The following is a 72,089-nucleotide window of genomic DNA, read 5'->3' on the forward strand; positions in this document are numbered from 1 at the left end:
ACTTGGCCAAACAAAGTTTGAAATTTGAGCCAATAAGCTCGTGGAGTAGTCAAACCATTCAGGTGAAATAGTAGATTGTCTGAAATGTTCAATGCAATAAATCCCATGGCCTCATCCATTTTGTTCCTATGCTGAAGAACCTCAAAAGTTCATGTAAGAATTGGTTGATTCTCATCCAAACATGACCATAAACCCCTTGACATGAGAAGCCGTGTCATTTGTGCCTTCTAGGTGTGATAGTTGTGTGGTGTGAGACAGGTCATGGATGGATCTGCCATTGAGAGAAATAAGAAGATAGAAGTAGAAGGGTCTTATTCTGAATTAAATTACAGAAAAATGCTCCCCCCCACAATGTATAAATTGGGCACTCTTTACTTAGTGCAATTATAATAGCCAATTTAGGGCCTATTTAAGAAAGTAATATTTCTATCCACAGAATCTATAATCTAATTGCAAATCTGAAAAGTAGACAAAAAAAATATACTTTCAAAAAAAATAGAACCTGATTATGTGTCCAGATGAGCCCATACTAAGCATTTGAAGTGGCAAAAAATGAGAATTGTGAGTTGCAAAAAAAAATAGGAACAGAGATCTCAAACCACCTGAACCAATGTGTAGATCACGAAATCCTACCCCAAAACAAAAAAAATTGCTCAAAAAAATGAGTCCGTATGAGGGAGATATCGTTGTTTGAAAATCACCACTATAGATATTTTTCTTGAATCACCGCCGTCGCACCTCCAAAAAATAAAGAAAAAAGCCCAAAAAATATTAGATTTTTTATGCCAAACCCTCTTTCTCCTTTTTTTTCAAATACTAAAAAAAATGCTCTTCCTCTCGATTGAAGAAAAAATCACAAACAAACTAGGGTTTGTGTCTCTGAATCGTGGCTTCAAAAAAATCCTTCAAACAAGAAGTAGTAGGGAGGCTCTAATACCATGTAGGAGTTGATGAAATCCAACTCCACAGTTGCCAAGATCACCTACATGCAAATAGCTTGCTGAAGAGAAACTGAAGGAGCAAGAGCTTAAAGCAAGAGAAAATATTTCACAATAGGAAAAATGAAATTGCTATGTGAATTGATGAATTTACAATGAGAGAGAGACCACTTATAAAGGCCTCAAGGAAGCTTGTAGAACAAGTTGGAAGGAGGTAGAAGATAAGGTTGACAACTAAGCATTCTTCCACAAAAAAGTGGAACATGCTAGAAGGGAACAAACTCCTGTGTTGTCAACAACTAACTACTACAACTATTAAATACTAAATATTAAATAAATGCATTAACCTAAGTAAGCTTAAGTAAATAGACTAAATAATTAATTATTAATTATTTACTCTAACATTTCCCTCTAACTTTAAGCAAGCATAACTTCTACATACAAAATTCGTTTATGATGAAACGAGCGCCATGGGAAAGCCTTTGATGAGGAATTTAATTTAAAACCCATTGTTGACCACTTTTGAGATGGTCAAATTTCACCTCTTTTTATTAAGTCAACCTTTGGTTTGCCAATTTGATCCAAACTTTGACCAAGCATAACTTTTCACCATGACCTCCTTTCAACATGATTCAAAATGCGCCAGGATTGTATCAAGAAGCTCTCATCATCGATGTTAATTCTGTGAGATTCTAAGAATATGAAAATTTTAGGCCTTTTAGATCCACCTAGATCATTTTCTACTTTCTTTCTGCACTTTTCTGGCATTCTGGACTAAAATCTTGAGATTCTTGACTTTTGTGTCAATGATGACCTTTTCAGTCAAGGATGACCTTTTGGATTAAGGAAAACCTTTTAGGTCAAAGAAAACCTCAATCTTGACCTAGGTCAGAGTAGACCTTGACCTTGACCTAAGGTCCAAATTTTAAGGTTCCATGATTTTTGGATGTTGGGTTTCAGATAGAATTGTTTTCCCACTTTCAGGTTGACTGTTTTGGTCTTTGAAATGGTAAAATCTTAAATAAAATTTAATCTAGGTCCATATCTAAGGGTAAGGGCCCAATAAAAATTTATTTGTCATATGTTGGCCTCTCTAGGAGTTTGTGCCCTAGATTACTATATAAGGAAGCCTTCCTCTCTCATTTGATCCATCTACTATCTATTATCTATGATTAAGCATCCACTTTCATGATTGATCTCTCAAGTACAAGTAGACATTCAAGCCTTCAAGTATTCATCTTCAAGCATTCAATTCTCAAGAGTTCAAGCCTCTTCATAATTCAATATCTATTCAAGATTGGTGTTGAAGATTTAAGAAAATTGATTTGAGACATCCTACATTCATTTGGAGCATCTATACTTGTGGATTCAAGGATTCAAATACTCCATAAGGATTTCAACATAAGCAAGGTGAATAGTTTCATCATATTGCAATTTCAATTACATTTCAAGGTTGATTCCAAATTGTTGTTTAACCAAGGAAAACCCCCCATCCAACAAACAAAACCCTTTTTCTTGCACGAGCAAGTGTGGGGCATCGAATATCAATACATATTTGAGTACCCTTTTCAACAAACTTTTGAGATCCACAAATATAATTTTCATTGGATCAGTGTAGGTCAAGGTTGAATTTGTCTATCTAGGTCAAGGTTGACCTACCCTCAAAAGAGAAAAATATTTCTGAGTTTTGTATATCTTGCAGTTTTAGTCCAGGGTAGTGAAAATCGATAATTTCTATGACTGTCTAATAGGGTTATCATCCGATTCTTTTTTGGAGGTAAGTACCTTTTATTTCTTCATTTCAATATTAGTCATCTAGATTTACTTTCCATATCATAAGAATTTAAATGTATGTGTATAATATGGGTTTAGGGTCTCTTTCATGTGCATTATTCTAAACCCTATTCATCCATATTTTTCATTTTACAATATGTAATTAAGTTGGTCATATGAGGAGAGACTATACAAAGTAAGTCATTTAAACCTATTACTAATTTTTATTGTTATAATTGTCATGGTTTTGGTGAAGGACATCTAGCATATCCAATGAAGGAGAAAGACCTAATGGAGTAAGTAATCATATTGTGTGTTACAAGTGTAATAACTTTGGACACATTACTCAAAATTATAGAGCACTAGTTAATAAATCTAGAGCTAATTAGAGAATAAATGAACCAATATGTCAGCTATGTAACAATTTTGGTCATATAGAAAGATTTTGTAGAATGAACATGAGGAACATCAACATGATTCCAAATTTCAAAAGAAACCATAACAAAAACACCAAAAGGAATGATAGCAGCAACAACAATCAGAAAGATGAGTTGAGAGAACATGTGGAGGAATTTAAAGAGGTATTTGTCAAAGCAAAAGATCCATCAAGTTCACAAACAGTATTGGAAGAATTTTTTTTGATGCACGTGTTGAAAGATTGAAATCAGCTATTGTATGTGATTCATCCTATTTGAATTAAGCACTTTCTTATTTAAGATCAAGTATCAAAAAGATAAAACTGATGTTAGAGAGCAAGCTAAGAGTTGCAAAGTTAATATAAGGTAGATGATGATATGTGAAAGCTATGGTTAAGAGTGCATGCCATTTGGAGATTGCACATGTGAGTGCAAATGAAATCAAGTTTACTACTAATCAAGAACAATTTTTTGCTAATTGCGTACTTGTGTAATTAATGTGAAGATCATTTTGGTGAGATATAAACCATGTGAACAAGATTATGTGTATCATTTGATCATGTGAAGAGTTAAGAAGGAGTTAAGAGAATTTTGATAGTAAATTGAAGGTGAATTGAAGTGTTTTCAAGTGCAAATTGAAAGAAGCCCTAGTTACACAAAATTCAAGCATTTTTTGAATTTATAGTTGTGTTTCAAAGATTTTTAAATTAATAAAAATGGAGAACCCTACACTTTGTGACGTGAGTGAAAGGCTAGGGTACAAATTCAAGAAGAAACCTTTTGTGTCATTGGAAGATGATCCTCTAGGAAAATTCTCACAAGTTCCACACAATGTATTGCATGTAAAAGACACAAGAGCATATATTCATTGCAAGTTTGAGAGTATTGGGAACATTGAGAGTATTGGGAACATTGACATACACAAAGACCTAGACCAAGTATGTAATGGTGACCTATCACTGAAGCAAGCGTTTCACATTTGAATGATTTAAATATAATTAAGCATATGTTCTACACAAAATTTGACAACCATGAATGAAGTAAAATCATTTTGAGTAGAATTCATGAAGGAATGTTTTGGGTAGGATACATCCTTGTGATGATAGACAACAACATGATCCATAAACATACTTGTTTGAGTAATAATAGTAGAAACCTAGTCAATGAGAAGAATGTGAAGAAGTTGGTTGAATCAAACCTTAAGACAAAATCAGATGGTAGAAATATGAGGATTCACCTAATAATATAAACTAGCGTTAGGGTTACCAGTAAGATCATTGGCTACAAAATGAACTACATTTTCAAATTGAACTCAGTACCTACTGGATTTATCCATGAAACATACTTGATGACAATAAAGAAGGAAAGAGCAAACATGTGCGAGATTATGAAGCAACAGTTGTTGGACAACATTAAGAAGTTGTAGAAGACAAATAATGTAGCATTTAGATTTAAATCCCATTCAAGTGGTTAGACAATTCCCTAGTATGCCAAACCATGAATGGGATAGTGATTAGTGCACTATAAGATTGATAACTCATTATCACAAGAAGCAATTAGAGGAAAGAATAACAATAGACATATCAAGAATAATGAAAAGATTCCAATTCGAAATGAAGTAGAGATTCATAATTTCACCTACTGTAGTGGAAAAACATAAGAATGACATATGTTTTATGGTTGAAACAAATGTCACATGTATGGAAGCAATAGAACCTAGAGTGAAGTTTATAGACCCAATGGGCTATGAAATGAGTGAAAAAATAATTGAGGGTTATGCAAAGATTATCTTGGAATTAGAAGAAGATAATGAATGTCCTAGATGGGGGACATTGAATAAAAAGTCAAAGATGTTTTAGTGACTTCATAGCAAGGACATCAAGAAGAAAGTTGAGAAGAAAATTGATACAATCCATAAAGAGATAGGCATGATAAGAGAAGAATACAAAGAGGAAATGAGTATAGCTATGGAAATGAGAGTAAGTGGTCAAACTAAAGTTTTGGTAGATACACCTTTGGAAATTGCAATAGTAGAAGGAGTGACTATAGCATGACCATCCATACAACTACCTAGTGCACCTTATGCCACAGTAGCACAAGCACAACCTACGTTTGTACAAACTTTTCAAAAGGATAAGGATGAAGAGGAGTTAAAGAAAATTAGTGAACAAAAAATAACTCCTCCAATCACAAGGAAATTTGTAAGACTCACTAAGGTGAAGCAAGATGCAACAAAGTCACCTTCAAAGAAAAGAACAAAGCAACTATCCAGTGGACCAAGCAAGAGAAGAAAAACTTTGCCAATGATTGAATAAGATGAATTTGAGAAAGAATTAGAGATGTCTAAGGATAGACCAGTAGAGAAGGTTGTGATTAAAACAAAGACAACCTCTGGTAAGAAGTCTTGGAACCCAAAAGTTCAAAATTTAAATATTCAGATTATTGACAATAAAAGCTTTGTATAATTAAATAAGTGTTACCATCTATATAGTAATGTGGATAGAATGCAATTAGAGAATGCATTTGTTAGATATATGATTTTGGAAAATAAGAAATTTGAAGATATTGAGAAGAGTATACAACAAGACCTATATAATAGGATGACAAGTTAAGGAAAAGAGTAATAAATGATGATAGAGGAATCAAATAAAATTAGATAAGGAAACTTTGCAAAGTTAACAATGATGAGGATATGAAAATAATAATGAAGGGTATTGAACCCATACTAATGAACAAGAGAAGAACAATTTTTTTGATGGGTGAAAATTATGAGGAACTAAATGAGGAGACAAAGTGAGCAATAATTAAAGTCATTAAATCTATTTCTACTGTTGAAAAATGATTTGGAGACCCTTGATACTAGCATAAAGGAATTGAAAATATGACTAGAAGAAGGAAATAATTTGTATGGAAAATTTACTATGTCATACAATTATTTAAAATATATGAATGATGAGATTAGTTCAAAGGTAAATCGACTTCAGACATTGACATCAACATTGCAGTAGATGGGCACAATTATTGAAGTTCTGGAGGCTGGAGTATTAAAAGTTCATGATGACATCAGAATCATTGAACTTAGGAAAGAAAGGATGATCAAATAGTTCTCACTACTCATACAACACCTAAAATTAAGGGTTAACAATGTAAAAAGGAAGCTGGAAGAATGTCTCAGAGCTAAGGCATCTTATGAGAAATTTGCATATACAAATTTAAATGTAGTTGGAGTAGCCTCCTATAGATTATGTGCACTACTTAGCATAACATGGGAAGTAAGAGATACATGAAAGAAGGAATTTGAGTTGATAAAGACAAATTTTGTGGATTGTTTGTCTAGGATCTCAAATTCAGCTTGAGAAGAGGTAACACATTTTGACACCTTTGTAATTGATGTCAAAGGGGGAGTAGTATATGGAAAATTATATAAAGTATAGTGTAATAAGGGAGAGAAATAGTAATATATAAAGTGTATGATGTATATAGAAGGGGGGAGTAGTACTTATGTGAAGTATTGTAATAGGATATGTAAGGAAAGATGGTTATAAATGTAACAATCCACAAATTTTGAAAGTTTTTGAAATTTTGCAAAGGCCAAGTTTTGTAAAAGTTTTTGAACAACTTTTTGGGACTTGGCCAATTTTCCAAAATGTTTCCATTAATTCCAAAGGGGGAGATTTTTGAAAATATGGCTAAGAGTATTATAGTTGTCATTTATGGTGACATATACTTTGTGTAAAGAAGATACTATGTACAGATGAAGACCCTATAGTTAGCCATGGAAAATTGTCTAAGTACATGTTAGTTATCTAGCAGAATATAGACACTTTTGATGTGTGCGATTAAAAAAGGTATTATTGGTATGTGTGTAGTTGGGTACAAATAGTGTATAGTGGAAGGATGATGTATGTCAAAGTGCAAGTCAGTACAAAAAATATGAAATGAGTTATGGACTAAACACCAATAAAGGCAATGTACAGAATAGAAAAGAGTATAATAGAGAAGTCTAAATTATGTGTTAAGGAATTATTTTTTCTAACAAAATTATTACTTGAATAATTAGGTATGAAATCCTAGATGTTAACCCTAAGAGAGAAAGAGTTAATTTTGTATTTTGCCAAGCGTGTGAAAGCTTGAAGGCTAAATGGACAGATTTATAAATTGAAAAGGTATAAAGGAAAGATAACAATATGCAAAATCGTGTGAGTGATGTAAATTATAAGAAAACTTATATGTGAACTATATGTGATGTGAATTCTAATATATGATTAGAGGTATGTGAAGAGCAACAAAGGAAAGATTAGATATTGAAGATATCAACATTGTAAAGAGATTTTTTTATCTATCTCTTTTGTATAAAGAGCTACATTGAATAATTGTATGTTTGGGCAGCGGGCTCATATTGCATACATTTTGTAATTGTATATATCAACTCCTAATAGAGTTGAAACAACTCCTAACAAGGTTGAGGCTTTTAATAGGGCCTAGCTCTCTAACAAGGACCGAGACACTATATGTATTTAATATACTCTTAATAGTGTCAACATCCTTAACCAAATACTTTTGTTTAGTGGATCATTTTGTGGGTACCATCCCCACTAGAATTTCCCTTGGCTAGGATTTCCCTAGTTAACAAAATATGGTGTAGTGAGTTCTCTTATTGCATGGTTATGTTTACTGTTTAGCATTGTTAGTTTACTTTCACATGCAAGTTATAAGGCAATTAACAATATCCAATTTTGGGCTAAATTTTGTAAACTACTAATTCAACCCCTTCTTATTATACCCTATTTCTAACATGGAGTTGAAATGAAGACATGTGATAAGCATGATATGAGATGTGAATGTGCCAAGAAAAATGCTAACAATTATTCTAATGTTGATATGGAGAATGGTACTACACATATTGTATCATGTGATGATGACATGGAAATAGATTTTGATTTTGATTGTGAAGCAAAGAATTTCAATGAACAAGAACCAAAGGAAATATTCATGTAACTCAAGGAGGAATTATATTTGGATAAAAAATATATTGAGTGCATTAAACAAGGTCCAGTAAGAAATGTGATTTTGGATAAGGTTTGGGGAAACATATCTTATGATCATCATTCATAAGAAAAAGAGAAAGATGATTATTTTGATATGATAAATAATGCATTGGAATATTCTTTGGGTTATAATCATAATAAAAGAAATGATGAGGACAACATTTTTTTTTCTAACTAATAAACAAAAAGTATGGTGTGAGCAATATTAAAAAAAAATGCAATATAATTTTTGTTCATGACATCATATTTGGAGGAAATGATTCATTGAGAAAGTTATTTGTTGTTCAAATGAAAAAGGAGTTTGAAATGTCAATGTTTGGAGAAATTAAATTCTTAGTTGGTTTGCAAGTTTGATGTTAGAATGGGGTTGCCATTGCACCAAAAGACCTATCTTTCAATGCCTGATACAACCACTCAACTTGTAGTTCACAAGAGGTGGTTAAGGCCTTGTAACGAATCTCGAGGGGAGTGCTAAAAAAATTTCTAACAATCTTTCCCTCAAGGTTACCCGAGGGTTTGAGGATTTGAACCTATGACCAAGCTCTAATACCACTTGTTAGAATGGGGTTTCTATTGCACCAAAAGACCAATCTTTCAATGCATGATATAACCACTCAACTTATAGTACACAGGAGGTGGTTAAGCCCTTGTCACAAATCTCGAGAGGAGCACTAAAAAAATTTCTAACAATTTTCATTACTCAATAAAATTATATCAAAGAAATATTAAAGAATTTTGGTATGGAAGACTCAAGACTAGTTGGAACACCAATGGTGTTTGGACACAAATTGTCAAAGAATGACGATTCTACAAAGGTAAATCAAACATTGTGTAGGTCAATGATTGGGAAACTACTATATGTTGTACATAATAGACATAAAATTGCATTAGCTATTGGAATTGTTGTTAGATTCTTAGCTAATCCCAAAGAAAATAATAAGATGCCTATAAAAAGGATATTGGGATACCTTAAAGGAAAAAAAGACCATGGCCTACGGTACAAGAGAAATGAAAATTTTGAGCTAAAAGTTTACACAGATGCTAATTGAGAAGGAAATGTTGATGACAAAAAGAACACAAGTGGAGGAGCTTTCTTCTTGAGAAGAAGATTGATTTCATCAACAAGCAAGAAGCAAAACTATATTTCACAATCTACTATAGAGGTTAGATATGTTGCTACAATGAATTGTTCAAATATTGTATGGATTAAGAAATTATTAACATGCATGAAGGAAGAGATCATTTAACTTGCTCTAATTTATTGTGATAACATAACTACTGTAAACATATCAAAGAACCTTATGATGCATACAAAGACTAAGCATATTCAGATCAAGTATCATTACTTGAGAGAGCTAGTAAAGAGAAAGAAGTGAGATTATAATATATGAACACAAAGGAATAATTGGCTGACATATTCATGAAGGTACTACCTAAGGATACTTTTGAGTATCCAAGAGGAAAGTTAGGGGTCATCTCCCTACCTTAAGAAAACTAAGGAACTATGTTGCATTACATCAAATGTTGTAAATTAGAATGCCATAAACATTGATGTATGAGGTCACACGTTAGGATCCGCCTAAATTTGTGAAAAGGAAAAGAAAAGAACTAACATATCAGTAGTTGAAGCTACAAGGAATTAATGATGAGATGGCATGTCTATATTAGTCAGACACACATAGGTAAATGTCTTTGGCATTATTTTCAAAGAGGGAGAGATTGGCATGGTTAAGTTACCATACAAATTATTAGATAAAGAGGGAGAGTACGTATAAGTTACATTACAAAGATGAATACAAAGAGGTTGACATATGTTGAGGTTGCTACAAAGAAGAGTATGTGCTAAATTGATAGAGTGAGCATCTTGAGATTGATTGGATAAGAATAAAAATGAAACTAAGAAAGAGAGAACACAAATATAGAGGGAGTAGACAATATACAATGTGTTGACCTATGCCTTAGAAAAAATTGGTTTTGCCTTCCAATTAGGGTTCTTTCAAAGTCTAGTTTCTTCATGAATTTCCTCACTTAGGAAAAACCCTAGTAATAAATTTTCCTAAGCAAAGCCCTAGTAAAACCCTAAGGAAAAAAACTTATTGTCCTATTTTTGTGTTACCTTTTTGTTTTACTTAGAAGAGAGGGACCTTTTCCCACAAGTCTTGTTTATGAATACATAGGTCTTATCACTCTAAGTCTTGACCCCTTTTCCCTTTGAATTAAAATAATAAAGGAATGACAAGTGCTTTCTTTAAAAAATATATTTTAAATAAGGTTTTGTGCACATGAAAGAGGGTCTTATACATCTTGCCTAGGAAACATTAACCCTAAGTACCTATACATTACTTTATTAAATTGTTAATAAGGGGTACCATTTAAAAATTTTGCGCACCACCTCAAAGGTAAAAATATGTGATAAAGGTGGGACCAAGAATTGATGATATGCAGGTTAGTGCTGGACCATATTCCCAAGGTCACATTGGTGTGAGATTTTACCACGTGGATATGGCAGGACCAAGCACCTCTTTTTTGAACTTTACAATCTCGAAAAGATCAATGGCTATCACCATCTCACTAAGTGTCCCTTTCTCTATGCTGATATAATGCAATGTTGACATGTGTCCCACTAGTGGCCCCCATATAGTAGATGTAACAAAGGAGATCAATGGTTTGCATTCACTCACTATCTCCAGCTACTCTTATAGTGATGAAGTGAGATGATGACACATGGTGTTGTTTTTAGTAATGAGGCTTCACAATGGGACCACCACTGGTTAGATATGGACTTATCTGATTGTTTGCATGTACTTGTGTTAGCCAGGAAGGTTGAACCATACATTTGACTTGTAGATTTTAAGTGCTCAGGTGTTGCCACATGGATTAAGATAAATCTTCTCCCATGTTAATACTATGGAATTGTAATCAAAAATTTTCAGTAATGTCATGGCACTTTGAATGTTGAAGTGGGACATGGCAAGGAAGTGACATGTGTAATGTGTCCGAGCTAGCTTTGAAGTGGGACTTCTTCAGAGATTGGGCCACATAGACCACATCAACTTGATGATATCATTCGTTATCCATGCCTAGATTTTAAAAGGAGGAAATTCAATGACTCACATTTCCTCCCTAAAAGGGTTTCTTCTCATAGTGACGCAATGAGATGACTCCACATATCCCATCTAGTGAGGATAGAGGCACTGCCACTTAAGAGAAGGATAATTCATGTGTTGGAAATCAATGGATGAGACTTAATTCAATGATGAAGATGAGTCATCCATTCATTTAAATAAGGGTAGATAGATATACAGTCCATGTGTTCATGAAAGATAGTGGCAGCCCTTTAGTGATACAACAAGATGCATCCACATGTCCCACATGTCTAGAAAGGGTTAAATTTTTAAAGGGGCCTACGTGATTATTTTGTTCACTAGCTATTGGTGGAAAATGGGTCCCAAAAGCCTAGTAGGATGGTCAACAAAGGTCAAAAGGTCTCAGGGCCATTCGATTCAGAGATGAAAATAAATCAACAAATGAATTTCAAATTTGAAGTACAGATCCAAAGAGGGAGTTTTCTCACTACTACGAATAGATAGTTAATTCATAAGAGGTCATGAGTAATGCTAAAGGAATAGTTATAAAATATTTTCATCTAATTCAATTATCACCAAACCATGAAGGAGAAATTGTAGAGCTCAAGAGATTTTTAGAAGTGAAGACAAATTGCTAGAAAAACTTGTGTTTTAAAAGGTAAGGTAGCAGTATTCTCCAAAATTAATGATTGTAATTGCCTTGATTTTTATTTGTTGAATCAAAATTGTGAACCCTAGTTAGTGTCTACTAAAACCCTAGAGGAACCCCTAGTTGAAAGAACTACTTCAAAAAAATGCCTCCCAAATAGTACTCGGGTAAATTTCACTATGAGGATATGAGACTTCAAGATGACTTTATAGAATAATTTCCTCTATCAAAGCAAGTCAAAGAAGCTATTGAGAATTGGAAGGCATTGAAGAAGGAAGTTCAACTAGGGTTAAAAGATAAATACAAGAATTTATGTGACACAAATATGCCTAAGAAGGGTTTGGAGATATTTAGATGATGGTATGGCTAGTGTAATGTAGAAATTCCACCTAACAATATATGGAAATATGATTTAGACAAATTGATCGTGCTTATAATATTTCTAGATATTGACCTATTGTTAGAATTGGTGCATAGGTATGACCCTCAGTCTCATGAAATTAGAGATATTAAGGAAGATTTTTATTGAAGATGACAACTAATTCAATTAGGGAAGCTTTTGGCCTTCATCCCCCTAAAGATATAATTGATGTTATAGATTTCCATATGTCAAAAGAAGCCTTTGAAAAAGTGGGAAAGGATGTACAATAGAACATGATAACCTCATTCTTGAAGGAAGTATATGGAGCTAAATTATCCCCCTTTGCTATTTCATACACCATAGGAAATTGTGAGCATTGTAATGATGCTTTGGTCAACACTCACATTGCTCTGTACCAAGTGCTAGGGTTAGAAAATAGAAAGAAAATTAGAAAGACAATAATTTGGATGTCATTGGGAATACAAAGGTATGGCAACCCTATAATTTATGATTTCCTTAGATATTTAGAAAGAATTATTAGTAAGGAAATGATAGTTATGAAAAAGGGAGAGTCTACTAAATTTAAATGGTATTCACTATTGATGCACTTACTACTCTTTCATAACAAAGATTATTTTGAAGAAGAGATGGATGTAAAACTCCAAAGAGATGGAGAGAAACTACCTATTCTATTATGGTATACTATTCTATCAATGGATTGGGAGGGGTCTAGTTTTTTATTGTTTGAAAACCAATTTGTTACTCTTTTGAGAAGAAGAATCTTATAGGTTATTAATAAGCTTCCCCAGCCTCTGAAGTTATTCTTAAGGCCCGTTGATTTTAACTCAATGCCCAAGATGTGTCATCAATGGGGAGATATTTATTACTATCCTTTCACCATTATTATTAGGATATATGATTTCCCTAAAAGGCCTTTTGTGCTTCCCCAATATGTTTCATTAAGGACTGGTTTCTTGGAAATCATAAGATAGAGTGCAATGCTATAAAACATTGACTTCCCTCTAGAAAAGGCTAAAAGAGTACCATTTTCCTAGATTTAATAGTTTTCCACCATTTTTCCATCATCAAGGATGGGAGGAACATTTTGATTCAATTTTTGAGATCTTTTATAAGAGTTTTAATTCTAAAAGGATGAATGACATTGAGGGTTTTTATGAGAGACTAACATGCAAGATCAACAAGGTACCAAGGGGTAGACATGAATTTGATTACCTTGAAGACATCATCAAAAATGAAGATGATAATGTTACCCATTTTTATCGCCATGCACAAAATGGATAGGTTGACCAGTCATATTTCTCAAGGTGGTGAGAATTAATTTTCTAATTCATCAAATACCCATACAATTAGGTGATACATAAAATTTTGACTATTCTTTATCATTACATCCCTTGGTTTTTAATCTTCTAAATCCACATGTCTTATGGTTATGAAAAAATTATTTATTATAATCTTCATAATTTGTGGGTCCCATTTTATGTCACAAAATCATAAATCACAAGGGATCTTAATCTTTAGTACATCAAGGGTTATCACTTTGTCACTTTGGGGAGTTGTGGGACCATTACTTATAGAAACAAAGTGAGGAGGTGACGTGTGCCAAGATTCTAATGTTACAATACATGGTGTATCGTGGGATCATATTGGTGAAAAAGGAGACTTGTAACCATACAAAGATAGGGCAATTGTAGGATTGTAGGGTCATAAGATCTCAAGGGAGAAGGTAGAGGAATAAGATGATATGTTGTTCATATCATTGTAAGATTGTGCCTATTGTAAGATCAGGTACAATGAAAAGTGAAGCTGAGTTATTACAAAAAATTCTTCAGGTTTTGATGTTATGGTACAAAGTTGATCGAGAGATCACTAAGCCAAAATAGAAAAGGCCTGATAGGATGACAAGCATGATCATAAGATTGTAAGTCTTAATGGTGATAAGACAAGGTGGGCCTAGGAGCATAGGTAAAAGAAAATGTGCATGTGATATTTTTGAAGCTCCGATGCTATGATAGGCAATATGTAGAGAGATTTCGAGGGCCATTAATGTGGGTTATGATCTTATGATTGTTGTTTGTCATGAGATCATGATGGTCAAATATCAAGCTATCAATGCTACATGAATAAAGGAAAAGGTTGATCATAAGGTCATAGGGGACCAAAAGAAGCATATTCCAATGCTATGATACCTAGTATGTTGTATGGTCATAAAATTATTTTCATGGGCTCATGACACTATGATACAAAGAGGATTTCTAACGATCATGCGATAGTGAAGCTAGGGTCTTCATAGAAAGATATCACGAAGGGTTTTTTTCTCCGTAGTATGTCATAAGGCTGTAGTATTAAGAGATTAGGAGTAAAAAATCTAAAGTTTACTTTTTCAACTATTACATATATGACCTTACTAGACAATCATTGTGAAATCAACTAAGGTGGTGGCATTCTCGACCTATCATGTTGTAGCACATTGATATGTCTTGGTAATTGGTAAAAAATTTTGACCCCAAGATGGTGCAACATCAATTGAGGAATGAAGTGGTACGAGTTGGCATCGATCAAAGGGATGAGTTGTTGATTTAAATGGCCTATTTTAAATGAATATCTGATTTGTAGTTGAGCATGGGGATGGTGAAAATAGGATCAAATCACTTCCATGGGATGATCACCAACCAGGATATGATTCATTCTCTAAGGTAGTTGCAAAGGTTAATGTTATGTTGATGGGGGTGGTTGTGGATTTGATCATTGAATGCCACAAGAAGTAAAGGAAAATTAAGGTACTTTTGTAGCATGTAAAACTTGGCTTTTCCATGGTTATTCTCCTAGTGTTACTCATAATGGGAGATGTAAAAAATGGTGAATGTAATTCTCTGAGATATCTGTACTCTTTCATTGATTTTTTGACATGTGCACCTTCCATCTAAAGCTTGTTGCAATCCTAGCCTATTTAAGGATTCTGAAGATGTGGAGAAAGGGCTGGAAATTTTGAAGTTTTATGCAAAATAGTATTTCTGAGATCTCCTAAGAATCCTTCATACTTTTCCTTTGCCTAGAACTTTATTTTTGTAGTCAATCTAGATGAATGTTGTCAAATGAACCTTGAGATTTAAATGAAGGAATAGTCTTAGAACCCTTCTTTTGATTGCTTGCTACTTAAGCTTCTAATTTGATAGAATTTATTGAGATTGACTCTTTGAGTCCCTAGGTTCTATCTTAGTTTTAATTGTAAGTGAGAACTGATTGTTCATATAAGTTGCAAGTCGAGATAGTCTTCTCTTTTCCAAGTTGTGACATTGTGAATGCTAAAATTCCCTTTAACATCTTTTCTAAATTGTATCCTTCTTTTGAAATATTTATATGTGAATGATTCTTTGTAATATTAAGTTCTTGTTAGCTACCTAGAAGTGTTTCATCAAGTCAGGCCAGCAAACCTTCATCATACCATTCAGTGTATCACCCCACTTTACTATTTCAGTATTTATTTTCTAAGCAATCCTTCTATCCCTTTTCCCCTTCAAGTTTATTTTCTTGTTCGAAGAAGTAAATTTTTGAGACATCAAGATAAATCAACCTATAGCCTAGAGATTCACTCCTAACTTAGGTACTTCCCACTACCTAGGAGTGTTTCCATGTTTCTCAAAGTTGACTGAGTTAGAATCCAATCTAGGCACAACTTTTAGAGATGACATATATGAAAGTCCAAAAGAGGAGGAAAATATTTTGGGTGAATGTATGAGGAGACTTTACAGGAGATAAGAAGGCAAGATCCCAAATATGATCCACTCTTAGACTATGAAAGTTTGGAACAAAGGTTGAGGATACTTTTGGGAAATTTTAAGAACATAAATGACACCACGACTGAGAAGTTGGGAAAAACAAGAAAAAAAAAAAACTATTGTGGACAATGAAGAAAGTTTGAATATATTATTGCAATCTACTGATATAGTTCCAAAGGAAAGAAAAGGGCAAAAGAAAGATAGAGTGAAAGCACAAGTTCTTGATGTTGAAACTAGTATAAATATTGAGAATAAAAAGGGTTTGAGAATGTATAAGAGGAGGAGATTAGAAGAAAAGACTGATCCAAACATAGTTGAAATATTAGATGTAAAGGAAATCACTCCAAATGATCTAGAAAGGAGGTCTCCATCCCCTAAATTGACCAGGCCACCTCCTATAGCTTACCCATGTGAAGAACGTGTTCAAAATGTACATGAAGAAAATGAAGAGGTAACTCTTGAAGGGGAGGTTACAATGGAAACAAAACATGTCCAAGAAGGAGAACAATTAAGGGAATTAAACTCACCCTATGCTAATGATGATTCTAAAGAAGTGGAATATATTTATGTTCTAGTCTTAGACATAACCATTCATGAAATAAAAGGACTATTTCTAAGGGAGCTCATAAAAGAGTCCTACAAAGTGGATGTTTCAGATGACAAGTTTGTCAAGTTAGTCCCTTTTAGACAATTATTATGGAAAAATTCTAGGGATAATTTTCATAATGTGATGAGTGAAAAGAGGAAGAATCCAAATGAAGATCCTGATGATATTGAAAAGGAGGTGGAGAAAAAAATGATGATAAAATTTGATGCCATCACCCTAGAAGAAGGGAGGAAAATTGTAAAAGAATTTTGGATATAGTTACTGCAAAACCTAAACATAGAAGATTCTATTTCTCTTGATTTTATCATGAAAGATATGAGACTGAAGAGGCCTAGAACAAGGGAAAAAAGTCTACTTTTGGCACGTACTTTAGTGAGTTAGCTGCAATGGAAACTTAGTCTATCACTCCTCCCCATATAAGATAGACAAGTGGTGATGGTAGTGGAATCAAGGGTAGTTTAGTGTTGCATAGAGTTGAAGATACCAAGCTCACTTAGTCTATGGTGGATTTGAAAGACCATGTGGTATATGTCCATAATTTTCTAGGAGAAGCATAAAAAAGTATGAAGATATACAAGAAAAATATAATCATATTTATTTTGTGTATGAACATAAAACTAAGGAAAATGTTGAGCTACAAGAAAAGATCAATGCATTGGAAAAGAGAATAACATAAATGGAAGCACCAACAAAATCCAATAAAGAAGTTGTTACTTCAAAGCAGTTGACAATGGTGCCTTTTGTTCCAACATTTTTGTCAGTGCCCCCTAAGCCTACTTCATCAAAAAAGGGAAAGAGTTGATGATGCCCTAACATCCAATTGCAGTTGGAGAAAAAAAAAAGTGCTTCTAACTATAACAAGGAAATACTGGTTAGAACACACTTATGTTTCTTTTTGAAAGGATTAATTCAAAATTGTTTAGGATTCATGAAGTTTGCAAAATTTTTTATCTAGCCATTAGCAAGATGAAAGATGATTGTAAGATGGTAAAATCAACCTATCAAAATGGGTAGGGAGAGTAGAGAATATGAGGAAAATTGAGCTCTGTATTAGGATTTATCCTAATCCCCCTCCTAATGCTATGGCTACTATAAAAATTGTTAGATCTTTAAAGAATTTTTTAGTTTTATAAGATGCAATTGAGCATGAAATGGTGGAGTTAAAGAACTAGATTGAAAGTTTTAAAGATATCTTGGTCCCACCAATTTTGACATTGACAAGACCATCAAAGACCTTGCTGATTGGAGGGCTAAAGCTATAAGTGAGATGAATATTTTGGTTAAAAGGATAGTATAAAATGTTGACTTGTCCTTATTTCAAGAATGCATATCCAAATTGATTAATTCAGAAGTATTCTATGAAAGTTTGTAAAAGGAAGTCACCTAGGCTAAAGTCAAGTGCATTCCCTATAAAAAAAGTGCAAATTAGATCTTGGGACATGTATGGCCATCTAATGATAATTTTGAGAAATCGGTAAAGAAATACACACCATTAGATCAAGAAGATTCCCCACCAGCAATAGAGTAATAGAAGTTTACCTCAGGAAAATGATAAGGTATTAAGGAGAATTAGAAGGTCATTTGATCATGTAAACATCACATCAACTTGTTATAAGGCTTTTTCTTGTTGTATACCATTTGTAAAATTTGATGTGTTATGTTAGATGTTGACATGTGTACCAATCTCTATGCTTGAAACTTGTTGCAACTCATCCTTTATAAGTGAGTTCCCAAGGCTAGAGAAGGGTCCGAGTTTTTATTGTTGAAAAAAAAAACTTGCTATTAGGATTAACCATGAAGAAAAATAAAATTACATGAAAATATAAACAATAGAAAAAACAAATAAATTGCATAGAAGAAAACACAAGACACTGAGATTTAACGTGGTTTACCCAAACCCTATGCTATGTCCACCAAACAAGTCCAATATTAGTACGATCCAATGATTACAACCTGATTACAATCTGTAGTCCCTTACAACTCAATAGCATTGCAAGAATTATTTTTTACATCACACATTATGCAAATCCCTAACCTTAAGCTCTTTTATACAAGTATTTTTGCCACTTTAGGGTTATAATTAATTACAACATATTGGCCCAAAATTCTCGATAAAATAGGGCCCAATTTTTTCTCAAAAATTATGAAGTATTCATAATACTTCCCTAATTAGTCACCACAAACTAGCAATCTCCCACTTGGAGACTGATCTTGTAGCAATATCACTACCACATGGGGCTCCCACTGGATCAAACCGCCATGAAATCTATTGTTCTTTTATTTTATTCAGTCTAAAAGACCAATTGAAGTTGAAGATGAGTTCAACTTCTCCCTTGTCATAACCTTTGTAAACATATATGTTGGATTGTCATCTATATATGTATCTTAGCTAGCTTTAATTTTCCATCATCCAAAATTGACTGAATAAAATAGTACCGCAACTGAATGTGTTTTGTCTTTAAATCTAGAGGAGAAATCTTCACAAGATGAATGACACTTTGACTATCTATAAAATAATAATTATCCTTCTAAGGGTGTCACAATTCTTCCAGGAAGAACTAAAGCCATATCATCTCCTTGGCTGCCTCTGTACCAACAACATACTCTGCCTCTATAATGGATAAAGCATTAACCTTTTGCAACCAAGAAATCTAGCTCACTATTGCCACACCAATAGTAAATACACCACCTATATTACTCCATCTAGTATCAATATCCCCTACCAAATATGAGTCAACATAGCCTTGTAAATCTATAGTAGAGCCCCCAAAATATAGATACTTACTTAATGTTCCTCTCAAATATTTGAGAATCCATTTATTGCATTCCAATGCTCAATTCTTGGATGACTCATATACCTACTAATGACTCCCATTGCATGCACAACATCTATCCTTGTAAATACCATAGCATACATCAAGCTTCCTACAGCTGAAGCATAAGGTACTTTGGACATCTTATCCTCCTCCTCTTTTTTCTTTGGACACATCTCCTTAGTCAATTTCAAATGACTAGGTAAAGGTGTGCTGACAACTTTAGTATTCTTCATAGAGAAATGTTGCAATAGCTTCACAATATAATCAACCTAAGATAATGTCAATTTCCTATTCTTCCCATCTCTGCAAATTTTCATACCAAGGATTTATTTTTCTATCCCCAAATCCTTTATAGAAAATGAATGTGCTAACTAGAATTTAAGCCCCTTAATGTGATCCATGTTAGACCTAGCTACAAGCATATCATCAACATATAAATGTAAAATAATGTAGCTATCATCATCAAACCTCTTAAATTAAACACAATGATCTGAATGACACCTACTATATCCATGCTCATGCATAAAACTATCAAATTTATGATACCATTGTCGAGGTGTTTTCTTCAAGCCATATAAAATTTTATTCAATCTACACACTAAGTTATCCTTACTTTGGACCTCAAATCCTTTGGCTATGCCATATATATCTCTTCATCCAAATCACCATGAAGAAAGACTATTTTAACATCAAGCTACTCCAAATGCAAATCTTTAGTAGCCACAATACTTAAAATAATGTGAATAGAAGTAATTTTTACAACATGAGGGAATATCTCATCAAAACCAATGCCCTTTCTCTGTGAAAATCCTTTTACAACAAGCTTAGCTTTTAATCTTTTCTTACCTCCATCCTCTTCTTTCAACTTGTAAATCCATTTATTTTATAAAACCCATTTAATTATAGGCAACTTGCATAAATCCCAAGTCTTATTTTCTAGCAAGGAGTCCATGTCATTTACCATGGTAGACTCCCACTAAATCTTAGTATCCACCAGCATAGCTTCTCCATAACATTCAAGTTCACTAGAATCTATTAGTAAAGTAGAGCACAAAGAAGGAGAAAATCTTTCTAGAGCTCTACTTAGCCTTGTTAACCATTTAACATTCACTAGGGTTTGTGGTATTTGTTGTTGTGGTTGTTGCAAATCATGAAGAATTATTGGAACATCATCCTTTGGAGTATCATCCAACACTACATAATCATTTTCTTTATTCTCATGTTGCTGCAATATATCTCTGCAGAACACTTTCTAATTGAATATAAAATCTCTGCTTCTTACAATTTTACAATTTTCAAAATCCCAAAGCCTATAACCAAGTTCATCAATGCCATATCCAACAAATACACATTTTTATGACATATTTTCTAGCTTGGTTCTATTTTCAAAATCTATATGTGTGAATGCTTCACAACTAAAGATTTTGAGAAAAGAATAACTCACCTTCTTACTAATAAATGCTTCTTTTGAAATACTACAGCCCAAAGGAGTAGAGGGACCTCTATTAATTAAATATATAGTAGTATTGATAGCCTTTGCCCACATGTTTAAGGGAAACCCTGCATGCAACCTCATGCTCTTTGCATGCTCCATTATAGTCCTATTCATGCATCCAACCACTTCATTTTCTTGTGGAGTCCTTGGAAAAATTTTCTTCTACAAATACCATTAGTGGAGCACCAATCCTCTAATTCATGACTACAATATTCATGACCATTTTCAGATCAGAGACATTTTAATTTATTACTAGTCTCATTTTCAACCAAGCATTTCCATTCTTAAAAGCTAGAAATACATTAGATTTTTGTCTAAGGAAATAAACCCATAGTTTTTTAATTGCACCATCAATAAATGTAACATAATAATGGGATACACTAAGGGAAGATACCTAAGCTAGTCCCCATACATCTATATGCACTAGCTCTAATCTCTCACTTTTCTTTTCCTTCCCACTCTTCAAAAAACTCACTCTATTTTATCTTCCATACACACAACTTTCACAAAAATTCATGTTAACACATTTCAAACCTAGTAAAACTTTCTTTGAATGAATTAATTTCATACCTTTCTTACTCATGTGCCCAAATTTGTGGTGCCATAGTGTTGAATTAGAATCTACAACATTTAGTTGTTTTCCCTACTTAACTACAACAACTATTCCTGAACATTCATCTTTCTCTGAAATAATCAAAGTAGAAGGAACAATATGGCCTACACAAAGATATATGGTGCCTACTTTCACACCTTTTGCTACCACAAGGGAACATTTTGAAACTTTCCAATTTTTATCATTAAAAGTAGCTAGACAACCCTCACCACTGAGTTTCCCTACTGAAATTAAATTCCTACTCAGCCTTGGAACATGTCTTAGCTCATGTAGTAGCCAATGATTCCCATTTTACAACTTAATCTTAACTTTCCACTTTCCAAAAATCCAATAGGGTTCATTATTCCCCAAATAAATAATCCAAAAATCCCCTAGACATAATCAATAAAATAACCTTTATGAGGTGTAGCATGAAATGAAGCCCTTGAATCTAAAACCCATGAATCATCAACACTTTCTAAAGAAAGAAGCAAAACATCCTCTTCATATTTGTTAGTTACCATATTTGCCTCCTTTTTCCCTTCTAGTTTATCTCCTTCATTGTTCTTTTGAGTTCAGCAATTTTTCTTGCTATAACCTAGTTTGCCACAATACCAGCAATCTCTTAGTCCTCTAGATTGAGACCTTTTTCCCTTCGACTTTCCTATTGATTTCCCATGGTTTCCAAAATTATTTCCTCTCTCAGTCATTTTTCCTCTACTTTATGTGTTCAAAGCATTTTTTGATGTAGATCCACCTAACATTTTCCTATGAGTTTCCTCACTTAGAATAACACCAATCACATCATAATATTTTAGGGTATTAGGTCTAGAAACAAAATTACTCACAACCATTGCCAAGCCATTCCAGCTTTTAGGCAAAGAACAAAAAATCAAGAGAGCCCTAAATTCTTCATCAAAATTAATACTCACAAAATATAATTAACTAGTAACAATATTAAACTCATTTAAATGATCTCCAATAGATCCATCTTTTACCATCTTTATATTAAAGAAACGCTTCATGAGAAATACCTTGTTTGAAGCAGAGAGCTTTTCATACAAATTCTCTAGGGTTTCCATCAAATCTTCCATTGTCTTCACTTTTGTAATGTTAAATGTCACTGATGGTGCTAGGTATAACCAAATACTTGCAAGTTCCTTTCTATCTAAAATCTCTTAGTCCTCATCTATCATAGTTCCTTGTTTCTTGGCTTTTCCTTCCAATGGCTTCCATAAATGCTTCTGATAAAGATGTTCCTCCATTTGCATCTTTCATAACTAAAAGTTCTTCCCATTAAACTTCTCCACCTTATGCTTACCCTTGTCTTCCATTTCTACCACACAACCATGAGACTTTTCTGTAGAGGGTAACTAAAAAATAACCTTGCTTTGATACCACTTGTTCAGATTAACCACAAACATAAATAAAAATTAAACACAAATATTAAAAATATCATAAACTAATAAATGACACATAAGAGAACACAAGACACCAAGATTTAACGTGGTTCACCCAAACCTTGGGCTACGTCCACCAAACAACAAGTTCAATATTATTATGATCCAGTGATTATAACTTGATTACAATTTGTAATCCCTTACAACCTTATATCATTGCAAGAAGCAATTTTCAAAGCACACATTATGAAAATTGCTAACCCTAAGCTCTTTTATACAAGTATTTTTGTCACTTTAGGGTTCTAAGTAATTACAACATGTCAGCCCAAAATTCTCGATAAAATAGGGCCCAAAATGTTTTTTTCAAAGAATTATGAAGTATGTACAATACTTTCCTGACCAATCATTATAAATTGACACTTCCATTTTTAGAGTTGGTCTAGAGTTGTATAATGGTATTTTGTCTCAAAGAAGCCATTAATGGAAAATATAAAGTTATATTACCGAGTTAGTATTGAGTCTTTTTTCTTGCAAAGTTGACACTGAATTGTATATTTTCAAAGAGATAATACAAAGATTAATTGCTATCTAATTACTCAATTGAGATCTATCTCTTCTTGTGTTGCTTCCAATATGATGGAACCTTATGATAATGTCTATTAAGTTTTAGTTGGAATTCATTTTGAATTATATTACTATTCATATTTTGTTGATAATATAATGGTTATGTAAATGTTTAATATGAATATGAAAGGATTGAATGTTGTCTAAAGAAGATTAATATAAGAATGAGATATAGATTTATTACTATTTTCCTTTTCACAAAGTGATAGGATAGATCTAGTCATTTGTGTTAGAGTAAATAATTAATAATTAATTATTTATTCTATTTACTTAAGCTTACTTAGGTTAATGCATTTAGTCAATATTTAATATTTAATGCATGTAGTGGTTAGTTGATGACAAGACGGGAGTTTGTTCCCTTCTAGCATGTTCCACCTTTTTGTGGATGTGTGCTGAGTTGTCATCCTTATCTTCTACCACCTTCTAGCTTGTTCTACAGGCTTCCATGAGGTCTTTATAAGCGACCTCTCCCTCATTGTATCACATCACATAAGGCATTGTGCACATTGTAAATATATTTTCTCTTGTTTTTGCACATTTGTGGTCTCTCATGTCTGTTTAGGGTTTTTCCCTTGCTCCATGCTCTTCCTCTCCTTGGCTTCTCTTTGACAAGTTTTTGCATGCAGGTGATCTTGGGCATCTTCGAAGTTGGCTTTCCTCAACTCCAACATGATATCAGAGCCTTCCTGCTGCTACTTCATTGAAGAATTTTGAAGCCATGATTTGAAGTCACAAACCCTAGTTTGTTTATGCATTTTTTCTTCAAATCAGGGGATCAACAAATTTTTGGAGCATTTTGGGCCCAAACGAACATCACCATTGGATTTGGAAGGCCGTTTGCAGTTAGGATTCATATAAAACTTTTTGATTTTGGACACAAGGCATTTTTGGAGATTTTTTGAAGCCTCCAGGTAGTTGTCGTACAGACTGTACGGACGCAAGGTCAATTTTTTTTTAAAAAAATATAAACGGGCTGTTGCTAGTGTACCGTTGGGTGGCCACCTACACATTGCTCATCGGCAACTGCAGCCGACTAAGCTGCCACTGGGTAGCCCCGGCCCGACCACCGCCGATTGACCACCACCACTCCACCCATTGCAACGGCGCCACTTCGTTTCGCCACCCCTGCGGCCACTGCACCTAGTTCTGCCTCTAGCTCAGCCGCTACACCTGAAACCTCTACCTTCACTGGTGTTCTCCGACTACTCTATCAGTGACACTTCATAGTTTTTTGCACAGTCACAACGTCTCCGTGCTTGACACTTGGCATGGGCACCGCGTGGCACATTGCCACGTGGCCCCTGCCACGTCAACCACTCGCCATGTGGCACCCTTTTTTGTTGCAACAGTGGTTTAGCCATCAATTTTAAGCTTGTAGATTGATGAAATCACTATGACATCAGCACTTAGTCATCAGACCTTGCATGCACCTCTCCTGATTTTGTTTTGGACCTACTTGTGGTTTTTTGGCCATAACTTTTGCATATGGAGGTATTTTTTCGATCCAAAAGAAGCACTGGAAAGCTGGTTTAAAGACAGAGACATTGGTGTAGGTATTTTTAGGTTTTCGTGCCTTTTAATTGTCTTTTTTTTTTAGTTGAAGTCCAAAGTCTTATTTTTGACTTCGACAAGCATATCTTTTGCATCCCATGCCTATTTTTTGAAAACTTTATATTTTTGGAAAGCTAGTTCTGTCATCTTTTCAGAAATATAGTCCATTTTCTTAGTTTTTTGCCCATGCTCTTTCTATCATATTTTTGGCATTTAGCTATATGGTGGATATTTTGAGTGTTTTAGGCCTGAGGATCATTTTCCTAGCATGTATTTTCTTGTTTTCGGCTATACTTTGTTTTTTTGTAGCTCTTTTTTAGTTCTGATCATTGTAGCTATCATTTTGAAGCAATTTTTGTATAGCACTGAGATAAAGTGCCACTTTTGCATTCCAGGGATCATGAACGTTGTTTTCAGTCAGTTGTACTCACACTATTTTCATAAAGCACCATGGGGGGATAGTTTTTTGCTATTTTAGGCCTTCTCCCTTTGTCAAATGAGTGTCCCTTCCATGACATTAGCCCCATGCAGAGTCAGTTTGATCGTGTCTTTATAGGTGTTTGTACCTCTTTTCCTCTCTCGTTGTTCTTGGTTTGTTTGTAGGAGACTTTGGTCCATCTTCTCATTTTCCTGTCATCACACCCTGTCTGCATTAAGGGGGGGTTATGCTATTGTTCTAATGCATCTGTGGTTCAATGGTTCAATAGTGTGAACTATGTATTCAGTGGTTGATCCTATATACAAGGCGATTGCAATGGATGGCTACCTATGCATTTCAGTGAGATGGATCATCTACCATATAGACATGCTTGGTTTGTGCCTTCTTCTTCCATGGAGGTTCTCCATATCAGCAGTTTGACAGATTTGTGACTTCTTCATGCTTCAATGATGCTCTTCATGATCACTCCTTGTTCCTATTTTAGGGGACATTTCCCTAGTTGCAGACTTCCTCAATTCTTCACTAGGTTCATACCTATTTTTGGGGGAGGGTTTTTCCCACGTGGTTTTCTCTCTTTCCTCGTTTGCAGAGGTTACATTTTCTTGCATTGTACTTGGGTACCTAACATGGTCTTGTTTTTGGGACCCATTCTGCATTTCATCTTAGTTTTTTGAGCTTAAGGCATTTCCCTAAGTTGCACTTAAGGGGGGGTGTTAGAGTAAATAATTAATTATTAATTATTTATTCTATTTACTTAATCTTACTTAGGTTAATGAATTTATTTAATATTTTTTATTTAATGCATGTAGTGGTTAGTTGATGACAACACGAGAGTTTGTTCCCTTCTAGCATGTTCCACCTTTTTGTGGATGTGTGTTGAGTTGTCATCCTTATCTTCTACCACCTTCTAGCTTGTTCTACAAGCTTCCATGAGGTCTTTATAAGTGACCTCTCCCTCATTGTATCACATCACATAAGGCATTGTGCACATTGTAAATACATTTTCTCTTGTGTTTGCACATTTGTGGTCTCTCATGTCCATTTAGAGTTTTTCCCTTGCTCCATGCTCTTCCTCTCCTTGGCTTCTCTTTGACAAGTTTTTGCATGCAGGTGATCTTGGGAATCTTCAGAGTTGGCTTTCCTCAACTCCAACAATTTGTGTCAAATTTCTATGAGAAATAGCCCAAAATATATGGCACTAGTCATATTTTAGGAGGTGATGGACTCTAGGAGAAATTATATAGTAGAAAATCAATCAATCAAAATCTTTTACTTTTCAAATTCTTGAATTAGAAGAAGATCAAGCATATTTATTTGATGTAATGGAAATTTATTTTGTAAAGTATTGACTATAAAGAAGCCATAATTTCCTAGGTGAACCTGCCTAAATTTTGTAGAGTTTAAAGAAAAGAAGACCTGAGCAGTATTTTTGGTTGGTCCTTTTGATTTTTTATTAGAAAACCCACTATGGTTTTTTTTGACTAACTCCCAAGTTTTCCTTTGCATATTGAAAGGTAGTTTAAATCTTGTCAAATCAAGAGCCAACATAGTGTTGAAGTTTTTTGGATTGCATGGTAACTAGTACAATAAGTGAAGTATATGAGGTGTTTCCATTTGTAATACCCCAAAATTGGCTCATTGCCATCTCAACCAATTCTGGTCTATTTTGGTCAACTCTAAAGTCTTATTTCATTAGGTAATTCTCATTCTGATTGTCGCTACTTGAGTTAATTGTGAAATGCAAAAAAACCCTAATTTGCATTAATCATGCTACTTATTTAATTCGTAAAGTATTTACTTGTATTAGTTACATTAAACCTATTGATTAAAATTTAATTTAATTTAAAGTACTTATACTTTAATTAAATTAAATTATCACCTAAGGCTAATGTACTAGGGAATTAAAAATATTTAATTTAATAATGCTCTCATTTTAATTAATTGAATGTAATTATTCAATTAAATATAAAAGGCATTTATGAGGTCATATCTCATCTTATTAAATTGAATATCTTTCCTGAATCCTATTTCTCATTTCAAAATGGAACCTCTAAGTGAACTACTTCTTGAATTAGAATCAATCCAGTTAACTTGCTCTCACATTTATGAAGAGTTCAGTTAACTACTCATCACACTCAGATCTGAAATAGTTAACTACACCTGCACAAGAAAGTTTCCATCTTAATTGAATCTTTTGTCTAATCTTGATCGATCATCTAAATTGATCTTGACCATTGATTACTTCTTGGATTCTATTTAAGGGACTCATAAATCCTCATCATGGAGGTTGAATTTTTATGCTATTGAATTCCTATCAGATTGAATACCCACTTTCATAAGTTTTATATGTGCTTTTTCTTAATATCTTAGTATCATTTAGATTAAACAATGCATACATGTAGTTTAATTTCTTTTATTACTTCTTAGACTAATTCTTGCATAACATATAGATTAATTTGCGTCATCATATAGTTGCATTCAAAACCCTTCATTCTAGAATGGTTTGGTTGCTTGTACCTCAAGTCTAAGAGCATAAATCGGCAAAATCCTTCTTGATAGAAGGTAACAGGTCATCTTGCCGGACTTCTCTTGGGTGAACAATCTCATGTTCATTATAGGATGAATCTGCATACAAGGACCATGTTGAAGTGTGTGTGTGTATGAACTTTGAGGCCACATTTCAGATATACATTTCTGGCGCCTACCATGGGGCTAGAAAAAGCAATATTCTGGCCTCATTTATTTCATTTTCTATCATTTTTATTATTCTATCCATACTGTTCTATACAGATTCTCAAATTTTTTCATGAGACATTTCATTTTTGCACGAAGATCTGAAGCGTTTTGCATGTGTCTGAAAACTTTCTTGCACGAAAAAGTACCCCATTGCACAAGTCTCCGCGTGGCATCTCATTTTTTCGCATGGTTCAGTGAAAGACTTCACTTGGACCTGCGAATGATTTCACATGATTAAGACCATTTCTTCATGTGGGTCTATGCATGATTTCATGTGGTACACATCATTTCTTTGTGCAAGGTCTGTGCATGATTTTGCACAAAATTTTGCAACAACAACACAAAATATAATTTTCTAGTTTTCCAGATAAAATAATTTAGATTTAAAAAAAGAAGAGTATAAAATAAATTTTGGCTTTTGATGTTTTCATAAGTTTTGACATTTTCTAAGCTTTTATATGGGTATAAAAAAGAACAAAAAAAGTTAAATTCTATTTTCCCATAATTAAGCTTCTGTTTGACTAATGCATTTTCTCTAAAGCATTTTTATTTTAGTTTTTTGATTTTTTGTAGCCTAACGGTTTTCTGCAAGATGTTTGATGAAGATTCCTTTACATAAACCATTAAAAAATGGATTGACTATTTGTTGTAGGATGATTGTTGAAGATACATTTGTCAAAGATTAGATCTCAAAACCCACAAAACAATGTGTTTTCTTTCCTGCTTTCAAAACATAGTCTAATCAGGGCTTGTGAACTTCCTAGGGTGCAAGATAGAAGAATAGGGGATTATGATCTTCACCACTTGGAGGTCATGACCAAGGGTGAATTAGAAAACTAGATGTTTCTAAAATATGACATTTCGAAGAAGGCAAGAAACTTAATGGTTCTCTAGTGCTAATCCTTTTATATGATGAGATGATGGTTTCCTTTCAAGGGAATCAAAATCTTTAGGAAGGGTTAGTCTAGATTGATTAAGTTAAGTCAGTAATTAACTTGTTCTATGTGTTTGGGTGAGAAAGTAAGGTAGAGGAGTATGCTCTTTCCTCTTGAGGAAAATAAAAAACTTTGCATGCGAACTACTAGTTTGAGTCAATCCTTTAGAGGGCCTGCCGGAGTGATCCAACCTCTGAGAATGACCCTAGTGAGCACACTCCTATTTTCAGAGATTCCAACTCACTATAATCAAGATGCTTTGTAGAGCGAAAGACTCCAAAGCTGGATTAATTTCTTTCCCTTGATTCTTGATATCACTTATCAAGGATAAGCTCTGTTTGTTACACTGGCTGACACTGACTCCAGTCTTGCTAAGCAAGTACGTGCACTCTTAGATGCTAGTGTGGGTTGCTAGTCTCAAATTTTCTTGCAAAGCCACTGGGGATTAATTTGAATAGAAGCCAAGTAAAAACCTCTTAGTTAGAAGCTTCTCGGTTCACCTCTGAAAGGAGGCATAATCTTTGTGCAAGTGGGGGGGGGGGGGGGGTTGAACAATCTCTCCTATAGAACTCACCATAGGCATGCTACTAGATGTTTGAAGGTGGTATATGCACTTTTCCCCTACCACAAGGGTCTTCATTCAGTGTATACTATTGAGTCCTTTGAATATACCAAGAACATGGGTGCCCTCTAGGGGGTGACATGGTTATGTGAGGTAGACACATGTGCATAAGATGTAGGACAAAGGTTTTGCCTTCTCTACCATTTTTTGTTTCTAGGGATAAAGCGTGTTTGTTATTGAGTTCTAAACATGTCCAAACTTGCTTAAACAAATTGAAAGTCAAGACTCCCATATCCGTTTGAGTTGCTTTGCCCTCAATTGGATTGTATTCAACTATTGCTTGCTTCCCATGTCTTGTTGAAAACACTTTGTCTTACTTGAAACCCAACATTATTTTACAAATCTAAAAATCAACCTTGCAATCTATCTATTATCTATCAAACAAACCTCCAAACTATCCGAAATAGTTCAAAATTGTCAAAATCTTTTCGAATACAAGTCTAATGTCAGTCTGGTCTCCATTTTTGCACACAATTTTTCAAAATTTTGCACGAGTAGCTTTTGTCCTATCACTTCATCGTGTGGCTCTATCCAAGTTCTCGCATGAATAGTTGCACATCTCTGTGCGAAATCTTGCATCAGATGTCCTTATTTTGTTTACAACTTTGCACTTCTTCATGCGGCCTGGAGCACATCCTCCTATGAAATTCTTATGCTATCTTGAGTCTTCACATGGCCCTATGTACTTTCTCACACACCCCTTAGAGGATCTTTTCATGAGATCTTGAGTCTGAACTATCAAGTTGGTCTATCAAAGCTATCTGCGCTCTATACCAAGTCTATTTCCTGCATCGGTTTACTACTTCTCTATCTAAAAATAGTCCCAAATAGTGGCATTTTTCTTAGCTAAAGATTCATGACCCATATTTTGACTAGTCTCATCTTTTAGTTGTCTTGATTCTCATTCTTTAGTGCTTGTCATACTCAGTTTTATGATAGTCATAATCTTTGGCTATTCTAGCCTTCAAATCAGACTATTCGTGCCTTAATATACAACACTCTTATCTTGTCCTATTGAGACTATGTTCTAGTGTGGTCCTTGTCTAATCTTTTTCTTTTCATCATTGTCTATGACTATGGCAATTTGACTTATGTTCTAAAACTTGGCTGTCACTACTTCAAACATAGTACATCAAAATGGCTAACAAAAAATGCTTTAAATCCAATATGCCTAGTGAGGAAGAAAAGATACTTATTACAAACATGAAGCAAAAAATCCAATCAATGAGCACTCAAATTCAAAGACTAAAGAAGGAAGATGAAACATCATCAAACAAATTCTCCTTGAGAGAAGATTTCCCTTCTTCCTATGACAACCAAAAATCAAATTCTTGTGATCTTGAATCCATGATATCTAAGAAAACTTCACAAACACCCAAGAAATCTAGAAATATATTTGAAGAAAAACCTTGAGAACCTAAACCAAAGTGTGATTTCACCTCTTTTGGAATATCTTATGAATCAACTTTGGAAGAAATTCTTCAAAAGAAAATCATTGTGTTACCTAAGGTCACTTTGGCGAGAGTTTCCTTTATGAGTAACTATTATGCTTATCATAGAAATAATTTACATAAAACTTCACATTGTAAGGTGCTGAAAAACAAGATCCGAGATGTCTTTTACAATGACATAATTAAAAAATCTAAGCTCTCATCTACTATAGATCATACTCTCAAGAAGGATCAACCTCATGAAACCATGTCTAGTAATGGTTCAAATGCAACTTCTACTTCTTCCAACATGCCATCACCTTCTAAAGCATCTAATCTTTCCAACATACCTCCACCAAACAAAGCACCTAATGCTTTTGCTATTGATTATGTGTAACCTCAAGGGCTGCCTCTAAAAGAAACCCTAGCTAATCTTTACTTGGCTATAGACCTCTTCCATATTACTAAGACTACATATCTTCAACCTTCATATGATTTTATGCCAACTATGCCCACTCCAACTATCCCTTCACTATCTCTTCAAGAGCTTACCATAAAAACTCCACATACTACCTTGTCCTTAGAAGTGGATTCATGTCAAGAGGATTTAAAAAATTCTAAAGATCAAGATCAAGAACCCTCTCATATCCCTCAAGATTTCATCCCTCCATCTCAAGAGTTACATAGTCCTCCATCTCCCATATCATTCACCTCTACTAAGCAAGATTAAGATATTCCTTCCACTATCCCTAAGGAGACTATTAAAGACCAAGAGAAGGATACTTTTCCTATACTACCTAAAATTCCTTTTGAAGATAAAAGTGTTCCCTCACCCTCTTGTTTTACCTCACTACATTCACTTCCAAACTATTCTCAAGATTTAAATACTCCTATCAAAGGTATTGATCCTATAACACTTACTCATAAATATATTGATGGCATTGGTCATGTTTCTCACTCTAAAGATGCTGATATCCCTACTCATGGTCCATTCACATTTTCTAAATCTATCCTTAGTCCCTATCCATTTAAGCTAAAACCTTCAAAACTTCCATCCATATTGGGACCTAATGTTCCTCTATCTCCTACTTCCACTCTTAGCTCATTACACATTCCTCCCACCCTACCCCAAGATCAACAAAGATACACATACTTGAACTCTTCACATCCACCTTTCCATCTAAACTAGTCATATTTGCCTCATTCATCCACAAGTCCCAAGTCCTTTGGAAGCAATTTGGATGATCAACTCAAACACACATGCATGAATCCATCCTCAAAAGTTCACACTGTCTCCTCTAATTGACACGTGAATGTCAAGAAGGAAAATACACAAAAGAGACCACAAAGGTCCACTATTCAAAGAGCTCAACCAAAGAAAGTATGGGTTCTTAAATCTATTATTGAAGAAATGTGTTCCAAAGAATCTAATGAATAATCAAAAGCTATATGGATTCCCAAGTCTCTTTTGAAGGAGTTGAATATTGAAAACAAATCAAAGTTGACATTCAAGCTTCCAAAGGCTTCCACTCCATCTTCTTCCCAACATCTTCCTAGAAAGGTTCCAAAACCTTATACTCCACCTTCCTTCAAAATTATTCCACCACCTCATACATATAAACCTCATACTATTTCATCCATATTTCCTCCATCATTACACTACCCTTCAAGGTGTGTGTCAATGTTTATCTTGCTCACTTTTTCTTCTCCCCTTGTGTGTCCCTTTCAATAACCTATCCACTCCTCTTTTTATCCTTCCATCCCATTTATCTCATCCATAGCCTAAAACCTTATCCTCCATATGTCTTTTCTTGTATGTCCCTTCCATTACCTTATTAGCTTCTTTGAGTGTACCTTGCTACAGCCTTGGCTTATCATAACTTATCTTTGTTATAGGCATGCTATCTAACTTGAGAGAGGCTTGAATTCTTTCCAAAAACTCTAAAAATCCAAAAAAAGGGAACAAAAGGAAAAAAGAAAAAAAGCGCCTTGGTGAAAACCTGGAAACATGTGCCTTTGTAGCAAAAGTAAAGATAAATAAATCTATCCTATGGTGAAAACCAATTCTTGTGGCACCTTGGACAAGTACCATGATGAAAACCTGGTAAATAGGCATCATGCATAATTCTTCCATCCATGAAATCCTATCATGATCTTTCTTATCCTTTAGATGTCCTTATTCCCAAAGTCATTCAGTCATAACCTCCATAAAAAACGTTGCTATCCTATTCAGTTAACCCTTCAGTCTTGATCAAGAACAGAAAGAAGAAAATTTAGTTATTAGCAATCTCTTGACATGGTCATTTTCTTGGATTACTTATGTGACACCCTTCATTACACCATGAGCTTATATTGTTATATCTTTTTTGCTAGCTTGGGTAATCTTGTGAAGGCTTTCCTTGAGGGTAACATTCACCACTTCATACTCCTTGTCTATCCATCTCCACTTATCCACCAGCTTGCTACTACATCTCATCCTACACCTTGCTAGACACTGGAGCAAAATCAAGGTAATCCTTCTTGAGAGCTAGTAATCTTTGAAAAAGTTCTAAAATTTTGGAAATGTCCTGAAAAAATAATCCTAAAAATCGGAAAAAGTCCTGAAAAAATTGTTACACTGGTGAAAACCTAGCAATAGGCACCTTGGTAACACCAAAAAAAATTGAAAATTTCAAAAAATACAAAAAAATCAAAAAAGAAAAAAAATACAAAAGAATTGAAAAACAAGAAAAGTGCCATTGGTGAAAACTTGGAAACAGGCATCATGGTAGCAAAAAAATGAAAGCTTTGCCAAGAAGGTGAAAACCTAGTAAATAGGTGCCTCTTGTTCCTAATGCTCCATCTTGTGTGCATCTTCTTTCCTCCTATATAGTTTCTTTCCTATTTTAGTTTACCACTTTTATTCATGTATCCATGGATTGAGTCTTGTTACAGCTGAGGCGCATTCCCCTTTAGTGTCACTCCTTGTCAAGATTCTTCTCATAAAATCTCTTTCATGACTGTCACCAGTCATTCTGGCTATGTTTTCCTACTGTTGCTAGTGTCACTCCTATTCGAGATTCTCCTCATAGAATCTCTTGAGTGATTATCACCAATGGTCCTCACTGCTTTTGCCTATTGTTGCCAGTGTCCCTCCTTTTTGAGATTCTCCTCATAGAATCTCTTTCACAATAGTCACTAGTTGTTTCAATTGCATCTACCTATTGTTGCTAGGGTCATGTTTCTAGATTCCTTTATGGAAGATCTCTCTAGCGTTAGTCACCAGTCATTTTGGTTGTGTCTATCTACTATCACTTAGTCCTCTTTAGGTTCTTCATCTTCAAGATTCCTCTTTTGACCTCAGTCACTAGTCGTTCTAATTGTGTCTACCTACTATTGTCACCCTACTGAAGAGATTTCTTTCATCTATATTATGGACATTGACACTTGACATCAATTCCATGAAAAACATTGGACTCAAAATGACATACTTGTTTGGATATGTTGAGCTTTTTCTTTGTCTATTTTTCTTTTGCTTTCATCATGTCTCCGTAAATAACTCAATGATGTCATTTATGACTAGAGAAGTAATGATTGGGGGCATGACCTTTTATTTTATTTCTATTTGTGGTTTAGTTCCAATAAGTTGAAACATTCATATAGAAGGGGTGTCCAGTATAAGAGCCTCCATCTTGTATTGGATGGCTGGGTGTACCTCGACTCCTTTTATATGGATATGTCAATAATATTGTTTCTTCTACTTGTCTATTGAAGTGAACTCTTTATGCCATAGTGCAAATTGATACTTGTCCTGTTAAGTGAATGTATGGGTCACTACGAGTATATCTAACACATTTCTGTCTCAGGTTATCAACACAAGGATCGTTGTAGACATAAAACTTATTGATTACTTACTATAAGAAGGATCTCTCATGTGCCTAGTGCATTTACATGCAAGAAACATTCTGGTCATCCTAGCGCTTCTACTTTGATGCTTATGTAAACTTGTTAATTAAATGGGACAAATGTTTTGGTCATTCTAGCTTCTTGTGCCTCGAATGCATACATTTAATCCTTACAAGCTTATAACATATGTCCTATTCATATTTCCATGATTGAAATGTTAGTGGAAATTGTATGACATATGGGATTTTATCCTATGCTCAGTGATGATGAATTTGTCAAGAATTGGTAACTAGACCTAGGATTGCATTACTCGGTTCAGCATATGATTCAATTGCAAATCTACTTTCATCTTCTGTAATGAGGGGTTGTTGGCTTGTTTAAAGCATCATGTTCTTCAAAACTACACAAATGATTGATTAATCACCCTCTTGGTTACTTTGGCTGCTCTGAACCCATTTTTCGGGATCGAATTCGAAATCTGACACACTTAAGTGGCTCCAAAATGCATTTTAAAAATTTGGGACCGACGTGATCGAACGCTTATGCAGTCCAAATTTTTCTAATACTTTGTGATTCTTGAAATCTTTTTAACTCAAAATTCTTCATGTTTTCAAAATTCATTTTTGAAAAAGTCAACTATGGTCAAATTTGGTCTACTTTTGGTCAAACTTGGTCTTCTAGACCTCTAAATCACTGCAAATCAACTCTACATTTTTCTTTCGATTGTTCTAATCTCTTCTACATTCTATTGAATCTTGGATTTCTTCTATATTTCTCAACATATGGCTTTACATCATATTTTTGGGGTGTCATCTTTTGATTTTACTCCCAAAGGGGCAGGATGATTACATCATTGAACTTGAAATTCAAATCGATCTAAATCTTTATTGCTTGGGGCATCTTGTCCTCATCTTATGTCCTCATCACTCGGGGCATCTCATCACTTGGGGCATCTTATTCCCCTCTTTCTAGCATCTTTTCCATCTATCATGTCTTATAAAGAATTCAATGGACAGGTATCAGTACAATGTGAACCTTGACTCCTGAGAATCAAGCCTCATTCTAGGGATGATTCTATGACTCATATCTTGATCTTGCTATCTTTTATCAATTTTTAGGTATCTAGATGTTCTATCTAGATCCTTAAAGATTAAACTCCATTGTGAAGGAAATCATTTAAATGCTTATAAATTTTTAGGTATCTAGGTGTTCTATCCAGATCCTTAAAGATTAAGCTTCGTTCTAGAGATGGTAATTTAAATGCTATCAATTTTGGGTATCTAGGTGTTCTATTGGGATTCCTTGGGATTAAGCTTTATTCTGGAGATGGTCCTTAAAAGCTTATCAATTGGTTTCTATAATATCAACTTTGAAACTAATCTTATTTTCTGATCTGTGCATCACACTTTCTAATTTTCTTTGAATTAAACGTGCTACTCGCACATTCATTTAAAGAGGGGCAAAATGTAATACCCCAAAATTGGCTCATTGCCATCTCAACCAATTCTGGTCTATTTTGGTCAACCCTAAAGTCCTATTTCATTAGGCAATCCTCATTCTGATTGTCACTACTTGATTTAATTGTCAAATGCAAAAAACCCTAATCTACATTAATCATGCTACTTATTTAATTCCTAAAGTATTGACTCGTACTAGTCACATTAAACCTATTGATTAAGATTTAATTTAATTTAAAGCACTTATACTTTAATTAAATTAAATTAACACCTAAGGCTAATGTATTAAGGAATTAAAAATATTTAATTTAATAATGCTCTCATTTTAATTAATTGAATGTAATTATTCAATTAAATACACAAGGCATTTATGAGGTCATATCTTATTTTATTAAATTGAATATCTTTTCCAAATTCTATTTCTCAGTTCAAAATGGAAACTTGAAGTGAACTACTTCTTGAATTAGAATCAATCCAATTAACTTGATCTCACATTTATGAAGGGTTCAGTTAACTACTCATCACACTCAGATCTGAAACAGTTAACTTCACCTACACAAGGAAGTTTCCATCTTAACTAAATCTTTTGTCTAATCCTGACCATTGATCTGAGTTGATCTCAACCATTGATGGATTTCAGGAATTCTATTTAAAGGGCTCTCAATTCCTCATTATGGAGGTTGAAATGAATTGCTACTGAATTGCATACTCATCTAAGCTCATTATACTTTCATAGACTTTCATTTTCTAGATTAATAGCATTTAGGATTGATATGCATTCATTTAGTTAATTCTATTTATATGTTCTTAGATTAATTGCATAGCTCATTTAGATTACTTGCATATTCATATAGATTAGTCATCTTTAAAACCTTCATTCTAGATGGTCTGGTTGCCTGCACCTCAAATCTGAGAGGGAAAAATCACAAACCTATGTCACCTTTTATAAAGAAACAAGGTATCAGAATGTGACACTTCAACATTAATGATAAAAAAAAATGGTATTTGTGCTTAAAATATGAAGATGATGTAAATTGATGAAATGTGTAGAATTGGATAAATTTTATACCTATAATTTTTATAATTTTTTTGAGTAAGAATTTTTTCATTTTATTTTATCTTGAAGTCCCCTTTTTAATTGTAAAAAATATAAGGTGTAGTTCTTATCAAACAAGTATATTCAAATCATCTTTTTTTGTTCTAATTTGAAAATATCTTATAGATGACATGTATAGCTAGTGAACAAAAAAAGAAATAATTATTTTTGATGTATATTTTCTTTGTTATAAGTACTCAAGTTTGACCTTAGCAAAATCCAATAGCTTTTTCCTCCTATCAAAACTTCCCTATCAAATCTATACCTTCTTTAAAAAAAAATTATATATTCATGAAGAGGATTCTCTCCTCTAGAGATAAATATAATTTTTAAATTTTTTTGATATGATTTACTATTTTTTTTTCCTTTTTTGAGGGAGCATATTCTGAAATGTTGAAATATTGACTTATAATATTTTGAGATTATAACATATTATAACTAATCAAAACACTCAAAAATTTATATAATGATGATATTGAATCTGAGATCTATAAAAGATTATTTTTAGTTTTTGAAAAAAAATTGAGTTTTGATAGAGAAATGAGATTTGACCAAAACAAAGACACAAATTTGTGCTTTTACTCGAGAGCATAAATAGGCAAAATCCTTCTAGATAGAAGGCAACAGGTCGCCTTGTAGGGTTTCTCTTGAATGAAAAATCTCATGTTCATCTCATGATGAATCCACATATAAAGACCATGTTGAAGTGTGTGTGTGTGAAGTCTAAGGTCACATTTTGCATATACACCATCAAGGCCAAAGAGAGAGACAGTTAGTGTTGGTGTAAATAAGTATTCACTTATTACACTTACTTAAGTTTACTTAGGTTAATGCATTATTTAATTATTTTGCATTATTTTATTATTTTTATTTGTGAGACACTTAGGAGTTTTCACACCTTTTGAGTTGTCATATAGAGAACATAGGAGTATGAAACTCTATTTTAGTACATGGTGTCTATAACACTGTTTTGCATGTCACACCCTTGTAGGCTTATCCTCTCATCATTGCACATACTTTCGTGCTTCATGGAGGATAACCCATATCTGGTGGGCATGTGCTTGGTTGTATGACACATCATGGTGCTAATTATGAGGCATTCTAGATGTATCTCAAAGGCCTTTATATTTAGGCACTCCTAGTGTACTCTCAACCAGTTATTGAATACATTGTTATTCTGATCATAATCTCTCTCTTTAGTCTACTGTGTGCTTGTGATTGAGTTCTTAGTTCCTGGGTGAATTTTTCCCTTAGGAAAATTCTTACATGGTATCAAAGCAACTTGGAGATTTTCTCATCACATAGCCATTCAAGACCACACTTGCTTCACCACCTCAGCTCGAATTTAGAGTGCTACAAAAATTGGGAGCATCTAGCACCAGATCTAACCTCACCATTGCATCCGAAATGCTGAACCGATGAAAATTGACTATAAACGTAGCTACATTGGCCCAAAGTCAATCGTAAGGCAAATTTTTTTTGCAAATCGAAACCTGGAGGCCCGATTTGTGGTATGGGTATGATTGTTTTACTAATCTGATTATTTATTTTCTCATATCTGAATTTTTGTCTCTGTAGTTAGTGTATTTTTTGAAATTATTTTTTCAAAATTTAATTGCATAGTTAGAGAAAATTATTTTTTGGCCAAACTGGGTAGTGACGCCCCGGCTCAACTCTCTATTTTGAAGTGGATTTAATATTTCCGCAGAGCATATTAGCTCTCATTTGATAATCTAGGGAAGGTCGTACAATGGATTTTTCGATAGTGGGACTGAGCAATAATCCTGTGAGCTTTTTGAATCAGAGTAGGTGGAGTGTTGTTTTTAAAAATTTCCCACAACACACCCCCCACGCATGTGGGATAAATCCAAATAACCCCAGTGCCATTTTTTTCTCTAAGTCTCGGTGGTCCGTGTGCTTGAATTTTTTGGCTACTCCATTCTCCTCTTTTCTCAGATTCGACACATCATTTTTTTTTCAGCCACATCACATACTCTGGCGTTGACTTTGGTTTCCTATGCACACACGAAGATCTCCAGCCACGATAGACTGTTTCGGATAGACATCGACTGTTTCGTGGTCACTTTTTTGCAAAACTGATGATTTTTAAAATAGATTGGGACTATTTTTTAAAACTCCCGCCCACGGTGACTACATGTCCCATTTTCATTCGACTGAACGATGAAACCATGCATATAGCTGCCAAATAAGCAGCCCAAACCTTCCACCATTCACACTGTGACACATGGAAATGTCAGTGGAGACCTACCCATGTTAGCTCAGTTGACTCAGTAGGCTACTTGGCCGAACACGTCAGCATATATGCAGCGATTTGGGACAGTCACATCACCAATGGAACCCAACCTCTACCACATCATCAGTACAGACTATTGCCACATCACCAATGGAACCCAACCTCTACCACATCATCAGTATAGACTGTTGCCACATCACTAGCCATACATACCCGTCAGTGGACATGTCATCAGGGGCTATCTTTTTGGCTGATGTCAATAGAACACGAAGTTAAATTTGACGATCATTTGATCATCATTCTCAAGAAATTTATAACTGCATTGACAGTCATTTGACCATCAAATTTAGACTTGCAATTTTCCCTCCAGACCCCTCTCCAAATTGCATTTTAGTTTGGCAGCCTGACTTTGCAAGCCCATAACTTGGACATCCGGACTCCGATTCAGGTGCAATTTTTTTTGAAATCAAGTAAAATTTCTTGAATTTTCTAGTGGTGGTGTTGTTTTCTAATTTTGGTACACAAATTTTGTAAAATTTGCATCTTTTTGCAATTGTAACTGCATAATCCTACGTTTTGCAACTTCAAAAGCTCCATATAGGCACATATGGTCACTTTTTTAGGTTTCATTTTTTTTGAAAGTGCATATTTTTTTGTCTACTTTCCAGATCTAAAGTCAAATTCTAGGGTTGTGTGGACCAATTTCTCACTTTCAAAATTAGGCCTTCTTTGGCATTGTAAAGTTTTTGTTCTTTTTAAGAATTGTTGTAAAACTAAGCTATAGTGCTTAAGTGATAGATTTTAGCCTTATAAGACAGTTGTAAAAGCAAAATAAAAAAGTCCACTTTGTTCATTTTGATAAGTGGCCCATTGTAAACACACTACTTATAAAGTGCCAACAACATCTTTTTTGGGGGGGTTAATGGAAAAATGATTTAGTCTATATGTTGACGGTACAATTACCAAACCTACTGATGCTAAAGAACTCATTCATTGGAAAATTCAAGACTAAGAAGATTTAGGTGTTATCAGGAGTTGTGTACATGGGGATCTTCTCTTTCGCATTAAAAATTGTTTAGAATCTAAAGAAGCTTGGATAAACTTGAACAGTTGTATGGTAAAGTGGATGAAGAAAAGGGATTTTAGATTGAGGATGATCTACTTCTCTTGGATCCTAAGAATTATGACACAATTTAGGATTACATCATCAAAGTCAATGAGTATAGGGCACTTCTAAAAGAGTGTGGAAATCCCATGAAGGATGACAGGTTGATTCATCACATCCTAAAGTAGTTATCTTTTGAGTATGCCAACTTTGTTTCAAGTTTTAATACTCATAGGTTGACCATGGGATCTGCTTACCAGAAGCCATCCTTTGATGGATTTGCAGACATGTTGATTGTTGAACAATCTCACTTGGTGGATTTTGGACTTCTCAAGTTATCTAGGACCAAAGCCTTGGTGGCTAGTGATGATCAAAAATCAAGTCAAGGGGGAAAAAGCAACAACAAGAAGAAGTAGTGGAAGCAGAAAACACAATTTGAGACAAAACAATCCTCCTCTCAACAAGGTGGTTCTTCTTTATACAAGAAAGGAAGTAATGAAAAGAAGGACAAACTCTTTTGTGCATATTGCAAAAAGCCAAATCATGATGAGCATCATTGCAAGACAAAAAGAATTGATGAATTAGAAAATATACTCAAGAAGAACAAGATTCAAGAGCCAGGTACTTCCAAGGATTCAACTCCTACCTCTTCGAAGGGTAAAGGTCAAGCCCTTATGGCAAACACAAATTCTTCTCCAGAATGGATACTTGACTCAGGTGCCTCTTACCACATGAGTTCTTCAAGGGAAGACTTTTCTTCATTGAAGCAGTCAAAGGTACCACACATCTTTGTGGGAGATAATGCTAAGATGGAAGTTGAAGGGAAAGGAAATGTTGAAATGGAAGATGGGGAATTCAAAGATGTTCTCTACGTTCCAAATCTAAGCTCCAATCTCTTATCAGTTTACCAAATCACTCACCTTGGAGATGGTCATAAGGTTGAGTTCCTTCCAGATTTAGTGATGTGTGAAGTCTCAAAGATGATTCATTGGTAGCAGTGGGGAAAGTCATACTCCTTCTCCCACTTTGTGCCTAAAGGTCCTTCTCAAGCCTTGTTAACTCACTCTACTTAACAAATAAACTTATAGCATGAGCGGTTTGGTCACCTTGACTTTCGCTCTCTTCAGCAAATTTTCTCAAAACACATGGTCAAAGGTCTACCTAATATCAGCTTTTCCAAGGGAGAGTGTTCATCTTGTTTAGTGGATATTAATCTTAAGGAGAAGTATGATAAAGGGAAGTGTTCTCGAGCTCTAGTTGTTCTTTAGCTAGTTCACATGGTATTAGCAGGACCCTTTGCAGTGACTTCAGTAAGCCAAGGCTGCTACATACTCACATTTGTTGATGACTTTTCAAGATTCACTTGGGTCTTCTTCCTTCATCATAAGAATGAATTGGTTCATAAGCTTCAAAACTTCAAGACTCATGTTGAACACAAGTCAAGGAAAGCCATCAAAGTATTAAGGGTGGATAATGAGAACAAATATGTTGACAGAAGAATCAAGAAATTTTGTAGAATTGAGGGGATTGATCTTCAGAACTCACCAGAATTTAGTCCACACAAGATAGATGTTGTAGCTATGAGGATTAGCACTCTCAAGACCATGGCAAGTTACATGATTAAAGCCAAGTCTCTCAATCCTACACTTGAAGTTGAATCCATTAGCAGTGCTACTCACATACTTAATAGGTCTCCTCATCCAGACTTAGATGGGAAGACTCCTTTTGAGGCATGGTGTGGCAAAAAATCAATTGTGAGTCACCTTAGAGTCTTCAGTTGTCCAACTTGGGCAAATCTTTCTTCCAGGAATTGCAAGGCACCGACACCTAGGCCTTGTACCTTTATTGGTTATGAAGACAATGTGAAGGCTTACAGACTGATGGATCCAAAGACTCATGCGATTTTTGTGGAGAAGGATGTTCATTTTGAGGAAAGTTCTCCTAGCTTATCCTCTACTCTTTGCACATCATACACAGTGGAAATTGATAGTGACACTAGCGATAGTGCTTCAATAGGTTTAGACACGTGGGGTTCTATCGACAATTGTAGTGGGAGGTCACATCTGTCTGGTCCACATGCTTATATTGCCACAGTGAAAGGTCCAACATAGCATGGTACATCTCATCTTCCACCTACACCTTCAGTTGACTTGGGAGACAGACTTGAGGACTTACATCTTCTCATTGATGATGATTCTTCTACAGTTGTTGCGAGGGCTCACTCTAACCTCATGTCCATTCTCTACATGATCAATCTTCTTAGGTTGGCATGATTTTGGATCCTTATGAACCAAAATTAGTGGAGGTCTCTTTTTTAGTTGAGGAGATAGATGGTTTAGTGGAACAGGTTCAACAGACATCCTTGCCAGATCTGCATTCATTCTTTTCAACACAGTTGGAAGTGGTGAATGTCAGCATCAACACAAGGATACATGAGCAGGTTTCAAGGCCACTATACATCTTCAGGACTATACCTTTGGCATTTTTTCTTCCTAAGGGGAGGAACACCATTCTGCATTCATGGACTAGCTTCTTCATCGAAGTGGCTTTCACTTCTTGGCATTCTTCTTTTTTTGGGGGGGGGGGGGAGCCATTTCTATCTCTCTTCCTTCTCTCATTCTCTCATGTATATACTGGATGTATGTCATAATGGGGGGGTCTTGATTACTCCATCCATTGATGCATCCTCTTTCATCTCTCTTTTTGGGGGAGGGTTTTTCCCATGAGATTTTCCCACTTTCCTCGCTTTATGGGAGATTTGAATTTTTATTATGTACATGGGTACCTAATATGGCCTAGTAGCCGGGACCCACTTTGCATCTTCATCCTAGTTCGTAAGCTTAAGGGGGGGTGTTGGTGTAAATAAGTATTTACTTATTACACTTACTTAAGTTTACTTAGGTTAATGCATTATTTTATTATTATTTATTTGTGAGACACTTAGGAGTTTGCACACCTTTTGAGTTGTCATATAGACAACACAGGAGTATGCAACTCTATTTTAGCACATGGTGTCTACAACACTATTTTGTGTGTCACACCCTTGTAGGCTTATACTCTCATCATCGCACATACTTTCGTGCTTAATGGAGGATAACCCATATCTGGTGGACATGTGCTTGGTTGTATGACACATCATGGTGCTGATTATGAGGCATTCTAGATGTATCTCAAAGACCTTTATATTTAGGTACTCCTAGTGTACTCTCAACCAGTTATTGAATACATTGTTATTCTGATCATACTCTCTCTCTTTGGTCTACTATGTGCTTGTGATTGAGTTCTTAGTTCCTGGGTGAATTTCTCCCTTAGGAAAATTCTTACAGTTAGAAACTAAGATTAGAGCAATTATTATGTTGGCATTGATGTCAAACCTATTGGTAAGATAAAGTGTCAAACCTACTAGAGAGATATTTACTAATAATGTAGAGTTTCATATCATTTGATTAATGAAGAGGGTTTGAAAAGAGAAGATTATGAGATGACCTAGTGAAAGATTGAGTTGAGATGTGCTAAGTATCATGAAAATACAATGGGCACTTAATGAGTTAGTCCTTGACAAGATAATATGTTGTTCAATCATACATGAAGTGTAGAAGATATTTGGATGAAGCTAAGAGTTGAAACAAGTCAAAATGATAAGCTTGATTGAGTATTAATGTTGCATGGTCAGTGAAGAAGCTAAAGAAAAATATTAAGGAGATTAAGTAGAAACCAAATAAAACAATTCAATCTGAGTGTTAGTTATTTCTAAAAATATATATGAAGCATAGTTATGATCGAGCATAATACTGGCTAAGAAAGCATGTTGATGCCAAGTGAGATAATGTAGTAATTTGCGTGTTGCACAGTGATGACTGAGTTGAAGAATACAGTGATTGCCAAGTGACAACAAAAGTTACAGTTTGAGAAAGATTTGATTTTGAGGCTAACATAATTAGAATTTTGAATTATTCAAAGCACGTGGAAGATAAGGATTGATGATTTGGCATATGTAATGCACAAGGAGAGTTTTTTATATGATTAGAGGAAAGGATTTGATAAGAGGTTTCTAGAAGAAGAATTAGAACAAAAAGATGGTAGGATTTGATGAATCTAATCTAACTGTAAGAGCAATAGTGATGTTTAATGGCAAAAGATCAAAATTATCTACTTAAGGATGCATGAGGAATGCATTTAAGGTTGGTTCATTGTTGTTTGGAAATCCTAAGGAGAAGCTATGAATAGGATAACAACAAAGGTGAAGTGTGAAAAGTTTGTGAAGAAGTGATTGCTTGAAAAGATGACAATGGAGGCCATCAAATGAGCTAGTAGATGAGCAAACGGAGATCTAAATTTTCAAAGTAAGTTGTTCTTTACAAATCAAATCTACTATTACATTCTAACCATTGTATTAGTCCAAAATTCTTTAATTAAGGTTGACCTAATTGTCATTTTGTAAATCCTTTAATCGAGGTGATACTCTAATAGAATTTTCTAAAGTCCTCTAACAAGGTCACTCCTAATAGGGTGATTAAATCTTTTAACATAGTCATATTTAAGAGTGTGTTGTATAACCTTTAATAGGGTTGGTTCTTAACTGAGCTCACTTCAAAAGAGTGAAAAAATGGTAGCATGTTACTTGATGGTTTTCCCAAATTGAGTTTCCATGTTAAATCTTGGTGTCACAATGTTATTTTATGTTTGGATGTTATTGTTATGCATGCTATATTCTACAATAGTTTTTTTACTGGTAGTCAACACATATAAAGATAGAGAGTTAAGATATTGGATGAAATGTTAAATTGCTGATGATATGCTATAGAGACCAAGTGGATATTTGAGATTGATTAATCTATTTAAAGATTTTAAAAGTTGAATTAGTACATTTAGACCCGAGAATAACTAATTCACACCCCCTGCCTCTTAGTTATTCTAAATCTTTATAAAAATCATATTGTTAAGAGGACATCAAGTGTCAAGGAGTAGAAGGTTGAAGGAGCTCAATGTTGAGCTAAGTGAACTGAGAAGAGCAAAGAGAAGAGAAGAATAAGAGTTTGTGAAAGATAGAATCAACCAAGTGAGTAAAAGATAGAGAATGAGAAAGAACAAAGATTTGCACATGCAAAGGTAGTTTCTATTCTTAACAAATCACTTCACATTAGCCATTGTAGTAGAAAATATAAAAAGTACCAAGTGGACCAAAGTTCTATATGGTAACATCACTTAGTGGTGTTTGTAAGTCCTTTAAGTCAAACCACTCTTTTTAGTCAAGGACAATGAGTGATAAGGTTTAGATGATCTTTTGGTGATATCCTTTAACATGATCACTTTAACAAAGTGTTTATAACCTTTAATAAGGTAGTCTCCTAATAGATTTCACTTTAAAAGAGTGAAATTTTTGGGTTGTTAGTCCCAGGTGGTTTTTCACTTAATAGGGTTTCCACTTAAAAAAATTTGGTGTCAAATTGTGTGAATGTTATTTGTGTTACAAGATGATTTACATGTTTTTATAGTTTATTGCAACTTGGTAATAACTAAGATATTACTAGGTAATGATGTCAAATTTACTAATAGTTTTTAATGCAAAGAATATTTTGATAAAAAATTGGAAAGAAGTTGATGTATGAGTTAAGTATTAAGTTGGATGTGTCTATTGAGTGATTGGATATATTGAAGTTATTATTATTAATGTTTATGATGCTTTGATGGTGTTGCAATGTTTGAAGGGACTATGAGATAACTAGACATAATTGATTCACCTTCCTCCTAGTTATCTAACAACTCTACCATAGATAGAGTAGAAAAAAGTCTAGCATCCCCAAGAGAGACAAATGAACACCAACTAGAAAAATATTTACAAAATAGGAATATATTACCTGAGAAAATTCAAAAAATAATGTTGGAAACAAAAAGGAACACTCTACATAGTAGAAATCAAAGGGTTTTTGAGGGGGCCAAACCATAAGATAGAATACATGGATCACAAAGCCATCAATCCAAACCAACTAAGTGCCCAAAAAAAAATTCATAGTAAGAACTAGACCCCACTTAAGGATTGGGATAAACCAAATCCTTCCATCTATAATAATGAAAACCATCCATCCACTAGAGAGGTACCTTAAAAATTAGAAGCATCCTTCTTACCAGAAGATAAAACAAAGAACAAAAAATTATTTGAAGTGGGTATTAAAAAGTAGGGTCCATGGTAGTGCTCCCAACTTCAACCATGATAATTAGTGCACAAGAAAACTAGCCCAACAAGTCCAGATAAATGACCACAAAATTTTTACATCCTACAAAAAAAAAAATCTTAACCAGTGTTGGGTTGCCTTCAACACTCAGATTTCAGATTTTCAAGATCAAGTCATGAAGATTAGTTTTCTTAATTTTTCTTAGATCTTATGTTGATCTATGTTAAAAATTATCCTTGTAAAGTTGGTATTTTGATAAGATTATATACAGATGAACTATTGAACCTTTGAACCAATGGACTTAGTTTTAGAACATTCACAGTTAAAGATGAGAACACATATGGTTTAAAGTGTAGATGCAAAGTTCAAGTTCAAGATCAACCAACATAAGGTTTAAAGTGTAGATTCCAAGTTCAATTTGAAAGGCATAGCCCCAGTTCAAAATGAGAAATTTTAGGAGGTCAAGGTTCATGCTCTAGTCTAAAGCTTCAAACACCTCAGTGGTTCATATCCAATGCTCTAGAATGTAGGTTTGAATGTGCAATTATGCAAGCCATGAAATTTGACTATTCAAGGTCCCATGACCCTTGAAACCTAAATAATGGGAGGCACCAAAGCTTGGGATATAAAGAATAAGGTAGATGTTGTCATCTCGGGCAAGGAAAATACATTCAAACACTCAGTGGAAATGATGACATTATAAAGACACAGAGATAAAAATGGTCTATTAAATCTCACTATCATATGATTACTAGGCTTGATTTAGGCATTTGAGTGAAATTATTGAGCCTCCCCCAATTTCGAGCTTGGATAAGTGACCATGGTTTTAAGCTTCACAATCCCAAACCATTCCGAAATATAATTTGTAGAAATAACCAGTTGTATGGAAGCATCTTGGACCGATGAAGGGAATTCTAATTCTCAAATTCTTCCAAGCTAATTCTAGGGAATTCTAACTTTCAAATTCTTTTCAATACCAATTTTAAAGATGAGGAAACATAGTGGATCTTGAGGCTACCTTTGCATCCCAAGATTGGTGAACATATATAGGAGTGAAACTAATAAAGGATTCAAAGAATTAGATAGCATATGTTTGATTAAGTTGGGATCCACACATTCTCCTTACTATCACAATCTCATTCCCAAGCCTTTCTCGTGAACTCAAGATAGAGAATTAGTGCTATAAATTGTAAATTTTCTCTCCAAATTTGCTATCAACTTGGAAGGATGAAGATACATTCTAAATTCTTGTTGAATTACTAACAAGAAAATGTCATATGCATCATGGATTCTCCCATTGTTACTCAAAAATAAAGTAATTGGTCATCTCCCACAAAAATAGATGCAATCAAAGAGTGATAAGTCCCAGCTATAGGATGAGAATAACTTGAAAATGGTGCACCTTTAAAATGTCAATCCATAAAACTATAAGACTACAAGTGACCATGAATTTTGAAACTCACTTGAAAGAGCTCTAGAAAGATTTGCATGGCATGTGTCATCATTGTAAATAACAGTTTTATTCCAACTTATCTTTTTGATGCATTATTCCCAATGTTATATTCTACTTGTTATTGTAAAAAAATTCAAAAACTTTTGCCAACGTAGGAGATGACCGACCAATAAGGGGCACTGAGCTCGACAAGAACAAGGAGCCGAGTGGTAGCAAGGAGTACCAAATTAGCTTGGCACCTATGGTGACTGAGTATGATTGGTTAACACTAAGACTTGGTGGACATTAATCCAAGTTAACTTAGTTAACAAAGGAAGCATATGAGCTTAGACAACTTGGTCATTTAAGGACCAAGTGAGCTTAGTTAACATAATGACCAAGTGAACTCAGTCAACACTACTCAGTGGAATACTTTGTCAAGACACAAATAGGACAAATGAATAAGCTAGGATTGGAACTCAACATTCAAGGGAACCGAGCAAGAATGAAGAGCTTGGTTTTCAAGGGGACCAAGCCAGAAGGAAACTGACTATCTCTCTAGTTTATCCACCATTAACACATAAAGATCAAGAACATAGATTTGCAACTCTATTTTTCACAAATACCAAATACAATGAAGAATAGATAGAAATGGAGACAAATGCAAGAATCCAATGAATTGAAGATATAAAAATATGGATTTTTTCTTTCTATTTTAGAAATCATTCAACCTATTATAGATCTAGGAGCATATGGCTTCAAACCAAAACCAAAATACATTAAACTACTACTCCTATTGCTAAAATAAACTTGTACCTATAAGAGATGCATACAATAAAGGCCTAGAGAAATCACCACTTCAAAATTATGAAATTCACTTGTAGGATACACAAAAGAGATCCAACCTTGCTATTGCAAACTCTATTATTCCATTGTTGTTTTTTCTCTACAACTTTCTCCTTTTGCTCTCTTGTCTATGCTTTGCTCTGACTTCTCTATCTCTCACTACAAAAATGGAAGACATTCCTTCTATTTGTCTCCTCACAAAATTTTCCCTCTCATTTCAAATTTGAACTTACCTACCAAGATAAATGCTTTATCAAGTAGGTGAGAAGTTGGCTCAAGGGGAAAAATAATAGTTTAATATTTCAACACTCCCCCTTTGTCCCAAGCCAAACAAACAAGGATTAGTACTGATCCAAATCAACTATGCCAAGACTTCTTGTTAGGTATACATATCTTTCTATGCCCAATGGCTTAGTGAAAATGTCTGCTAGCTGCTGCTCAAATTTCCAATATTACATATTGATTTCTTCATTCTTTAATAACTCTCTAATGAACTGATATCTGATCTCAATGTTCTTGCTTCTCCCATGGAAGAATGGATTTTTTGTCAATGCAATTGAGAAAATTTTATCACAAAAGATTGTGGTTCCATCATCTTATTTTTATTCAAATTTGGCAAGATTCTTCTTAGTCAAATAGCTTGACATGCTGCTACATTCACTGATATATATCCAACCTCTTCTATAGATTGGGCAATAATTGATTGCTTCTGGGATGCTATGAAATTGCACCTGAGCCCATATGAAACATATAAGTAGAAGTTCTCTTCCTATCATCTAAACTTCCAACCCAATCACCATCAGTGTAACCAAATAACCTAAAGTCATTATCAATAGTATACAAAATGCCAAATCCCTTCCTACCATTCACATACCTTAGGATCCTCTTTCCTTCTTGCCAATGGGAATCCTTTGGAGTTTCCATGAATCTAGAAATCAAACTTACTACATGCATCATGTCAGGTCGAGTTGCTATCAAATACATCAAACGTCCAACCATTTTATTAAATAATGTTGGATTGACATTGTTGCTACAATCTTCTTTGCTCAACTTCATACCTACTACTATTGGTTTTGGGGTTGCCTTACCATTTTTCATTTTAAATCTCTCCAAGATCTAATTTTCATTTTTAGCTTGAGAGATAAAGATGCCATCATGCATTTTTTTTAGTTCTGTGACTAGAAAGTACTTCAAAAGACCTAAGTCTATCACCTCAAATTCACTCTTCATGGCCTTTTTGAACTCACCAATTAGGAAATTATCATTTCTAGTGAAGATTAAGTCATCAACATACAAGACAACAATCAAAACCCTATCATTTTCTTCCTTGATGTAGAGAGTGGGCTCACCATCACTTTTTCTAAATCCATTTCTCATCAAGTATGATTCAATCTTGTTATACCATGCCTATGGAGCTTTCTTGAGCCCATAAAGAGCTCTCTTCAACCTATAGACCTTGTGATCCTCACCTACAACTTCATAACCAGGTTGCTACTCCACATATACCTCTTCTTTCAATACACCATTCAAGAAGGAAAACTTCACATCCATTTGTGTTGGAATGCAATTTCTATGACAACACACACAGTTTCCATCCTTGCAACTAGAGCATAATTCTCATCATAATCTCTACCATACTACCTTTTGTATTCATTCCCCACTAATCATGCCTTATGTCTATCTATTTTTCCTTTAGCATTGCACTTGGTCTTATAAACCCATTTAACTCTAATAACTTGTTTCTTGGGAGGAAAAATAGTTCACTCTCATGTTTCATTTCTCTCTATAGTATCTATTTCCTCATCCATGGCATTACACCATTATTTTTTCTTTCATAGCTTCTTAAAAATAGATTGGATCACTATGAGAAAATAATGCAAAATTAACACTCTCATCATAGTCGTCATCATATCTTTCATCTTAGTGTAACTCCCTTAGACTCTTTGTCTTTCTTGACAATAGGGAGGCAAGAGTGGGATCATAATTTTTAGTATTATTGTTCCTACTATTTTGCATACTAACTCGGAGCTATCTAGAATTGCTAGGATATGATGCTCAACATGTTTGAGGCTACTTGCCTTTTTTACTATGTTTGTAGGTATCTATATTTGATGCTCCATCATCTTTTTTATCACCAACTTCATCTTCTTCATCAATAGTCGACACTTTACTTGAAGTGCTTGAAGATTCGTCCATCGAGCCATCCCATGACTGATTTTCAAGAAACTACACATCTCTTGAAATGATGATCTTCTTGGTGATTGGATTATACAATCTATAGGCCTTTGATTCTAAATTGTAACTTGTGAAGATGCACTTCACACCTTTATCATCCACCTTTTTCCTTTTCTCCTTTGGCATGTGTGCATATGCTACATAACCAAACACTCTTAACTGCTCAACTATCCATCTATGTCTTTCCCATGCCTCAAGAGGAATCTTGTCTCAAACTTGCATTGTAGGACACTTTGTTATCAAGTATATTGCTTTTGCTACAACCTCTCCCCAATATTCAATTGGGAGTCCCTTCGCTTTCATCATGATCCTTTCCATCTCAACAATTGTCTTATTCTTCCTCTTAGCCACTCCATTTTGCTACAGAGTATAACTGGTTGTAAGCTCCTTCTTGATGCCATTTTCTTACAAAAATTTACAAAATAATTGGAGGTATACTCCCCTCCTCTATCAAACCTTAGGACTTTTACATAGTGTCCACATTCCTTTTCAGTTTGGGCTTTAAATTCAACCAATTTATCAAATTCTTTAGATTTTCTTTTCAAAAAATACACCCATTTCCTATGATTGAAATCATTTGTAAATTTCATAAAATAAGTACTCCCCCTATTAGAAGTGGTTTGCATAGGGCCAACTAAATCATAATGTACCAACTCTAATGTTGCCCTTGCCCTTCTAAAATAACTAAAGGGAAGCCTATGTTGTTTACCTAAAATATAGGCCTCACACTTGTCACATGAATTTACAATATTTGGAAAACCTTCTACCATTCTTTTCTTGGACAATAAATCTAAACCAGCAAAGCCAAGATATACACTTGAGATGCCATATCTTGGAAGGTCTTCAATCACACTCTTTAGAGCTGATTGCTGATGCACTATTGTACATGCATGCTTGGGAGGTGCAACAATGACTTGAGAAGAGAAACATGTCTCTATCTTCAATGGGAACATTCGGTTCTTTTTCATTTAGACTACTGCTAGAATCTTCTTACTCCCATCCTTTTCATGAATGACACACTTTTCATTTTTCATCTACACCTTGTAACCCCTTTTAATGAGCTATCCAAAACTCATCAAATTGTGTTTCATACCTAGGGCAAAGAAAACATTTTTTAATCTCCTTCTTCTCACCTTTCTTGGTGTGGACCATGATAGATCCTTTATCCACAATGAGAATGGTTCCATTGTTTCCCATTTCAATTTCAGACTTGAAATTTCTATCAATGAATGAAAATAAGCTTTCATTACAACTCATGCAGTTATTGCAACTGTTATCTAAATACCATACCTCAGGGTTGTCTTTTTCACCAATGTTGCACATGATTAAGGCTGTGGGATTGTTTACATTTTCCATATTCACATCAACCACATTTTCATTCTTCCCTAACTAATCACATTACTTCTTCCAGCATTCACTTGCATAATGCCCAAATTTGTGGCAATAATAACATTCTATATTTCTCTTGTTAGGGTTGTTTTTCTTCTTACCTCCTCTAGAGTTATTTTGAGAGCTTCTTGCTCTCTCTTGATTGCCTGCTTGTCCTGAGCTTTCTCCTCCAGCATTCCTTTGACCATTTTTCCACAACCTCTACTTCTTGAGCCTCTACCAAAGCCATTTCATCCTCTTCTCTTGCATCTTGAATTTTCTTCATCTTTTAAAGCTTTCTCTTGGGAAGATGTAGTTGACCTGTTAATTCGGTGCTCATGGGTTTGAAGAGTACCCATCAACTCATGAATTGTCAATGTGGTGAGGTCCTTTCCTTCTTCAATGGTCATCACAAGATTGTCATAATTTTGAGGTTGACTCCTCAATATCTTCTCCACTATCATTTTCTCTTCATACTCCTCTCTATTTGATTTGAGGTAGTTTATCAAATTAGAGATTATTGAGCTACAATCTACAATATGTTCATTATCTTTCATTTGAAGGTTCTCAAACTCCCTTCTAATCATCTATAGTTTGACTACTCGAACTTTATCAATTCCTTTGAAGTTTGTCTCAAGGATATCCCATGCTTCTTTTGAATAGTTAACTTCTACTATCTTAGGAATTTTTTTTTGTCATAAATTCCTCGATCAAGCTTAATGCTTTTTCGTCCCTACTTATTGAATCCTTTAGCTGATTCTTTTGATGGTCAGTAAGGGAAACATACTATGATGGGTTGATTACATCACTAACTCATTCAACACAAACTCCCCCAAGTCATTTGTAACCATAATGGTTCTCATTTTCTTCACCCAAGTGTCATAATTTTATCCATTAAAGGATGGTGGATGATGCCATGTCTTTCCTACATCTCTTGTCATGGAAAACACCCAGAAACTATGACCAAAGTCACTAGGATGTAGATCCTTACATCTCTAATACCATGTAAACAAATTCAATTTTTTCTCCCAACAGGGGGCACCAAGTTTAGAAAGAACAAGGAGCCAAGTGACAACAAGAGTGTAGAGTTAGCTCAACACCTATAGTGACCAAGTATGCTCGATCAACACTGAGACTCAGTGGACACTAAGCTAAGTTAACTTAGTTAACAAAGGAATCGAGTGAGCTTGGAGAACTCAGTCAAGTAAGGATTGAGTGAGTTTAGTTAACATAGTAAGTTGGTCAACACTACTTGGTGGAATACTCGATCAACACAAAAATAGGACAAATGATCGAGCTAGGACTAGAACTAAATATTCAAGGGGACCGAGAAAGAATGAAGAGCTTAGTTTACAAGGGGACCAAGCTAGAGGGAAACTAACTAGCTATTTGGTTTATCCACCATTAACACACACAAAAAAGAACAGAGACTTGCAACTCTATTTTGCACAAATACTAAATACAATGCGGAATAGATAGAAATAGGGACAACTGCAAGAATCTAATGAACTAGAGATAGACAAATATACTTGTCTACTTTTTATTTTAGAAATGATTCAACCTATTATATATTTGAGAGCATATGGCTTCAAACTAGAACCAAAATACATTAAACTACTACTCCTATTGATAAAATAAACTTGCAGCTATAGCATACAATAAAGGCCTAGAGAAATCACCACTTCAATAGGATGACATTCACTTGCAGAATACAGAAAATAGATCGAACCTTGCTACTGTAAACTCTATTATTCCTCTGATGTTGTTTCTCTGTAACTTTCTCCTTCTCTCTTGTCTCTACTCTACTTTGACTTCTCTATCTCTCACTAGAAAACTGGAAGACATTCCTTCTATTTGTCTCTTCACATAATTTTCCCTCTCATTTTGAATTTGAACTTACCTACTAAGATAAATGCTCTACCAATTAGGTGAGTGATTGGTTGAAGGGAAAAAATAATAGTTTAATATTTCAATAATTATAGGAAGCCACAACTTACCAAGAAAAAATAGAGAAGATAAAGATTATTTATTGGAAATCTTTCCATGAAAGGAGGGTTCTTTTCATGACAGTCCTACGGAAAGGGGGAAACTATTTCAAAAATATAAATTGTAACAAAGGGAAATAGAAGGAATTATTTTCATGCTTTTTATAGTTCTTTGACTGTAATGACAAGACAATAATCATCTTGTGGCCACTATGTGACATTCAGAAGTAAGGACGAGCTTATATTGTAGATTGTGTGGTCTATATATGCATTTCTTCTAATTAAGATTGACTGTATGGTTGTCTTTTTCATGTTTTGAAAATCATATTCCATTATCATAAAGTATGTAATGTATGTAATCATATGGTTCACATATTCACATCTTGCAAAGATACTTAGTTTCACTCTTTTTCTTCTATAATGTGAAGGATTACATAGGTAGTCTTGTGGCTATTTATTCATCTTTCAATCTTTATTTAGTTTGTAAGTCTAATAAATGCATTCATCCCATGTTTATGTGTAAGTTTTAGTAAGGCTTATCGCTTTCTATTTAAAGGCATATCCAATTATTCAAATTCATTGAATATTTTTCTAAGAGGGATCTATACCTCTTAATTAAGAGGAAAAATATCTATTTCATGACAATCATTCCAACTATTAGTTTTGTTTTTCTTCTCATCTTGGACATTTAAGGGTCATTTTTAAAGGTATTTTTGAGAGAAAAAATGTGTTTATTAACAACTAACAAGCTAACCTAATAGGAAATAATAAGTTTTGACAAAGGGATAAAAGGTTGATCCAACATTAACCACTAGAAAAAACTCAAATCATCAAAGGAGATTTTACTTGCCCCCAAAAAGACAGATCCACCTTAATAGTGAAAGTGGTGAGAAATATTAGAGACAAACTAGTACAAATCACCAAAAGGCCTAGTGAGAGTGAATACCATTGCAAACCACTCCAAACCTCAGCGGGAAAACTCAAATCCATCAAAATATGTTGATCCTTGATGTGAAGAGGAACCTCCACCTCAATAAGAAGAGACAAGGTACAATGAAGCCATTAACTTCCATAGTAAAAAAATTAAGACCCCTCCTTAATAGAGATCACAACCACCATAAGTGACACCTAGAAGGATCCAACTAAGAACTAAAATTTTTGAATAAAACATCATCGAGAAAGACAAGGGAATGAAAAAAAAGGCCAAATCAGAGAGAATTGGCACTAAGATCATTGAATGATTAAACCCCAACAACATAGGGGGAAAACCCCATCTCAATACTAGGACTATCCCATTCACACAAAATAGGGGTATCCAAAATATTACTATGCCCAAAAAAGAGCGAGAGGGATAGAAAGTGAAGAGAATCCCTCCACACCCTCAAGAGTAGACACACCACATTCGCCCATTCCAATGAAACCAAAAATATGCCATAGAAAAAGGATGAAAAATAACAAAGGAAGCTAATTGGCCAAAGGAAGAAGCAAGCTTGCATAACCCCAACACACATCTTCTGAAAATAGAGATGCAACATGAGCATAGAACACAAGAGTAGAAGGCTTAGTGTGAATGTAGAATGTAGGAACAATAGCTCCCCTTTTTCATCATCATTGTCATCCCCATTGCCACCTTTAGAACCATCATCCTCCTCACTACCTTCATAAATCTGTAAAACCCTAGCCACTTTGGTCATCTTCATTGTAGGAAAGAATTTAATAAGTTCTTCAATTTTTTATATGTGGAAAGGAAAAATAAAATTGATTTTTTTTCAATGAAAAGAAGAAAATTATATATTGCTAAATGTAGTAGTATTTTTTACTAAAGAAAATCCATTTGATATTGTAGTTACGCTTGCATCTACTTTTTTATTCAATTTGCATCATCTTAAAATGGAAGCAATTCCATGTTAAGAGCATTTAACCCTCTGAGTAAGTGGTATGGAGTCATGTCAAGCACCTTGGATAGGTCTTTGCATGGATCTAGCTATTATCTCCCTATTTTGCTTCTCTCTCTCTCTCTCTCTCTCTCTCTCTCTCTCTCTCTCTCTCTCTCTCTCTCTCTCTCTCTCTCTCTCTATTTCTAGCCTCTTTTTGAGTACTTTTTCTATGAAACTGGGGACTTTGATTTTCCAGGTCAAGGAAGACATGAAGGGTCAAGGTCAACCTTAATCCTAACCTAGGTCATAGATGACCTTGACCCTGACCTAGAGCAGGGTCGACCTTGACCCTAACCCCAAGTTCAATTTTAAATTTTCAAAGGTTTTAGGATATTGGGCTTTAGAAAGTTTTATTTTCCTACTTATAGGTCAGTTATTTTAGGTTTCAGAATCATATTCTCTTAAATTTTATTTAATCTAGGTCCATTTCTAGGGGTCAAGGTTAATTGGGATTTAATTGTTTGTCAACCCTCTCTAGAAGTTTGTTCCCTATATCTTTCTATAAGGAATCCTTCTTACCTCATTTTGACATCCACCTACGATGAAGTTTATGTACATAAGAGAGATATTAGATGAATGATTATTCTATGAAGTGAAGATCAACTATTGATCAAGTGTTCAAGCGTCCAATTCATCAAGGAGATCCATTGTTAACCATTGAAGGATTCAATCTCTATGGAGCTCTCTTGTTGAAGATTTCTCCATCCACATCCATATTCATCTAAGAATTTTCCTATGCAAAGACCCATTCAATATTGGTGTTGAAGATCTAATGTCATTGATTTGATACATTCTACATTCATTTGGAGCATTCGTAATTGTGGATTCAAGGATTCAAATCCTCCACAAGGATTTCAATATAAGCAAGGTGAATAGTTCCATTTACTTTTTTTATTCATATTGCAATTTTAATTATATTTCAAGGTTGATTCCAAACTTTGGTTTGACCTATTGGCCCGGGTTTTCACCCTTGGTCATGTGTTGTAGCTCACAGTGAAAAACCCTAGGGTTATAGTCCATGTTAGAAGTTGTAATCTTTCCTTGGTGTATTTATAAACCAAGGTTAGACCTTCTTCCTTTATTGTTGTAATATATTAGGATATAAGCCAAGGTATCCTAATATATTTCTTTTTTTTCCTTTTTCCACTACATCTTACTTTGTCATCTAGTGGAATATGTGAGGACAAATATTTATTGTAATTTGTAATTTAGATTATTCCTCCTTAAGAGGAATCTCACACTTGGCCTCACACACTTATGAATGGTGGCATTCATAGACATGGGAGTTACATTCTAACTCCTCTCTCTCATCTCTATTTAAGAAATGACCCTCCTCTCTCATTTCCAATTAGGCTTCTTCCTCTTCTCAAATATTGTATGAGCGATTGCTCTCTTGCTCTCTCTCTTTTTATTCTTAGGCTTTTCATGCCTCATTCATAATGTCACAAGGGGTTTTCTTTGCTTTCCCCTTTCCAAATATCTTGTCTCATGGTGTTGGAGCTTGAAGCTTTCTCTCTCCTATTTTATGGTAATATCTTTTCATGCATTAACTCACTTAGATTCTTTCCTGGTTTTTTCTTATTTCCATATTTCTTTTTCCATTTCTAACATGGTATCAGAGCAGTGTAATCTTTGTTTTGAGTGTTTGCATGAAGGTATGATTCGAAGGAGACTCTTGAGAGAGATTTCGCTAATTTTTTTTAATCTTCTTAAGATGGAAGAAATTGAATTTTTTTTTTGGGTTTGGCTGGTTTACCGCCAAACTTGATTAACTTCTGTTTGCTCTAATTTGTGCAGGTTACTTCTCATTTTATTAGTTTTCATCTAACCCCCTTTGGCAGGCTTGCCGCCAAAGGGTTTTCCTATCTAGATATCATTTTTTTTTACTATGATCCAATCACTTCTCGACTATTGTTGAGGAGATTGTAACCTCCATTGTCAAACAGAGATATCTCTGCTCAATCTCAGGATTGCTGCCCACTTCAAGAAAATCCAAGCTCTTCAGAAGAGGCTATTTTTCCTCTGATTTGAAACGATTGTCCTCGTGAAGCTGCAAGGCTGACTTATTTTCTAACAAGAGACATCATTCAAGACCAGAAGTATTGTGAACGACACATGAACAATAATATAAATTTATAGATTCAACATACTTCGACATGCATGGCTTAATCTTTGAGACAAGCATGTCAAAGTATGGAACTATTCCTTTTATTTCTTCTCTCCCTCCTCCTATTACTAGATCTCGGTGCAGTTGCTGGTATTACTGGAACATGTTCCTCCTCTCCATCGGATATATATTGGCCCCACCTTTTTTGATCAATTCTTCTTGTGTTTCTCTAGTCTCTATTGCCGAATGACTCATATTCTGAATGCTTTGTCTGCGGTTATGGGATGTGTGAACTCGGTGCCTCTCACCGCCGAAGACATGCAAAAGAAATAAGGACGGTGATGATGGATGGTGTGCTACTGTAGAACGGGCATAGCGGTTGTCCTGATCGTGGCCATGGTGTGCGTCATTTTGGGCATCACTGTGTTCAAGGTTTGAAACTGTAAGGTTATCGTCAAATCTATCTCGCTTGATCAATTTCAGTGGAAGGAAAACATTTTGGGTGGGAATGTTGGCTTGAATGTGAGTCTGGACTTGAATTTGTCTATCAAGAACTGCAACAGGGGAGCTTCAAGTTTGGGAATAGCACTGCGCAGTTGCTCTACCATGGCATCAATTGCAGAGAAGTACAAATTTTGGTAGGAAAATTTGGCACCGATCGAACCATGGAAATGAACACTACTATCTAGATCGAGGTAGATTGCATCATTTTGGACCCGCGTCTTTTGAATGACATTCTTTCAGGGATTTTTCCGCTCAGTACTTCCACTCAAATTTTTGGATGGGTGAATTTGCTTAAAATTTATTATAGAATTTTTTTAAAAAATTCTTTATGATGTTTACCCATGAAATGCAATCAGGATCGATATGTGGTCGAGAACATTGTGGAGTTTGAGAAACAATTTGCATCTGGGCTTGTAGCAGGGTCCAAGTCAGAGGTAACGTTTTCTTGTCTTTTCATGCAAGATTCTTTTTCTTTTTTGAGCTCTTGACAGAGGTATCATTTGCTTTTATCATTGCCTTTTGTCAACCTATTTTTGGCATGTAATCATTCATTGTCAGACAGCTCAAACAAAAGTGCAATATTTTATTTTAAATCTCTCTTACTCCTTTATGTGATTTTAAGTAAAAAAGGAGAAGTTAAGGATTTTTTTTTTTTGAGAAGTTTTCTTAGAATTAAATATTAAAACTAATTAAAGTTTTATTATTTCTTTTACATAAAAAGTTAAGAGTTTTTATGTTTTTTAAAAATAAATAAATATCCTCTTTTATAAATTTTTTTTTTGCCATAATCTAGGAGGATTATTGTCTTTGATGGTGAGCCCATCCTTAATATCTTCTCACTTGTGTTCACCTTGCATGGAGATTTTAATTGATAACTTATGCTTATTGCTCTTCCAAATACTTCTCTTTATCTCAATTATTCAGGTTTATGAGTATCTTACACTATTGCCTTCGACTTTATTGTGATATTTTTTATCATTCTATGCCCGTGTTGGCACTTTATGGTTTTATACCATTGATTTACATGATTTATATGATATTTTGTTTTGTAAGTTGCATCGGGAGCCAATTTATCAAGGTTAACTATGGTGGACCCGACAGTTTTAAACTGACTTGTAGTTGCCTTATCTGGCCCGTGGAGTATCCCTCCAACCTATAATTGGTGTGCACTTACTTCTATGGAGTTTCTCTCCATGTTGTTCCATTTTTTTTCCTCAATGCGAGGATGATATTTTATGGGGATTTCCCATTTCAATGTCTTTATTTCCTTGGTGTATGCTCCTAGTTTTGATTTAATCATGGTATGACTTCCTACACTTTGCTCATTTTTGAGTGTATAGGTGACGAGGCTACCATATCTTGGAGCACTCCTATATTGAAGACTTTATTTGAGAAAGTTGTTTTGACCCATGTTGATCTTTTTCCTCATGGCAATGATGTTGCTTGTCCATGATGGATTTCTTATTTGAAGGCAATATGTTGTTACTCCTCATAAACCCTTCCTTTGGTCCACTTCAGCAATTATTCTTGGAAAAACTGTAACTTGAATTATTTGGTGCTTGAGGCACATGTTCTACTTATTTATTTTTGTCTCTCTTATATTTCTTTGATAAATATACAATGTGATAATGTTCTGCATACTTTATTGCCTCGATCGTGGGTCATGTAGGTGATGGAGTCATGACCCACTTCTGTGAAACTTAAACAACGTAGTCTATACTGGTGGCAGAGTTGTTAGATACATTGGCACAAGCATAATGCATGTATTGGTTGATATGGCTAACTAGATAGTAAAAGACATATTTTAATCACACCATTGATCTTGGATAGATCAACGGATGACACTTACCCACAATATCAAGATGTTCAAAGTTTAAGCAAAGTGGGAAAGTGCCTGCTTGATGTGTGTCTAGGTGGGACCTGTTGTAAAAGCATTGTCAAGCTAGGTCAGAGTGGAAAAGGTAATGAGCTGGAGTGAAGTAATTGGCCAGATAAATAAGTTCTTGCCAGGTTGAAGATGAGTGTGCCAGTGGGGCTGCTTTTTAAAAGGTTTTATTTACAAAGTATTATGATTTTTAATGATCATCGATCTTTAGAAGATCGATGATTGGTACTTCATTGTAGTGTAAAAGTGTTCAAAGTTTAAACAAAGTAGGGAAGTGCCTATTTGACAAGTGGTAAGGATTTCAAAACTTTAAAGTAGCCTTTTTTATTTTCAAATAAAGTTGTCTGATGTGGTGTGATTGATGGATGAAATTCAAATTTGAGGCACTACAAAAAAATAATTGTTAGAAACATTAATGTCATTTAGGGCTACTTCGTGTGATCTTAATGCTATAGTATAACTTGAAAATTCAGCATAACTGAGCTGCACAGTTGCAAAATTCTCAGAGCGCAAGGGTTTTCAAAGCTAGGGCATGAGATTATACAAGGTTTTCAACAATTTATGGAGCAATTCACAAAGAAAAGAAAGAAAGAATTGGCAGGTAAGTGGTCTGTGACTCTTAAAAATTAAGAAATTATAATTGTGTGAAGTTGAAAATTAAGATGCCTCCCAGAAAGGAATTTCTTGGTGAAAAGGATTATTTAAAAAGATCAGTTCATGATGATTTTCTTGAGCAATTGCCCCCATCTATAAATGAATTAATAAAGGGTAGAGAGTTCATCCCTAAAAACCCTAGGTTGGTGGTTAGTGAGGGTTTTTATGACAAGGCCGATTATTTAAGAGATGCACAAGTTTTAGGGGGGGTTGGAATTGTTCAAAAAATGGTTTCCAGAATGTAACTTGGACACCCACTGAGCAATGTGTGGAAGTTTGACATTGAAAAATTGGTCATTCCTAAGGTATTTTTTGATAGTGACTTGTTAACTAACATGGCTAAGAAATATGACCCCATTACCATGATTGTGAAAAGCCATGTTGGGGATAATCTCTTTAGGGTTTCTCCTGAATTGATCAAAGAAGTGTTCAAACTCAACCCTAACCATGTCATCCATGAAAAAATCAATATGGAAGAATTCCAAGCTAGGTATGATGCAAAGAGGGTATATTTGATGGGAGAACTATTGCAACAATATCTTGTCAAGATTGGATCATTGTCTTTGGTTACACCAAACACCCCAAAACCCTTGATGAAGAAATATTTTAATCCTATGGAGCAAGCCTTATATTTTTCTTTATGCAAAATATTTGGAATGGATGAACAAGACTATAGTCAAGACTCTATTGTCCTTATGATAGCTCAAACCCTGCAGTTTGGAATGAGCGCAATTCTTGATTTTGCTACGTACCTTGTTGAGGAGATTCACAATGGTTTGATTGTGATGGCTCAAGTTAAGGTAAATAGGCCTTTTTGCTGGAATTCTCATTTGATGTATAAATGCCTATATAAGGGAGTAACTTTATTCTTCAAGGAAATGAAATTGAAACTAGAACGAGATGGAGAGAAGCTTCCAGTTTAGTTATGGAGCACTGATATGACATGGGAAGTTATAGATGCCAGCTATGTTAGATTTGACAGGTATTTTGCCTCAAGGCTTAGGCTACTTTTGAAAGGAGATAGTCCTAGAATCCCACAAGCACTTTTGGAATTGATAAGACCCAAGGACCATGCCAAGGGATTGTTGGTCAATCATAATTGGGGGGATATCATCCCATACCCTGTTTCCACTATGATAAGATTTGATGGCTTTTTGGGAAAACCCCATGTGTTACCCTATCATGTACCTTTAAAGATAGGCATTGTAGAGTTATTATGGCAGATTAGGTCAATTGAGGAAAGGGATATACTAGGAAAAGGTCAAGGCACATTCTTCCATGTTGTTACTATTGTACATGATTTTGTTTTTGTTATAAAAGGATGGAGAAATTTGAGTTTATTTATGGTTAAATATCAAATGGCCCAATTTCATGCCCACTACATAGATCTAGAGGGATTTTGTGTCCTCCTTAGAGAGAGAACTAAAGCTAGGTTTCTTATACAAACTGTATATTTCTTGGAGGATATCATTAGAATTGTATTTTCACTAGAAGAACAAGAGGTTAGAAAAGAAAAATGGGTAGTTTTTAGCAAATTTTTGGAATTTATTAATGATTTTGAGCCCAGCTAAAACCCCTTGGTAGATAAGAAATATTGGGGAGCAAAAATGAACATGTTGATGAACAATTTTTCTGTGATAATGCAAACTTTGAATGAGAAGAAGGGTATTTTAGCTAAAGCATATCTAGATAAATCTACTCAGCTGGAAAGAAGAATAAATAGCAAAATTATTGTGACTCTAGGCTAGTATACACTACAAAGGAGGGCTGGATAAATTGTGGTTTAGAATATACAACACATTCCCCCTTACAAAAGGCCTAGATTAGAGAGTCCATCTAACATAGGTGCCCAACCCCTAAGAAATAGAGGTTAGAATAGGGATCCTCCTCAAGTAGGAGAGTATTTACCATCCTAGACCCTACTCAAAGTAGATGATGAAGTATCTCTGAGAGAGAAACTGAGGTAAATTTGAGGGGAGAGAGACATAATTGTCACTATTGCTGATATAGAAAGGGGAGTGCCTGAGGAGCATCATATGCCATCCTTTGACCTCAATGTTGCTGATTAAAGAGGTAAGGAAATATATCCCATTATTGCACAAGCATCTCAAAAGTTTGTAGATGATGAAATTTTTGTTAAATCTAGGGCTTTTGCACAATTTTTATGAAGGAAAAAATCAACAATTTTGAGGCAAAATGTAAAACAATAAAAGCAGAGCAACCAAATAAATTGGACCCTGAAATTGATGAGGAGGTTAAAGCTAAATTTTTGGAGGAATTTACCCAATTAACACTTGAGGCCAAGAGACAACTAGTTAGAGAGTTAGGAATTTTGATTCTACCTGATTGAGACACAGATAATGCTATAATTTTTTATTTTATTAGAAAAAAAAAAGATGTGCAATATAAAACTAAGGAAGAAATATTGCAAGCACATTGAGGAATGAAGTTCAACAATGATCACCAAGCTTTGGTGATCTGGTCTATTGAAAAGAGAGATAAGACCAGAATACAAGAGATCTCAAGTGTTGAGCATACTGGTACTCTTACAATATATAGAGTTGATGAAGTGGATAGTGAAGAAGCCACCAAGATGACTAAAGAAGTGGTGGATTTCACCTCAGTGGTTGTGGGAAAAGAAAAGCATAAATTCCTAGAACTCAATGCAATATTTGAAGAAGTATTAAAGGCATATGAGGAAAGGGGAAATAGGATATAGCTACTGGAGACTCAAATATCCTAGTTGGATAAGCAACTAGGAAAGAGGAAGGTGGGAGAATCAAGAAGGCCTCGAGTTACATACCCTTGCCCTCCTTTTGAGCTATTCAAGTCTACTCCAATTGTTTAGTTTCCTAATACCCTATAGAGACTTGAATTTTATACTACAAAGGAATTTGAAGAAGAAAAGACTAAGTTATAGGAGTTGGAAGTGGAGTTGAATAATCAATACAAGGAAAAACTCAGAAACACCATCTTATACTTAGTAGATAGGATTGATTGGCTAGTATTTTATGATTAGCTAGTGGCGATCCTTAATATATGGGATGAAATAAAAGGTGTTGAAGATGTTTTGAAGCCTATTGTTAAAAAATGGAATGATAGAGAGAGATATTACGCCCATGTGTATTTTAGTTATCCAATTATCTTGTGAACAAATAGAGAATACCTTTGACCTAACTAATAATTTGAAAGATTTTGATGATAAAAAGGTTTCTATCTAGAAAAGAATAATAATTTGTTTGTCAAAATATATAGGAGAAAATTTTTATCTTTTCCCCAGTGCACTGAGAAGGATTGATAAAGTACAAGAAAAGGAAGAGTGGGGGAAGGAATTAGATGATTTTCTCTATCATAGAATGAATGACATTATCAATGGAAAAGGACATGTGCTATGGGCCATGACCAATAAGGAATATGTCAAAGTACAACTATTTTACAATGCTATTAGAAAAGAATTTCTTGAAATAAAAAAATTAGGAGGCTTTGTAATCAAAAAACAATGTGAAATCCTAAATTTTGATTAGCCTGATGATGTTATTTTTGACAAATGGAGGGAAGACCTTGTGTCTCCAAAATAGATGGAAACATAAGAAGGGGGTGAGGGTCAGGAAGAAGATCAAATAAATGACACTTCATCAGAACAAGACAAAATAGAACAATCACCCTTAGTGATAAAAATAGAACAACCAACCATAATTGCTAGCCCAAGGGACCAAATTTATGATGTGGTAGCCGAGGACTCATAAATAACTGTTGTTTTAACAGTTCATGATGATGAAAGTAGAGAGCCTCAAGTTGAAGTGACCTTGTAGAAATTAGAGCTAGACACATCATTGACACATTGAATGGCCACATATTCTGAGGATTCAGAATAATAGAAGGCCAATTATGGAATTTTTGGTATTTAAAAGTGTAACAAAAAAAGGTCCTGCCAAAGGAATGTTATCATGTAAAGTCTTTTTGTTTCACAAATTTTTGTCTCATATAACAGTAATAATTGTAAAAAATCTTTTTTCTAAAGGACAACTGTCAATTCTCTATGCCTAAAGCTTGTTGCATATCACACTATATAAGTGAGATTCCAGGGCTAGAGAAAAGGTCTGAATTGTTGTATAATTTTAGTTTTTACTAAGTTGTTCGGTCCAATCTATTGATGCAAACTTTGTAATGTATTTTCTCTACCAATATTTGAGAATACATTAATGTTGTAGAATCTTAATATCTTTTCTTGAGTCATTATGAGTTGTTTCAATTGTATACAATTTTCAAAGGAAATTAATACAAAGATGAATTGTCCCCATATCTGTTCTTTTTTAATCTTGTCTCCATTTTTATTACTTGGTTATTTTGAATTTGTATGAGAAAATCTTGTCCAATTGAATGCAATTAAATCAAGTTGTATGTCAATTCACTATTGCTTTTATTTCAAGGAATTAAGTAAATGCTTTAGTAAGATTGATAGGGTTTCCAAGGTAATAGGAAGGATATCTATAAGAATGATTTTCAATAAGAATTACTAATAATATTGATTGTAATGCAATCACTTAGATCTAGAAATTGAATGGACTCTTAATCCCAATAGATGAGGCACTGATCTATACAGTACATAGATGAAAGATCATGAACAAGCATCAAGTTTAAATTCAAAATCAAGTTTACTTTACTGTTTGAAGAATATCAATGTTGGTCAGCACTTGTTTGCATTGAATCTCTAAGTCATAGCTAGCTACTATTGCCATAAATAATTGTAAAGCTAAGAAGAATTGTGACCAAATCTACTTTAAGGGATGTGTGTTGTGATAAATTGTCGTGAAATGAACAAAATATATGTATGGTATTAGATTGAAAATCTTCCATCCCTTAGGTATACCCACCTTGGTTCTACGGAGCCTAAAGAGTAGAAAATCTATTTGATTTTGTTGAAGTTGGGTCCAGATATAAGACACATACAATTGTTTATGGGGAGTACTTGATCCTTAGATTGTTGTAATTTTTATTATCTTGGTATTAATAATTTTGTTGCTTAATAGTTGAATAACACCAACATGACCAAAGAAAACCCCCCATCCAAAAAAAAGAACCATTTTTCTTGCAAGTATAGATATATGAAAGTGAATTAAAGTGCATATTTGGATACCCTTTTTGTCAAACTTGCAAGATCTATGAACAAAATTTTTGTTGGAGCTCTATAGGTCAAGTTTGACTTTTTGGGGCACAATTGTGCCCTAGGGTAAGATTGTGCCGCTCTATCTAGGTCATGGCTGACCTACCCTCTATTGCGTTATCTTGAACTTGAGCTTTGCATTCTCTGGGTTTTCTCCTTCTCTAAATTTCTATTTTGGAGCAAGTTGCAGATTTCCCCGAAATTGTACACAGACATCTAAAATTAGCATTTTCTAGATTCAGACTACTATAAAGTTAGTATTTGTCTTATATTCATTCAAGTTTTTAAGTATTTACTTTCTATAGTAGATTATAGGATTTCTTTTTTTCTTCATATTCTCCATTGTTTGATTCATTTGCACATTGATCACTTTCTCATGCTTAATCAATTTGGATAATCCCATATTCCCCCTCATATCATATTTCCCCCCATACATATATTTTCATTTCTTATATCATATCATCATATTTTATTCTATTCATTTTGGTGAACCCAACACACTTACCCTCTTTTTTTTTTGTGGATTTAGATACTCTATTGTGTTTTATGGTGTTAGATTTCCTTTTATCTTATCTTGTTAGTGTTAGATTTTTATTTTATGTTAAATGTTGCATGCTAATTAGATTTATTTCTCTTGCATATATATTTCAAAAATACAAAAAAATTGCAAACTCTCTTTCAAAATATAAAAATATTTATGCTTTATGTTTTTTTAGTGTAGTTCATTTGCATTGCATTGGTTTATGAGCTTTATTACTTCTAGTCCTACTTCTAATCTTCTGGTTAGACGAAGCCATAGACTTATGGGTACCTTTGATCATGAGTCTTCTTCTCCTTTCCTTGGGATTCCAGATGAGGATTTGCTTCTTCCTGATTCAAATCCTATTATGGAGCAAAACTCTTCTCACTCATCTCATGATGAGGATGATGCTTTAAGAGTTCCTCCTAAAAAAGTCCAAAAGCTTTCATCTGAACTTGATAAAATAGGTAATTGGCTTATGCAAGAAAACCATAATCAAGATTCTTTTCAAGCTATAGAGGCTCTTAAGAAAGTTCTTCATGATAGTGATCAAGTTGTTAAGTTCTTGCATGGTATTACTCACCTCGTAGATTCAAATGTTAAACCTTTAGCTCAAAAAGATCAAGATTTAGGGTTGATTCCTCCTATCACTAGTGTAGAAACTTCTTTTGTTTCTTTTCATAGTGTTCCTACCTATACTCCTTCTTTGGTGACTATGATGGTTCCCTCTATTCCTATGTGTGTTCCTCATGTGTCCCTTCCTATATCACAACCTTCTTATCATAATGTTCTTTTTACTTATTCTAATCCTCTGCCAACTATAGTCCAAGTGTTTCTTGAGGTGTTTTTTTCATTCCTGTAGCTTCATACACTTTACCTAATGTTTCTAATGTTGCTAGTTCTCCTATTTCTTCTAATGATTCAACACTTATCAGTTTGGCTTTGAACAATGGATGACTAGGGTTTAGAATAATGCACATGAAAAAGACCCTAAACCCATATTTTTACACATACATTTGAATTGAAGGGAATGGAATGTAAATCTAGAAATGCTAATATTGAAATGAAGAAATAAAAGTACCTACCTCCAAAAAGAACCTACTAAAAAATCTATCAAATAGTCTCAAAAGTTGTTGATTTTTGCATACTTGAATTGAAACTGCAAGATCTTCAAATTCTAGAAATCTCTTTCTTTTTTGAGCCAGGTCAATTTTGACCCAGTTTGTCCCCAAGGCACAATTATGCCCCAAAAAGTTGATCTTGACCTGCACTACTCTAACAAAAATTATATTTGTGGATCTTGAAAGTTTGTCAAAAAGGGTATCCAAATCTACCCTGATATTCTTTGTCCTATACATGTACTTGCAAGAGAAATGGTTTTTTTTTTTGGATGAGTGGTTTGCCTTGGTCAAACCCTAGTTTAGAATCAACCGTCATAATGGAATTTAAATAAAGAATGATAGCAAGTAGTAGAAGTAAATCTAATAATGAAGCTATGATATTCAATAGATATGCAATTGTATTTGAAATGTAAACAAGTATGTTGATATGAAAACTTGAACATAACATTAGTAAATGTAAATGAAAACCTCCATGATTGTATGCTTGGAATCCACCTTGAGAGAAGAATGAATTGATTTAGAAGATGAACAAAGGATATTTAAGGAAGATCACACTACCATGATGGCTAGATCTAGGATTTGAATGATGAATCTTAAATGATTGAACCAAATCCCTTTAAAGGCTTTAATTCTTGAATCCTTAATCTTCAATGGAGAACTTGAATGAAGAAAATGTCTTGGATGCTTCCTTGAAAATGTTTTATGGAATTCTTGCTTCATCTAGAAATAATGGATCATCCAATATCATAATATGTCTTAGAGAAAATGAGAAGAGGAGGCTTCCTTATATGAAGATCTAGGGCACAAACTTCTAAAGAAGACCAACATGGGAGCATTAAATCTTAATTAACCTTGACCCCTAGAAATGGACATAGATTAAAATCAATTTAAGATTTTACCATTCCAAAATCCAAAACAGTCGACTTTGAAGCAGGAAAATAAAAATTTCCAAAGCCCAATATCCTGAAACCTCTGGAACTTGAAAATTACACTTGGAGTCAAGGACAAAGTCAACCCTACCCTAGGCCAATGTCGAGGTCATCCTTGACCTGGGCTAGGGTCAAGGTCAACCTTGACCCTTTAGGTCATCCTTGACCCAGAAAGTCAAAGTCCTCAGTTTCACAGAGAAAATTGTTAGAAAGAGGTTGGAAATAGAGATAGAGAGAAGTAGAACAAGGGGAAAATAACTAGATCCATGCAAAGACCCATTCAAGGTACTTTCCATGACCCTAGACTACTTACTTGGAGGGCTAAATGCTCTTAACATGGAAGTGCTTCCATTTTAAGATGATACAGACTCAAATTGTGTCATATTGACAACAAGTTGTTACCTTAACTCAAAACAAGTTTACTATTCCTACTTGTGACATGGGAATTCCTTTGTCTCGAGATATCATTCATACTCCCATTCCTCAACAAGCTGATATGCCTCATCTTGAGAATTACAATGGTAAGGGAGACCTTGTTCATCATGTTAAAACATTTCAAATCCTTTGTTTTGATTATGCTCATGACCATAGGATTTTAGGTAATTTATTTTCTTGAACTTTCCATGAAAAGGCCTTACAATGGTTTTTTTCCTTGCCTCCTTATTCTATTGATTCATTTCCACAACTTTCCAATGATTTTATTCAACAATTTCAAAATAATATTGGCCCCGCAAGTGTCTTTGACTGATTTGATGCATTGTAAACAAGATAATAAGGAAAAATTAACTGAATTTATTGGTATATTTAAGAATTTATATGCCCATATTTCCTATCATGTTCTTGATATTGATATTCAATGTATGTTTATTTCAAATTTGCAAAAAGATATTAAAGATAAGATTCTACTTACTGAATTTACCTCTTTTCAACAACTTTGTGCAACACTCCATCATTATCAATTACAAGTGAGTCAATTTCAGAGTAACACTATAATGGCTCATGTTCCTATTGATAAAAGTGATGCTATTCCTAATCCAAATAAAATCCAAAAATTCAACAACTATGTCAAGATAAATGAACAAGAAAATGCACTTGATGATCAAGTTGTTATTGCATCTCACAATGCCACTTTTGCATCCACTACTTTTTGATTAAATTGTATGTTTTCTCCTCTTTTTGAATATTTACATTTTATTACGAATAGGTTGTTAACTACTAATATGATTACTTTACCTCATATTCGAGCTCTTTTACCTACTATGATTGCATCTAAATATTTTGATTCTAAAGCTTTTTGTCAATATCATCGTCAGAATGGTCATGATACTAAGAAATGTTATTCGTTAAAACATAAGGTTCAAAATTTAATTGAATCTAATGCTTTAACTATTGATAATTTTGATGGTAGTGGGAATAAGTTTGTTTGTCCTCCTAATCAAAATCTGTAAATCTATACGAATCCTTTTCCTCAACATGGTACTAATACTATTGTTGAGCCATCTTCTATGGATATTGTGTATAATTCAAAGATGGATGATCTTGATCATGTTGTGGAGCATGTTGTTCAATCTTATATCTCCACCTTAGCCTCAACCTCAACTTCAATATCAATTTTCATCTCAATCTCAACTAAAACCTAAGTCTAAATTGAAGCTTCAACCTAAACCTTGATAACAACCTAAGCACAAAAGACCTTGGGAACTTTTGATTACCTTTGATGATTTTGATACTATTAAAGCTCCTAATGGTCCCCTTTATATTGCTGCTAGGGTTTCTTAGATACCTACTCATGGTTGTCTTATTGATCCTACAAGTCAATGTTATTACTAAAGAAATCTTTTTATGAAAAGATTGCAACATAATTTTTGTGATACATCTAATGTGTGGATTCAAACTTGTAATGGTTTTCTTTATCCATTTGGTTCTATTGATTTATTGGTTGAACTTTGTGGAAAAATTTTGAACACTACCTTTTTTGTTGTTCCTACTTCTGATTAGTTTCAAGTTAAGTTTGGTTTGCCATGGCTAAATTCCATGCATGTTATTGCTTCACCTATTCAAAAATTTCTTAAGCTTTTTCATGATGAAGAAGTGAAGATGGTTAATCATAGTTTATA

The sequence above is a fragment of the Cupressus sempervirens genome, chromosome 5, assembly GCF_028749045.1.
Source record: "Cupressus sempervirens isolate cs-2001-9-10 chromosome 5, ASM2874904v1, whole genome shotgun sequence".
NCBI classification, from domain to species: domain Eukaryota; kingdom Viridiplantae; phylum Streptophyta; class Pinopsida; order Cupressales; family Cupressaceae; genus Cupressus; species Cupressus sempervirens.